The sequence below is a fragment of the Dipodascopsis tothii genome (genome assembly GCF_038497935.1).
Source record: "Dipodascopsis tothii strain CBS 759.85 unplaced genomic scaffold V1510scaffold_9, whole genome shotgun sequence".
NCBI lineage: Eukaryota > Fungi > Ascomycota > Lipomycetes > Lipomycetales > Lipomycetaceae > Neoaidaea > Neoaidaea tothii.
Window position 1 is genome coordinate 1 of NW_027117993.1, and position 58,973 is coordinate 58,973.

At 69.8% G+C, this 58,973-nt stretch overlaps 23 protein-coding genes and 1 non-coding gene across 24 annotated transcripts; 9 read left to right on the forward strand and 15 right to left on the reverse strand.

Annotated features, from left to right (window-relative positions):
- The first annotated feature begins 551 nt into the window (after positions 1-551).
- V1510DRAFT_t84 lies at positions 552-623 on the forward strand. The gene has a single exon. It is a non-coding gene; the product is annotated as a tRNA-Arg (tRNA).
- Positions 624-1,111: 488 nt separating this feature from the next.
- Positions 1,112-2,378, forward strand: V1510DRAFT_414124 (uncharacterized protein). The gene is made up of 3 exons (XM_066933358.1): positions 1,112-1,225; positions 1,404-1,604; positions 1,636-2,378. Exons 1-3 carry the CDS (start codon positions 1,190-1,192, stop codon positions 2,341-2,343), a joined length of 945 nt encoding a protein of 314 aa, XP_066789816.1. The 5' UTR covers positions 1,112-1,189; the 3' UTR covers positions 2,344-2,378.
- V1510DRAFT_402150 (Catenin-beta-like protein) lies at positions 2,365-5,027 on the reverse strand (the record flags this gene model as incomplete). Its single annotated transcript, XM_066932083.1, has 3 exons — positions 2,365-4,130; positions 4,917-4,971; positions 5,001-5,027. The coding sequence occupies 3 exons, from the start codon at positions 5,025-5,027 to the stop codon at positions 2,365-2,367; spliced, it is 1,848 nt and encodes a 615-aa protein (XP_066789817.1).
- A 20-nt stretch (positions 5,028-5,047) lies between these two features.
- V1510DRAFT_414134 (uncharacterized protein) lies at positions 5,048-5,896 on the forward strand. Its single transcript, XM_066933359.1, has one exon. The coding sequence runs from the start codon at positions 5,136-5,138 to the stop codon at positions 5,808-5,810; it is 675 nt and encodes a 224-aa protein (XP_066789818.1). The 5' UTR covers positions 5,048-5,135; the 3' UTR covers positions 5,811-5,896.
- Positions 5,819-7,142, reverse strand: V1510DRAFT_402152 (mitochondrial carrier domain-containing protein; the record flags this gene model as incomplete). Its single annotated transcript, XM_066932084.1, has 2 exons — positions 5,819-6,726; positions 6,761-7,142. The coding sequence occupies 2 exons, from the start codon at positions 7,140-7,142 to the stop codon at positions 5,819-5,821; spliced, it is 1,290 nt and encodes a 429-aa protein (XP_066789819.1).
- Positions 7,143-7,707: 565 nt separating this feature from the next.
- On the reverse strand, positions 7,708-8,240 carry V1510DRAFT_414138 (DNA polymerase epsilon subunit C). Its single transcript, XM_066933360.1, has 3 exons — positions 8,121-8,240; positions 8,018-8,090; positions 7,708-7,985 (listed from the first exon to the last, which is right to left on the reverse strand). The coding sequence occupies exons 1-3, from the start codon at positions 8,166-8,168 to the stop codon at positions 7,768-7,770; spliced, it is 339 nt and encodes a 112-aa protein (XP_066789820.1). The 5' UTR covers positions 8,169-8,240; the 3' UTR covers positions 7,708-7,767.
- A 57-nt stretch (positions 8,241-8,297) lies between these two features.
- Positions 8,298-9,485, reverse strand: V1510DRAFT_414140 (uncharacterized protein). The gene has a single exon (XM_066933361.1). The coding sequence runs from the start codon at positions 9,023-9,025 to the stop codon at positions 8,369-8,371; it is 657 nt and encodes a 218-aa protein (XP_066789821.1). The 5' UTR covers positions 9,026-9,485; the 3' UTR covers positions 8,298-8,368.
- On the reverse strand, positions 8,888-9,772 carry V1510DRAFT_414141 (kinase-like domain-containing protein). Its single transcript, XM_066933362.1, has one exon. It carries the CDS (start codon positions 9,689-9,691, stop codon positions 9,032-9,034), a length of 660 nt encoding a protein of 219 aa, XP_066789822.1. The 5' UTR covers positions 9,692-9,772; the 3' UTR covers positions 8,888-9,031.
- Positions 9,773-12,845: 3,073 nt separating this feature from the next.
- On the reverse strand, positions 12,846-14,471 carry V1510DRAFT_414145 (uncharacterized protein). The gene has a single exon (XM_066933363.1). The coding sequence runs from the start codon at positions 14,431-14,433 to the stop codon at positions 12,886-12,888; it is 1,548 nt and encodes a 515-aa protein (XP_066789823.1). The 5' UTR covers positions 14,434-14,471; the 3' UTR covers positions 12,846-12,885.
- A 420-nt stretch (positions 14,472-14,891) lies between these two features.
- On the reverse strand, positions 14,892-15,491 carry V1510DRAFT_414147 (uncharacterized protein; the record flags this gene model as incomplete). The annotated part of the gene is made up of 2 exons (XM_066933364.1): positions 14,892-15,432; positions 15,457-15,491. Coding segments are annotated over 2 exons (467 nt in total), but the record flags the coding sequence as incomplete, so codon positions are not given.
- V1510DRAFT_392046 (uncharacterized protein) lies at positions 15,492-17,557 on the reverse strand (the record flags this gene model as incomplete). Its single annotated transcript, XM_066931785.1, has 1 exon — positions 15,492-17,557. A coding segment is annotated over exon 1 (1,902 nt), but the record flags the coding sequence as incomplete, so codon positions are not given.
- Positions 17,558-18,582: 1,025 nt separating this feature from the next.
- Positions 18,583-20,122, forward strand: V1510DRAFT_392047 (SBF-like CPA transporter family-domain-containing protein). Its single transcript, XM_066931786.1, has one exon. The coding sequence runs from the start codon at positions 18,593-18,595 to the stop codon at positions 19,925-19,927; it is 1,335 nt and encodes a 444-aa protein (XP_066789826.1). The 5' UTR covers positions 18,583-18,592; the 3' UTR covers positions 19,928-20,122.
- Positions 20,123-21,580: 1,458 nt separating this feature from the next.
- V1510DRAFT_443205 (SNF2 family N-terminal domain-containing protein) lies at positions 21,581-25,867 on the forward strand (the record flags this gene model as incomplete). The annotated part of the gene is given in 5 exon segments (XM_066935658.1): positions 21,581-22,177; positions 22,346-22,936; positions 22,955-23,047; positions 23,063-23,095; positions 23,108-25,867. The coding sequence occupies 5 exon segments, from the start codon at positions 21,581-21,583 to the stop codon at positions 25,865-25,867; spliced, it is 4,074 nt and encodes a 1,357-aa protein (XP_066789827.1).
- Positions 25,868-26,119: 252 nt separating this feature from the next.
- Positions 26,120-28,038, reverse strand: V1510DRAFT_392051 (uncharacterized protein; the record flags this gene model as incomplete). Its single annotated transcript, XM_066931787.1, has 1 exon — positions 26,120-28,038. The coding sequence occupies exon 1, from the start codon at positions 27,968-27,970 to the stop codon at positions 26,120-26,122; it is 1,851 nt and encodes a 616-aa protein (XP_066789828.1). The 5' UTR covers positions 27,971-28,038.
- Positions 28,039-29,112: 1,074 nt separating this feature from the next.
- V1510DRAFT_392055 (ABC1 family-domain-containing protein) lies at positions 29,113-30,985 on the reverse strand. The gene has a single exon (XM_066931788.1). The coding sequence runs from the start codon at positions 30,917-30,919 to the stop codon at positions 29,252-29,254; it is 1,668 nt and encodes a 555-aa protein (XP_066789829.1). The 5' UTR covers positions 30,920-30,985; the 3' UTR covers positions 29,113-29,251.
- A 3,039-nt stretch (positions 30,986-34,024) lies between these two features.
- Positions 34,025-34,682, forward strand: V1510DRAFT_414159 (putative tyrosine-protein phosphatase). The gene has a single exon (XM_066933365.1). It carries the CDS (start codon positions 34,097-34,099, stop codon positions 34,640-34,642), a length of 546 nt encoding a protein of 181 aa, XP_066789830.1. The 5' UTR covers positions 34,025-34,096; the 3' UTR covers positions 34,643-34,682.
- Positions 34,638-37,045, reverse strand: V1510DRAFT_375843 (P-loop containing nucleoside triphosphate hydrolase protein). The gene is made up of 3 exons (XM_066931553.1): positions 36,909-37,045; positions 36,820-36,877; positions 34,638-36,785 (listed from the first exon to the last, which is right to left on the reverse strand). The coding sequence occupies exons 1-3, from the start codon at positions 37,023-37,025 to the stop codon at positions 34,669-34,671; spliced, it is 2,292 nt and encodes a 763-aa protein (XP_066789831.1). The 5' UTR covers positions 37,026-37,045; the 3' UTR covers positions 34,638-34,668.
- A 229-nt stretch (positions 37,046-37,274) lies between these two features.
- Positions 37,275-39,379, reverse strand: V1510DRAFT_414163 (Aspartate/glutamate/uridylate kinase). The gene is made up of 2 exons (XM_066933366.1): positions 39,211-39,379; positions 37,275-39,005 (listed from the first exon to the last, which is right to left on the reverse strand). Exon 2 carries the CDS (start codon positions 39,000-39,002, stop codon positions 37,386-37,388), a length of 1,617 nt encoding a protein of 538 aa, XP_066789832.1. The 5' UTR covers positions 39,003-39,005; positions 39,211-39,379; the 3' UTR covers positions 37,275-37,385.
- A 1,351-nt stretch (positions 39,380-40,730) lies between these two features.
- V1510DRAFT_362831 (kinase-like domain-containing protein) lies at positions 40,731-42,070 on the reverse strand (the record flags this gene model as incomplete). Its single annotated transcript, XM_066931104.1, has 4 exons — positions 40,731-40,962; positions 40,996-41,572; positions 41,605-41,701; positions 41,735-42,070. Coding segments are annotated over 4 exons (1,242 nt in total), but the record flags the coding sequence as incomplete, so codon positions are not given.
- Positions 42,071-44,612: 2,542 nt separating this feature from the next.
- Positions 44,613-45,565, reverse strand: V1510DRAFT_414171 (small GTPase superfamily). Its single transcript, XM_066933367.1, has 5 exons — positions 45,239-45,565; positions 45,078-45,206; positions 44,985-45,043; positions 44,864-44,952; positions 44,613-44,823 (listed from the first exon to the last, which is right to left on the reverse strand). The coding sequence occupies exons 1-5, from the start codon at positions 45,428-45,430 to the stop codon at positions 44,738-44,740; spliced, it is 555 nt and encodes a 184-aa protein (XP_066789834.1). The 5' UTR covers positions 45,431-45,565; the 3' UTR covers positions 44,613-44,737.
- Positions 45,566-46,758: 1,193 nt separating this feature from the next.
- Positions 46,759-48,892, forward strand: V1510DRAFT_414173 (uncharacterized protein). The gene is made up of 2 exons (XM_066933368.1): positions 46,759-46,895; positions 46,927-48,892. Exons 1-2 carry the CDS (start codon positions 46,772-46,774, stop codon positions 48,816-48,818), a joined length of 2,016 nt encoding a protein of 671 aa, XP_066789835.1. The 5' UTR covers positions 46,759-46,771; the 3' UTR covers positions 48,819-48,892.
- Positions 48,859-49,395, reverse strand: V1510DRAFT_414174 (transcription elongation factor Elf1 like-domain-containing protein). The gene is made up of 3 exons (XM_066933369.1): positions 49,316-49,395; positions 49,063-49,246; positions 48,859-49,029 (listed from the first exon to the last, which is right to left on the reverse strand). The coding sequence occupies exons 1-3, from the start codon at positions 49,316-49,318 to the stop codon at positions 48,890-48,892; spliced, it is 327 nt and encodes a 108-aa protein (XP_066789836.1). The 5' UTR covers positions 49,319-49,395; the 3' UTR covers positions 48,859-48,889.
- Positions 49,396-50,902: 1,507 nt separating this feature from the next.
- Positions 50,903-53,240, forward strand: V1510DRAFT_414178 (GTP cyclohydrolase N terminal-domain-containing protein). The gene is made up of 3 exons (XM_066933370.1): positions 50,903-51,122; positions 51,567-51,817; positions 51,883-53,240. Exons 1-3 carry the CDS (start codon positions 51,021-51,023, stop codon positions 53,144-53,146), a joined length of 1,617 nt encoding a protein of 538 aa, XP_066789837.1. The 5' UTR covers positions 50,903-51,020; the 3' UTR covers positions 53,147-53,240.
- A 1,516-nt stretch (positions 53,241-54,756) lies between these two features.
- V1510DRAFT_324250 (actin) lies at positions 54,757-56,764 on the forward strand. Its single transcript, XM_066930791.1, has 4 exons — positions 54,757-54,912; positions 55,267-55,280; positions 55,421-55,523; positions 55,560-56,764. The coding sequence occupies exons 1-4, from the start codon at positions 54,906-54,908 to the stop codon at positions 56,561-56,563; spliced, it is 1,128 nt and encodes a 375-aa protein (XP_066789838.1). The 5' UTR covers positions 54,757-54,905; the 3' UTR covers positions 56,564-56,764.
- The last annotated feature ends 2,209 nt before the right edge of the window (positions 56,765-58,973 follow it).

Here is a 58,973-nt window from a genome sequence, read left to right on the forward strand (position 1 = left end):
ACCGCGGCTATTTGACCCGCCCGGCCCGATGGGCAGCTACCCTCGACGGAGTCGCCGCCGGAGGCTCGTCCGTGTGCAACGCGCCTCCGGCGGCGACTCCGTCGAGGGTGCGCCCTGCGGGCGGCTATGTCACAGCGGCGGCTATGCGCCGCAGCGGCGGCTATGCGCCACATAGGCTGTATGATACGACCTGCCCGAAGGGCAGCTACCCTCGACGGAGTCGCCGCCGGAGGCTCGCCTGTGTGCAACGGGCCTCCGGCGGCGACTCCGTCGAGGGTGCGCCCTGCGGGCGGCTATGCGCCACAGCGGGTATGATACGACCTGCCCGAAGGGCAGCCACCCTCGACGGAGTCGCCGCCGGAGGCTCGCCCGTGTCCGACTGGCCTCCGGCCGCGACTCCGTCGAGGGTGCGCCCTGCGGGCGGCTATGTGCTACAGCGGCTATATGATCCGTCCTGCCCGAATGGCAGCCACCTCGACGGAGTCGCCGCCGGAGGCCACACGCGCCGCGCGCAGAGGTTAGCCGGAGCGACGCCAGGAGTTTGTAGAAGTGGTCTAGTGGCCTAAAGGTAAGGCGTTGCTCTCCGGAGGCAAAGATTGCGGGTTCGAGTCCCGCCTGGATCTTTTTTTGCCCTGCCCGCCGTGCGGCGATTGCGTCATGGATCGACGATGAGGCACGGCGCAGGGCGGCAGCCAGCCGACGGCCGGGTGCGCCGGCGATCGGCGGCGGCTGGAAGCAGTCCGGCTGGGACTTAAGTCCGGACCCGAGTCCGAGCATCCGCTACGTAGAGCGCAATTGGCCGCCAGGACAGCCAATGGCCGGGCCGGAGGCCGCAGTGTACCGGCCGAGGTCGCACAAACCAAGCCCGGCCGGTCCGGCGACCTCCCGGCCGGGGAGTCGGGTGCCGGCGCGGCGCCGTGCGGCGATGACTACGCAGCCACTAAGTCCGTACCCCGCCGCTCGGGCACCACTGCGGCCCGACCGGACAGGCGTCGCGCAGGTCCGTGGGGGACCAATGGAGGCGGTGGAAGCGGGCTAACGGATCGCCGGCGTGGTGCAATTATGGGCAATTGGTTAGTAATCCGGACTTGGTAAGAAACAAAGAGCCCGTCTTTTTTCTTTCTTCTCGACTTTCATCGTCTCTGGAAAGACCGGCATCACTGTTTCTATCCAATCCATCTCAGCAAGTATGTCGTTCATGTTCTCCCGTCTGTCCGCGGCCAAGGTAGGTAGCGGCCGGTGGGAGGTGCGCTGCAAGCGATCGGCGGCTGGATCCCGGCGCACGGCGGCCGCGGAAGAGCCGGCGGACGCGGGCGGCAGCGGAGCAGCCGACTCGGGACCGCGGCCGCCGCACGGTCGCGCGCAGCGCGCCCCCCCGGGCCCAGGGCCCTGCTAACGGACAGCCCGCCGCGACCCGTTTCGTGTCGACCTCGGCCCAGTCCATCCAGAAGCGCCCGTCGCTTGTGCTCGCGTCGTCGGTGGCCATCGCCGGCACTGCCCTCTATTACTACTCGACCATGTCGTCCGTGCAGGCCGCTGAGCCCGTGCTCAAGGGCGAGTTCGTCGACCTGACGCTCAAGGAGAAGTTCGACCTGAGCGAGAACGTGAGTGGGCGTGTGAGCGCGCTGACCCCAGACCAAGCTCCTGCGGTTCTCGTTTGCCGACCCCGAGGCGGTCTCGGGCCTGATCAACGCGTCGGCCGTGGTGATCAAGTACAAGGACGCCACGTCCGGCAAGAACGTGATCCGGCCGTACACGCCGATCTCGGACGTCAACACCAAGGGCCACCTGGACCTGCTCGTCAAGGCGTACCCCGGCGGCAAGGCGTCGGTGCACGTGACGTCGCTGCAGCCCGGCGAGACGCTCGCGTTCAAGGGCCCGATCGTCAAGTACCCCTGGGACGCCAACAAGCACACCGAGATCGCGCTCATCGGCGGCGGCACCGGCATCACGCCGCTGTACCAGCTCATGCACGCGATCGCGTCCGACCCGGCCGACAAGACCAAGGTCACGCTGCTGTTCGGCAACGCGACCGAGGCCGACATCCTGATGAAGGACACGCTGGACGCGCTGGCGGCCAAGCACCCCGACCAGATCAAGGTCGTGTACACGCTCGACAAGGCCCCGGCGGGCTGGAAGGGCCTGACCGGCTTCCTGTCCAAGGACGTGCTGGCCAAGTACCTGCCCAAGGCCTCGGCCGACAACGTCAAGGTCTTTGTCTGCGGCCCGCCCGGCATGTACAAGGCCATCTCGGGCACCAAGGTCTCGCCGTCGGACCAGGGCGAGCTGACCGGTGCGCTGGCCGAGCTGGGCTTCACCAAGGAGCAGGTGTTCAAGTTCTAGGCGTAGGTAGCTAAATACACGTCACAGAAACTCGAGCAGGACGCCGAGCATGTCGGCCACGTCCTGCGCCTCGGCGCGCTGCTCGCGCTCGTCGGCGGCCATCTGCTGCTCGACCTCGGCCGGCACGTCGTCGGGCGCGACGTCGCTGCGGTACTCGTCGAGCGTGTCGCGGACGTCGGCGAGGCCGGCGCCGCGCTCGCGCAGCGCGCGCACGAGCGCGTCCCGCACGCCGAGGCTGCCGTCGTCGTCCTCGGCGGCCAGCCAGCCGGCGATGGTGTCGACCGTCTGCAGCCGGCCGAGCCCGTGGTCGAGCCGCGTGATGTACCACTCGGTCGTGCGGCCCTCGAGCTCGTCGTCCCAGTCGCGCCGGTCGGCTGCGGGCGCGTCTGCGGCCGGCTGCGTGGCCAGGAACCGCGCGCGCTCGTCGGCGATGTCCGCGTCCGTGCGCGCCAGCCGCCGCACGATCCCGTCGCGAATCTCGGCCAGCCGGACCGTGTTGTCGCACCCGCGCTCGACGAACCGCGCCAGCACCTTGACGCGCTCCTCGGACTCGTCGGGAAGGTGCCGCAGCAGCGACGCGACCACGCCCAGCACCGCGTCCGCGCCGGCCGCCGGCTTGCCGCCCTTCGCCAGCGCCCGCAGCGCCTTGAACACGAGCGAGAGCCCGCCGGCGGCGACGACCGTCCGCGCGACCGCGCGCGCACCGTCCGTGGCCGTGGCCATGGCGTAGTCCAGCACCTTCATGGCGCGCGCGCGCCCGTGCCGCCCGCCGGACCGCAGCAGCAGCAGCAGCAGCTCGACGCCCTCGGCGTCGTGCAGCCGCTGGCGGCCCTCGGCGTCGCCCGCGACCACCAGCAGCGCGTCAAACAGGTTCTGCACGAACTCGACCTCGTCCGTGTCCTCGCGCGGCGGGTCGTGCGCGCGGTACCGCGACAGCTGGCGCAGCAGCGCGTCCACGCCGTCCGGGCCGGCGCAGAACAGGTCGCGGGCGGCCCGCGACCGCTGCAGCACGATCGACAGCACCTCGGCCGCGTACTGCTTGTTCTGGCCGACCGGGGCCTCGGCCACGCCGATCCGCGCCAGCAGCCACCGCAGCAGCCCGCCGTCGGCGTCCGCAAACAGCCGGTCGGCCACCGCGGCCTCCTCGGCCAGGTTCTCGACCACGCTCAGCAGCTGGAACACGCCCGCGCGCTCGGCGTCCGACGCGGCCTCGTCCAGCCGGTCCAGGTCGAGCACGACGTACTCGATCGCGCTGGCGTCCGCCACCGCGGCCGCCAGCTCCGCCGCGTCCGCCTCGGCCGCGGCCACGTCCTCGTCCGTCAGCTCGGCCAGCACCTGCGCGGCCTCCAGCGCCACGTCCGTGTTCTCGTGCAGCAGCACGCCCGTCAGCAGCGCCGGCCCGCCGGCCTGCACGAAATCGGGGTACAGCTCGGCGTGCTCGGTCAGCGCCGACAGCTTCTTGATGGCCTCGTCGAGCTCTTCTTCGGACGCCATGAACCGCTGCGGCGCGTCCGCGTGCCGCGCGCGGAGGGCCTCGTTGCGCGCCACCGCCCGCTCCAGCCGGCCGACCGTCCGCCGGACCCACGCGCTGTCGAACGTGATTTCGCCGTCGTCCTCGTATTTGTCCACAAAGTCCAGGATTTCGCGCTGCTCGGCCGTCATGCCGCCGCCGAAGAACCGGCCGCCCTCGTCGTCGTCCGATCCGTGCTCGTCGAGGTCGACCGGCTCCTCCACCGGCGCGGCGGGCTCGGGCTCGGACTCGGACGCCGAGGTTTGGTACGCGTGCACTGCCGTCAGCAATCAGCCGCACGCCGTGCGGCGCAGCTGCCGCACCGCCACCGTCGCCCACTGCCACTGCGGCTATGCGCCACGCAGCTGTGCGCCTGCCCGGAGGGCAGCCACCCCGACGGAGTCGCCGCCGGAGGCTCGTGCGCGGCTGCCGTCTGGGCAGGTCATGTAGCCGCTGTGGCGCATAGCCGCCCGCGGGCGGCTATGCGCCACGCGGCTGTGCGCCTGCCCGGAGGGCAGCCACCTCGACGGAGTCGCCGCCGGAGGCTCGTGCGTGGCTGCCGCGGGGCAGATCATATAGCCGCTGTGGCGCATAGCCGCCGCAGCCGGAGACGCACCCATTGGCGAGCCTCCGGCGGCGACTCCGTCGGGGGTAGCTGCCCTTCGGGCAGGCGCCCGGCCGCAGCATATAGCCGCAGCATATAGCCGCAGTGCCGCGCAGCCGCCTGCCGGCCGCGCCCGATGGAGTCACCGCCAGAGCCGCGTCTGGTGCGAGCCGCCGCCGACCCCGTCGGCGTAGCCGCCCTGTGGGCAGATCAGGCCGCAATCACTGCTACCTGCCCGGTGGGCAGCCTCCCTCGGCGCTGTCCGGAGGCTCAGCATATAGCCGCCGGCATATAGCCGCCGCAGCGCACGACTCCGGGGCGTCGCCTGCGGATCAGCGCGCCGGCCCCGCAGCCGATCGCCGCTTCTCCGCCACCAGTCCGCAGACCGGCCGGCGGCCGCGTCCAGAAGCCGCGCGACGATGCGCAGATTTGCGGCAGCTGCGTCGCCGCAGAACTCACCTGGATTGGGCAGGTCGCCCAGCCGGCGCCGCTTGGGCTCGGGCAGATCCGGGGTCTGGGTCAGCGCGGCCGGCACGCACGTACCTTGAAGATCGCATCCACGTCGGTCATGGCGGTGCAGAGGTCGGGGCGGCGCGCGGACTCAAGAGGCCCGGTTACCCGGCTATCACGAGTTTTTTCGACCGCCTTCGCCGCTCCCAGCCCAGCCAGATCAGCACCATGAGCTCCAACAAGCCCGGTGGATTCGGCAAGATGGGCGGCGCGTTCGGGCGGCGGGAGGCCCGGCCCGGCGGCGCGCGCGCAGCGGCTGCGCCGTACGCGCGGCCCGCCAACGCCAGCGGCCCCGCGCTGGGCGCGCACGCCGCCAGCACAGCCAACATGTCGATCGAGGCGGCGATCGCGCAGCAGCAGAGCGTGTACGTGCCCGGCGCGCCGGCGCCCGCGCTCGGCGCGCGCGCAGGGCCGTCCAAGGCCAAGACCGACAAGCGCGTGACGGTCGTGCGCGAGGGCGGCGGCAAGAAATGGGAAGATCCGACGCTGCTCGAGTGGGACCCGACGCACTTCCGGCTGTTTGTCGGCAACCTGGGCGGCGAGGTCACGGACGACACGGTCCTGCGGGCGTTCAGCAAGTACCCGTCCGTGTCCAAGGCGCGGGTGATCCGCGACCGCAAGACGGCCAAGAGCAAGGGCTACGGCTTTGTGGCGTTCCGCAACTCGGACGACTACTTCCGCGCATTCAAGGACATGAACGGGTCGTACATCGGGTCGCACCCGGTGCTGCTGCGCAAGGCGCAGACCGAGATCAAGACCAAGACCGTGACCGGCTCGAAGCCGTACCACAAGGCCGTGAACCCGCTGCTGGCGGCGCAGGAGAAGAAGTACCGCAAGCGGTGATGATGTATTTACAGGGGCTCGAGCAGCGTGGCGGCGTCGCCGGCGTCGCTCTCGAGGAACCGAATGCGCATGATCTCAAACACAAAGAGGCCGATGGACGTCGACGGCAGCATGGACACTGTGCTGCGCAGGAAGCCCTTGTAGAGCCACCGCGGCCACGAGCGCGCGCCGCCGACGTCCTTGAGCCGGCACGCCTGCCGGTAGAGCTCGCCGTAGGCGTGCACGTAGAGCTGCACGGCGCCGCGCGCGGACCGCCGGTACGCGGCGTGGTCGATGCCCTCGAGGATGGTCAGGTGCAGGCTCTGCAGCCGGCCCAGGGGGAACTGGACGGCCTGGAGCATGACGGCCGCGGCGGCGCCCGAGACGAGCACGAGCGCGGGGTACCGCGCGGCCGACGACTTCTGCCGGATCGTCTTGGACAGCGAGCGCGGGCCGTCGTCGGCGGGCGCGGCCGGCGCCTCGCGGCGGAGCAGCGTCTGCTTGAGCGTCTCGAACGAGGCGAAAAAGACGCCGTAGCCGAGCCCCTCCTTGGCCAGGCTCAGCGTGTAGCCGGCGAAGACGCCGCGCGGGCCGACCTCGCGCAGCTTGTCGTAGCAGTACTGCCACATGGACTTGTGCCGCCCGCCGTTCTCGCGGTCGAGCAGCTCGTGCACCGAAAACCGCGTGAAGATGGCGTCGATGGGCGCCGCAGCCAGCGACTGCGCCGCGCCGGCCACGACGCCGGCCGCGAACGTCTGCCGGAACGTCAGCAGCGTCTGCGCCTGCGCCTGCGCCAGCAGCGGCGCCTGCCCGCCGGCCGGGGCGGCTGCGGGCGCGACCGTGGTCGGCTCCGGCGGCGCAAACGCCGGGAGCGCGGTCAGGTACGTCGTATAGAGCACCAGGCCGACGGCCGAGTTGGCCACCAGCGGCGGCAGCACTGCGGTCAGCCCACGCCGCCCGACCGTACGTACCTTGGTTCGGGATAAACGACCAGCCGTGCGTGCGCACGGCGTGCGCCATCAGCGCCAGCGACGAGTGCGTCCGGAACCGCCACGGCGCCTTGCTGTTGAACACCGGGTTGATGGCCCGCGGCACGATCATGTAGTCGACCCGCGTCGGCCGGAAGAGCTTGATCGGCACGCGCAGGTACAGCGTGAGGACCTGTGACGCCAGCGCGCGGGTGCCGGCGGTGGCCGCGCCGACGACTTGGTTCGTTTTCCGGGTCTTGGCCGCGGACGGCTCGATCTCGGCGGCCGGGCTGTCGTCGGCGCCGGTCGGCGCCGGTTCGGGCCGGCCGGGACCGCGGGGATCGCCGCCGTCGGGGGCCGTGCCGGCCAGGAGTGAGGACGCCATGGAGACTGCCGCGGGGCGATGCGGTCGGGACAAGTGCGGGAGTGAGCCGCACGCCGTGTGGCTAGCTCCACGCCGGCAGCCGGAAGCCTGCGACTCTGCCGCCGAGGGCCGTGAAGTGCCGCGGGCGAGCCTCCGGCGGCGACTCCGTCGAGGGTGGCTGCGCTGCGCGCAGAAGCCGCCGGAGGGCGATCTCAACGAGGTCGGCGCCGGAGTTCGATGCGCCGCACGGCATGCGGCTCGCGCCGCACCCCGTGCGGCTTCTCCGCGCTGCCCCGGCTGACGTTGGCAGCCGCCGACGTCTCCGTCGCACTCTGTCGGGTGGCCGGACGCCGTCCGCAGGGCACGCCCGCGCCGCCGTCGCCGGCGAAAGCTCGTTGCGTCGCACAGCACGCGGCTCGAGCCGCACAGCACGCGGCTCGAGCCGCACGGCACGCAGCCCACGCCGCACAGCACGCAGCCCACGCCGCACCGCGTGCGGCTGACAGCCGGCCCCGCCGCGCAGCCCGCCCGCCGCACCCCGTGCGGCTCGGCGCGTCGCACGACCGCTCGGCTGCGGCTGTCACATCACAGGCCAATCTTACATTACTCTACAGTACAGTCACAACGCCGGAAATGCAAACCCATCCTACTCGCGCTTCTTGCGCTTGCCGCGGCCGCCCTCGTCGTCGTCGTCGTTGACCGGGTCGGGGTACTTCCCCACCGTCTCGACCAGAAAGTCAAACTGGTCCATGGACATGACGGCCTGCTTGAGGTGCGCCGGCGACACGCGCTTGGCGTTCTTCTGGCGCGCCTGGTTGCACGACTCCTGCACGAGCGAGATCATAAACAGCTCCAGCGCTTTGGCTGCCGTCAGCGCCGCCGCGCCGCGTACTTACCGACCACGATCGGCGTGGCCTGGGCCACCTTGCCGATGTCGTCGTCCGCCTGCATGATTTTCTTGATGCGCGCCTGCGTCAGCACGCCCCCGCGCGCACTCACCACCGGGAACCGCGTCTTGATCTGCGGGACCTGTCCTTTGGATTCCATTGTGTCTGTGGAGAAAAATTGCGGCGCGGGCTGCGTATATATGGCGTCTGTCACGTGAGCGGCCGCGTCCGTCACGTGATGCCGCCGCCCTTTTATAGCCGGCCCGCGCCCCACGACCCTTGCCCGTGATGACACAAGAGAGAGACCGGCGCAGTCGCGGATCTGCGGAACCAGATGCGCTGGGATGACGGCTACTTGATCTAATCTGAGGCCCGTAGATGGATGCGCCCTTGCTGGCGACGGTGGGCTCTTCCGGACGTACCCGCGCGGGCGCATACGCGCAAGGCCGCCGGTGGCACGCTGTGGCGGTGCGTCTCCAGCGGCGACGCGCTGGAGGCAAGCCCGGCTGGCGCTGCTTCCGCCCAGGGCACGCTATAGCCGCCGCTGGAGACTGGTTGGTGACGGCTCCGGCGGCGGCTTTGGAGGATAACTGCGTGGGCAGGGCATATAGCCGCTGTGGCGCATAGCCGCCCTCGGCGCAGTCCGCCGGAGGCTCGTGCAGCGTCACGGACAAGCCTCCGGCAGACGGCATGTAGGCACCGCCGCCGCCAGAGGCTCGTGCACCGCCACAGAAAGGCTTCTGGCAGGTCACGCATAGCCGCAGTTGCCGCCGCAGGCTCGTGCACCGCCACGGACAAGCCTCTGGCAGGCGGCATAGCCGCGTCCGCCGCCGGAGGCTCGTGGCTCGTGCACCGCCACGAACAAGCCTCCGCCAACGAGCCGTCAGGGCGGCCGCCCCTCCAGCAGGAGGCATATAGCCGCAGTGGCCGGCGCGTGGCGCACAGCCGCAGATCCAGAATTACCGCTAATTCCCTAAAATACAACGATCCAAGAACAGAATGCAAGGCACTAATCATACAAGCCTACCGGCCGGCGCTCTGAAAGAGCGGGACGGCAATGCTATCGCGCACGGCGTCGGAGGCGCAGATGTGGTCCATGGTGACGCGCGACTCCTTGCGTCGCAAACAGCCCTCGACGATGAGCTTGGGGTCGGCCCAGTCGTTAGAGAGCACGCCGGTGATCTTGGCCCAGGCCCAGTCGACGCGGGCGATGCGGTGCTTGACGCGGTTGCGGCCGTTGGCGGCGCGCGAGTCGAAGGGCAGGCGACCCTCCACGAGAGCGTAGAGCAGGACGCCCAGCGCCCAGACGTCGGTCGCGCGGCCGTCGTAGGGCTGGCCCATGATGATCTCGGGCGCGGCGTAGTCCTCGGAGCCGCAGCGCGTCGAGAGCAACGGGTGCGCCGGGTCGATCTCGCGCGAGAGGCCAAAGTCCGAGAGCGTGGCGATGGCCGACGGAAACCGCTCGGGCGCGCCGATGACGGCCAAGGTCGACGGCGGCAGCGTGAGCAGCACGTTCTCGAGCTTGATGTCGCGGTGGACAATGTTGTTGGCGTGAATGTAGTGCACGGCGGACGCGAGCTCGGCAAAGATGCGCTTGACGAGCCGGGGCGTGAGCACGTCGCGGTGGCGCGACGCCAGATCAAAGAGATCGCCGCCGCGGCAGTAGGGCAGCACGAGCAGCATGCGCTGCGGCGCGGGCACGGGCGCGTCGCGCTCCTCGCGGTCGCGGTCGCGCCGCGCCCGCGGGATCGGCACGCTCGCCGGTGTGTCAAAGTCGTCGGCCACGACCCGGCGGTCCGGCGTGAAGTTGGCCGCCAGCAGCTGGATCACGGACGGGTGCCGGAGCGACTGCAGGATCGCGTGCTCGCGCTTGAGCGACGACTCGATGCGGTCCTTGGACGCGCCGCCGGCCGACGCCAGCTCGACGATCTTGACCGCGACCAGGTCCTGCTCGTCCGGCGACGGCGCCGGCGACGGCGAGAACGTGAGGTCCATAGGAAACTCGGGCAGCTCGATCGCAGCCGGCGACCGGGCCGCCCGCGCGCCGCGCCCGAGCAGCGTCGACGGCGCGGACGGCGCGGCCGGCGCCGCGCCGCGGCCCAGCGGCGACGGCGACGGCGACAGGCCGCGGCTGCTGCCGCGGCCGATGGTGGGCTCGGTGCGCGCACGCACGATGCCCTGCATCGGCTCCCACGGCGGCGACAGCGACGACGACGGCGTTGCGCCGGCCGACGCCGAGTGGTCGGCCACAGCCAGCACGACCGACGAGAACGTGCCGCGGCCGAGCTCGCGCAGCTGCCGCCACACGCGCTCCCGGCCGTACTCGTCCGTGGCCGTGTAGGTGTCGCCAGAGCCGTAGAGCGAGTCCACGAGCGACCGCTCGCGGTTCATGTAGAACTTCTCGGCGTGGTCGGCCGAGAACGGCGGCGCAGACAGCAGCGGCGGCCCGGTCGCCAAGCCGGGGCCGTACCGCGCGCCGGGCAGCATGACGGTGTTGAGCGCGGCCAGCTGCCGCCGGCTGCGGTCTGCCGCGGTCTCGGACTCGGCGACGGCGGCGGCCATGCTGGTCGAGTCCGACATCACCCTGGTGTCCGGGCGCCGGAACCCGGCCGGCGGTCGCAGGCCGCCGGCCGGCAGCGGCTGGATGCCGAGCCCGAGCTCGAACTCGGCCGCCGGCAGCAGCGTGTACGGCTTGCGCGGGTCCGGCGGCGTCGACCCGGCCGGGTCGGTCGGGCCAGTGGCGTCCGTGGCGCCCGACGCCGCCGAGTCGGGCGACGAGCCGTCCGAAGGCACGCAGACATGGTGCGGCGTGGCCGCGGCCGGGCCGGGCGGCGACGCAAACGTCTGCGTCGGCGACCGGCCAAACCGCGACCCACCCGGCGACGACGCCGACGGCACGATCGGCGACGGTAGCGGCGTCAGGTCCCGATACACAGTCGACGGCGACTCGAGCGAGTGCGACCGGTGGCGCCGGCCGGCTGTGCCCGAGACTGGGCCAGCGGACGACGCCGCGGAACCGACGGACGAGCCGGCGGACGAGCCGGCCGGCCGCGCGTACGCCGGCGGCAGCAGGTCCACGCCGTCAGCCGCCGGCGCGCCGGGCGCACCGGGCAGCTCGGTCAGGATCCGCAGCGGAGGTGTGCCGAGACGCTGCGGCAGCGCGCTCAAAACGGCGCTCAGCCGGCTGTCGGGCGGGCTTCCGGCAACGGTGCCGGCCAGGGCACCAGCCTGGATGCCGGCCACGCTGCTCGCCACGCTCGGCCGCCCGTCGGGCCCGGGCGCGCCGGCGTCACCGCCAGCGGCGCGGTCGGAAACTGTCATAGGGCTGGAACACGCGCAGGGCGCGGCAACGGCACACGCACCGCTCGCCACACGCGCGGCGTGCGGCACAGTGCGCGAAACGGGGCCGGCCAAGAGGCCCGGGACGCGGCCGGGACTGGACCGGGGGCCGGAGCTGGGCCACAGAGGCCGTCGTCGGGTGGTCTGGAGTCAGCGGCAGTCACGGGCGACCGACGGCGGCGGCCGACGGCGGCGGCGGGCGGCCCGGACGACGGCGCCCAGGCGGGCGGCCCGACCGGGCCCGGCGGCGGTGTTCGTGGCCGCCGACGCCGCCCGCAACGGGCCACCGGCGCTGGGGTCGGGCCGACCACAAACGATCGGCCTGTGGCGAGCGGCCGGCGGACATGGCCGGGCAGCGAGCGCTGCCCGGCCAGGGACGTACCTGCTGAACGACACCACACGGGGGGGGCGCCTGGGGTACGAGTGTAGGCCGGCGAGGGTCGACCACGTCGATTAAAATACCATCCCTCTTTCTCCAAGGGCCACTTTTTCGGTGATGTTTCCGCGGGCGGTTTGGGCGCCCGCCGGTCGTCGTGATGAGATGACGAGGGCGGCCGGGTAAGGGTATATGTTTGGCTAGTGCGCCACATCGTAGCCGCCGCCAACGGTGACGCGCTGGGTCACGGTCGCCAGCCGCAGCGGCTGGCAGGCGTGACCGGCCAGCCGCCGCGGGCCCGAGCGAGCGCCGCGGCGCTAAAGCGCGGACTATGAGTGGCCGGCCGGCACAGACGGGCGGCCGGGGCGCGTGCCGAGGCCGCAGCAGCGTGCCAAGAGGCGCGCAGGTGCCTGCAGGCGCCTGCGGCGCCAGCCGCCGGGACCGCTGGCGCACGGCCGGGTGCGGCCTGGCGCGGCCGGCTCGCCGGCGCCGTGGGGGACGGGGGGAGGGCGGCTGCGGGTCCAAGACGGGTCCGCCCAGGGACCTGGGCCGGGGACCCGATCCAGCGCGCTGGTCCGGCTATTGGCAGACGCGCCAGCCGCTCGGCGGGACCGCGCGGCGGGACCGCGCGGCACGGCCGCGGCCACGCGTGGATCCGCGTGGCCGCGACGGCCACCGCGCGGCGGCCGCGCGGCTGACGGCACGTGACGTCAGCTGCCGCGCCCCTCGTCCGTGTGTACGCGGTGGGCGCCGGCGTACGCACGACGATCCAGTGACTCACGGCCTGGTGAAACACGCCGCTGCGGGTAACGCCCCGTGCGCGTGACACGATTCCGCGTCACCTGCGGCTAGACCGAGTCACAGCGCTGTGGCTGCTGTGGCGCGGCGTACGCGTGACGCGCCGGGCGCCGCGGGGCGCGCGCGGTGCGGGCGCGGTGCGGGCGCGGTGCGACGGCCGGGGAGCGACGCGGCTACGGTGCGGCGCGGCTGCATGCCGCGCGCCCGCGGCAGCCGCCTCGGCCGCGCGGGGCGAGATTGCCGACGCGGTCGCCTATCGAGCGATCGGACACCCGTCACGTGTCTTCACGTGACTGTTCGCGGCGTCACGTGGCCGCTGCACGCTGACGTCAACATCTCGCGTGCCTGAGCGCGAACGGTTTATTCACGGCATGTTCTCGTACGGCCGCCACTCGTTCACCCAGACGTTGCGCTCGCGCTTCATCATGTTGCCCACGCGCTTCACGAACCGGCCGTCGCCCTGGGCGCCCACCAGCCCGCCGTTGTCGCGGTCCCACATGACCCGGCCGCGCAGGACCGTGTACCGCGGCCAGTTCGGCAGGCTCATGCCCTCGTACGGCGTGTAGTCGCCGCGGTGGTGCAGCTTCTCGTTGGCGACCACAACGCCGTCGAACGTGGTCGCGCCGGGCTTGAGCTGCTCGCCGTACGGGTACCACACGGCCACGTCGGCGTCGTAGCCGGGCGCGATGAACCCCTTCTTGTCGAGACCGTAGAGCTTGGCCGGGTTCGTCGCCGAGACCTCGACAAACTTCTCGATCGTGATCTTGCCGTCGACAACGCCCTGGAACGCCAGCGGCAGCCGCGTCTCGACGCCCGGCAGGCCGTTCGGGATCTTGGAGAACTTGGCCACGTTCGTGCGCTCGTCCAGGCCGAGCTTCTTGCCGTGCGGGTGGTCCCAGCACGACGGGCAGTGGTCGGACGAGAGCGTGGTGAAGGTGCCGTTGGCGATGCCCTCCCACAGCGCGTTGATCTCGTCCATCGAGTCCCGCAGCGGCGGCGAGCACACGTACTTGGCGCCCTCGTAGTCGGGCAGCGCGAGCCGGTCCGAGAGCAGGTAGAGGTACTGCGGGCACGTCTCGGCGTGGATCGGCAGCAGCCGGGTCTGGGCGGCGCGGATGTGGTCGCGCGCGACGCGCGTCGAGACGTGCACGATCAGGATCGGCGCGTCCATGAGCTCGGACAGGCAGATCGCGCGGTAGGCCGCCTCGTGCTCGACCAGCGGCGGCCGCGAGACCGCGTGGAAGTACGGGTCGGTCTGGCCGCGCGCCTCGAGCTGCTTGATGATGAACGTGATCATGTCCCAGTTCTCGGCGTGGATCATGGTGGTCATGCCCTCGCTGCGCGCGACCTGGAGCACGCTCATGACCTCGGCGTCCGAGAGCTTGCGGTTGTCGTACGACAGGTAGATCTTGAGCGACGAGATGCCGCCCTCGTGGCGGAGCTGGCGCACCTGGCGCTCCATGACGTCCTCGGTTGGGTTGGTCACGATGAGGTGGAAGCCGTAGTCGCAGTACGTGCCGCCCTCGGCCGCGGCCTTGGCGTGGTACCGCGCGACGACGTCGGTCACGTCCAGGTCGGTCCTCTCCTGCGCGGCGAAGCACACGACCGTGGTCGTGCCGCCGCAGATGGCCGAGCGCGTGCCGGTCTCGAAGCCGTCCATGGTCACGCCGCCGGCGCCCTGGGCGAGGTGGACGTGCGAGTCCACGCCGCCGGGCGTGACGTACGCGCCCTCGGCGTCGATCACCGTCAGCTCGGCCGCCGGGATCGCCTGGACGAGCGCCGAGCCGGCCAGGGCGCCGACCATCTGGATGACGCCGTCGCACGCGAGGATGTCCGAGTGCGGCGCGCGCAGCACGGACGTCGGCGACGAGACGACCGTGCCGTTCTTGATCAGGAGGTACTTGGTAGCCATTGTGCTGTCAGCGGTGACTCGGATGACTCGTCTTATAAGGGCTGGCGCGGACGCGCCGGGCCGGAGTGGGCCCGATAAGATAGCGGTCACGTGACTGTTCGCGGCGGGTGATGCGGCGCGGCGCGCGCCTGCGGGTGATGCGGCGCGCGCCGCACGCCGTGCGGCGCGCCTTCCGCCGCACAGCGCGCGGCGCGCCGCGCCGCCTGCCGTGCGGCTGCGGCCCACCGCCCACCGCCCCCGCCCCGCGTCGTGCGGCTCGCCTCCCGCGTCTTCCCTGCTCCCGCCCGCGCGCCTGGCTCTAGCCGCGCCCGAGCCCCATGGCGCCGCCAATGGCGCCGCTGGCGCCCAATGGTGTCCCATGGCGCCCAATGGCGCCCAATGGCGCCGCCGTGGCGGCCCCAGTCCCTGGCGCCCACTAGCCGGCGGGGCCTCCGCCCCGCTGGCTAGCTCTTTCGGGTCCCTGCGAGATATATGTACACATTGGTCTATGGACAAACAAAGCCCAGGACATCTGCGCGGCCAGGCGCAGGCCGTCCACGCCGTCGCTCGCCGTCGGCCGGCCCGCAGCTAGTCCTGGCGCGGCGCAGCCGCCGCGTAGTTGTGGCCGTAGCCCATCCCACTCAGGCCGTCCAGCCCCCCCGTCGCCGGCGCGTCCTCTGCGTGCTCCGGTAGCGGCGGCAGCGCCATCGGCGTCGTGCCGTCCTCCTGTGGCGGCAGGTGCTCGGCCAGGTTGACCACAAACGGCCCGTCCGGTGGTAGGATCAGCGGCGCGTGTGGCGGCGGCAGCGACCCGCCGTGGTCGATCATACCCAGCTCGGACTGATGCGTCTGCGGCGACGGCGCGTACTGCACGCCCGGCCCGTACGGCGAGGCCAGTCCGTCCGGTAGCATGCCCGGGCCAACCGCGCCCGGGTACGGCATGCGCAGGGGCATTCCCGGCGTCGCCATCGGCGGCAGCCCGCTCGGCAGGCCGCCCGGCACGCCCATTCCCGGCGCCAGGCCCGGCGCCAGGCCAGGCGCCAGGCCCGGCAGCCCCTGCGGCAGCGGCGGCGCCATCCCCGGCAGCAGCGCCGCGTCCGCGGGCGCCGGCGACCGCAGCAGGGACTGAGCGCTGTCGGCTATCCGCCAGACGATGTTCTCGAGCTTGTAGAGCGCCTGCGCAAACACGCGCGACATGCGCGACTGCTTCTTGAGCCGGGCCCGCAGCGTGGCCCGGTACCGCCGGCAGTCCTGGCGCAGGTTGTCGTTGACGATGCAGGTCTCGACCTGGCTGATGAAGATGCCCAGCTCGGCGACCATGTCGGAGCAGTTGCGCGGCCAGAACGCCTCGAGATACTCGGGCGTGAGGAACGCGAAGAAGTCGAGCGCGGCCGTGATGGTGGTCACGCACGCGTCGGCCAGGCGCGGGTCGACGCCGGCGCCGCTGGCGACGGCCATCGACAGCGAGATCTGGTGGAGCGAGATGTCGGCGATGCGGAAGAGCAGGTGCAGGTAGCCGCTGGCCGTGAACGGCCGGCGGCCGCCCGCGGTCGGCTGCGGCCGCATGAGCATCAGGAACTCCGGCAGGCCGTTGTAGAGCGACTGCAGGCGCGCGTGGTGGCCGTCGACCTGCTTGGCCAGCTCGGCGAACGGGATCACGCCGCTCTCGCGCGCCCACCGCAGCGCGCGGCGCGTGGCGATGATGTCCGAGACCACGCGCACGAGCCGGGTGGTCTCGATGAAGAGCTGGGCGCCGCCGTTGGCGACCAGGTCGGTGCAGAAGTTGTCGCGCTCGAGGTCGCGCAGCCGGAAGATGCGGTCGTCGATCAGGTACTTCTGCTTGAACGACGACGCGCACGCCGACACGAACCGGTCGTAGACGTAGAGGCCCCAGCCGACGCGCTTGCGCATGTGTTTCTCCCAGGCCTCGATCGGCCAGTCGGAGCAGTCGAGGTTGAGCCCGAGCCGCTCGGCCAGGGCCAGGATCTGCGCGATCAGGGCCTCGTCCGTGAACCCGATCTCGGTCTTGATCGCGCTGCCGTCGTACATGAACCGCGCGGTGATCTGGAGCAGCAGGAGGCCGGCCTGGACGGTCGAGATGCGGGCCCGGGCCAGCCGCTGCTGGAACGAGACGTAGGCGACCCGGGCCAGCTTGAGCGCGAGCTCGTCCACGTCGCTGTCGGCCGGCGGCGTGCCCGAGCCGGCGACGGCCGCGGCCTTCTGGAGCGGGTCTGTTTCCGGCGGGGTCGACGTGCGGTCGCGCCAGTCGACCGCGACGGCGTACATGGCGGCGAGCAGGTCCGGGGCGACCTGCGTCGGCGTCGCGAGGTGGCGCGCCCAAAACACCGACTTGAGCAGGACCGGGTACGACGGGTGGACGACCGAGAAGTAGAGATCGAGCAGGGCCGCGCTCTTGTCGCCGACGAGCCCGGCCAGGTGCGCGTGCAGGTCGCGATCCTGCCGGCGGCCGATCTCGGTCTCGCGCTTCATCATGAATGTCGTCGCCGGCGACACGCGGCGCAGCCAGCGGTCGTCCGACATGGGCAGGATGTCGAACTCGGCCACGTGCGGAAACAGCATGCCCAGGTCGTCGGCGACGACGGCCGAGTAGGCGCCCGGGTCCGCGCAGAGCGAGCCAGGACCGTACTCGCCCACGTCGGCCGGAACCATCGGCTCGAGCGCGTAGTCGTCGTCGCGATCGTCAGCGCCGCCGTCGACGCTGCCACCCGTGGCCGAGCCCGTGGCCGAGCCGGCGCTGCCGCCACGGCCGTCCGCGGTCTTTGCCGAAATCTTCCGCGCCGGCGGCTCCTGCATGTAAGTGCAGCGTTCGCCGTGCGAGACGCACACGGTGCACACCGCGGTCGGGCTCGCGCGGATGCATCGCGTCTTGCGGCGGCGGCACCCGTCGCACGGCCGGTTCTTGCGGTTGCGGCGGAAAAAAGGCCGCGCGGTGGCGGTTTCGCTTCCTGTCCCGCCCGCCATTCGGGCGCCGGAAGTGCTCTGGCGGGTGCTGCCAATTGGCGAATCGGTGGTCTGGTGCTCCGTCCGGGCGGCCCGTGTTCACACTCTGGGGGATGTTGTCGAAAAACGCCAACGGGAAGCGTTTAGGGACGCCTGTGCAGCAGACTGCCTTAGCAGCTCTATCGATCCGAGTGCGGAGCCGCCTAGCCGCATAAGGTTTTAGTCTAGCGCATGGGAACCGCCCTAGTGCGGCAGGCTGCCATTCCAGATTATGCGATGAGATGAGACATGCATGGAAGCAGAGACGCCTAACCCTGAGATAGCCCAGCCACGGCCGGCGGTCGCCTGAGAGCTGTCAGATGGCGGCTAGCGCGCCAAGCCCGCCTGGACGGGGCTAGCGTGCCATGCGGTCGGCGGCGCGCGCCGGCGTGATAGGGGGCGCGGCATGCATGTTCATGCAGGTTGGCGCGGGTAACAGAGGCCCCCCCCCGGGTAAGTGCCCCTGCCCACCCCGTCCCCAAGGCACGGACGAACGGCCGCTGGCAGGCGCCACGCTCCCGCTGCGGCCCGCACTCGACCAGTGCCTGGCCCGTGACGGGGCGGCGGTGGCGCGCACGCGCCTGGCCGCGCCTGCGCGCCACCACCGGCCCGCCTGGACTACGCTGCGCCGGGGCCGCGCGCCGGCGGCCGCCGCCGCGCGCCGCCAGCCATCGGCACCGCCGGCAGCGCCGGCACCCGCCGGCAGCGCGCCGCCAGTTGCGCTGCCGTGCCGTCGCACGCGCACGGCCCAGCCGCGGCCGTCCCAGCACGGGCCCGGCACCCGCCGAGTGTCACCGGCCGCGGCCCGGAGCTGCCCGCGCCTAGCCCGCTCCTCGGTGCCCGCAGGGCTGGCCGCCGTAGCGCACGCCGCGGCCCGCTTAGCACCCAGCTAGGGCCTCGCGAGCCCGAGCGGGCATGGGGCCGCGCCGGGCCGTGCCGGGCCGCGCCGGCGGGCGCCGCTCCCGCGGGCGCTCCCGGCCCCCGCCTGTGGCGCCGCGCCCGCCGGCGGCAGGTGCGGTGGTACCCGGCGCGCCGCCGGGCACTAGCCGTGTCGAGCCGAGCGACCCGCGACAATTCGCTTGATTGGCGCAGGCCGGGTAGCGCACCGTTACCCGGCGCCCTCGGCACCAGCCGACGCTTCGGGCCAAGCCGCCGCACAACCGCCCAGCTTCCCCACGACATGGCCGGCCCCGGACGCGACGCGCTTGTCCGGCGCGCGCGCTGGACGCTCCAGTTCGCCCTCGACCAGTGGTTCCTGATCGCGCTCGGCATCGCGATCCTCGTGGCGTACCTCGTGCCCAATCTCATGCGCTCGGGCGGATGGGTCGCCGCCCAGTACACCGTCATCTACGGCTGCCCGGCCATGATCTTCCTGATCGCGGGCCTGACAATCGACACGCAGACTCTGGTCCGCACGGCCGCGCTGTACCGCGTGCACGCCGTGTGCCAGATAATGTCGTACTTCTACACGTCCGCCATCATCTTTGCCCTCACCGAGGCCGCCCTGCTCTCGGGCAATACCCACCTGAACGTGCCGGTCCTGGCGGGCTTCATTCTGCTCGGCTGCGGCCCGACCACCATCGGCTCGAACGTGGTCTTCACCCGGCAGGCGCACGGCAACCACGCGGCCACGCTGATCGAGGTCACGATCTCCAACGTGGTTGCGCCGGTCCTGACCCCGGCCCTCGTCAGCATGTACATGTCGGCCTCGTCCGCGCACTGGGGCGCGCTCATGCCCGGCAGCGGCGCCGGATACGGCCAGCTCTACAAGGACGTGTTCAAGCAGCTCGGTCTGACCGTCTTTGTGCCGCTGTTTGTGGGGCAGGTGACGCGGATCCTGTTCACGAAACAGGTGGCCAAGGTCGCTGCCGCGCTCAAGATCAACAAGTTCAGCTCGGTGTTTCTGATCTTCATCATGATGAGCACGTTCTCGACCTCGTTCTACACGGGCGCGTTCTCGGCGAGCACGGGCGTGACCAAGGTCCTCGTGATCTTCCAGAACATCGGCGTCTACTTTCTGTTCCTGTTCTCGTCGCTGTTTGTGTCGCGCGCGGCGTGGTACGTGCGGCCGCGGAACCGCGTGCTCGACCGCATCCTGGGCTTCTTCCGGTTCAACAAGGCTGACACGATCGCGATCTGCTACGTGGTGCCGCCCAAGACGCCGGCGCTCGGCGTGCCGCTGATCAACGCCATGTACGCGTCCAACGCGGCCGTCGACGTCCGCACCCGCCAGATGATGCAGATCCCGCTGATTCTGTACCAGATCGAGCAGCTGGTCATCTCGCAGTTCTCGATCCCGGTCTTCCGGCGGTGGGTGCGCGACGAGGAGGAGGCCGCGGCGCTGGCGGCGGCCGAGAAGGCGGCCGAGGCCGGCGACGGCGCGGACGCCGACAGCGAGGACGGCGACGGCGCCGACGGCCGCCCGCGCGGGGGCGATACGGCCGGCGACCACGCAGACGACACGCTTGTTGCGGAAGAGTCGGCGGAGAAGACGGCCAAGCGGGCGGAGACCTAGTCTCGAGGTTTAGGGCGCGTTGCCGGGGCAACGGTTGCCACGGCAACGAGGCCGCGTCGTGCGCCTTGTTGCCATGGCAACGCCCGCAGCCTCCGACAGCGGCTCGCCGGGGACAGCGCCCTTGGGCACGACAGTCGCGGGCCGCGCCGGGGCACCCGCGACGGAGTCGCCGGAGCGATCAGCGGTCCGGTCTCCGGCGCCGGCTCCGTCGAGGTGCGTCCTGCCGGCGGCCGCCGTGTCCGAGGCGCCGCTGCAGTCGACGCAGACACCGCCGCAGGCTCCATCCAGCCGCTTGGAGCTCTCCCGACGGGCCGCGGCCCGAGGCTCGCCCGGTGCCTGCGCTGCTGCTGCGCAGCGCCGCTGCGTTGCCACGGCAACGCTAATTACAGCCGCAGCACCGCCACGATAGACATAGCATAGACGCACGTGTAACAGTGCGCAAGTAATGGCATCATTCATGGATTGGCCGCGCGCAATGCGATCGGGCGAGCGCGGACGTGGACCAATTATGTCCGCGGCGGACGGCGCCCCGCCGCCGTCTAGCCGCGCCGCGCCGCAGGCCGCGTGCGCAGCCCTAGACGGCCAAGACGACCCCACACATGCGCGTGGCGGCGCGGGACTGCTGTGGCACAGGTGGCGGTGCCTCATCGTGGCGTCGTGGCGGGCCGCCGTTGGAGCCACGCACGGCCACTGTGGCGCGCCTTCCACTGTGTTCGGCTGTGTTCGGCACGTCCGCGCGGCCGCACGGCGCCGGCCGCGGTGGGCGCGCAGTGGGCGGCGCGGATCGTCTAACCGTGTAGCCGTCCGGCCGGCGTCTAGATCGCTCTCACCGCGCCGAGAGCCGCGGGCCCACCGCGCGCCGCCGCGCTCGTGGCGCCCCGTAGACGCCGCAGACGCGGGCGGGCGCTGGTCGCTGCCCGCCCGCCGCGGCGCGCACCGCGGCCGCGGCGGCCTGGCGGGCCGGGCGTCGGCCAGCCGCCGCCGGCCGCGGCTCGGCGCGGCCAGCGGCCTCCGTGGCGTGGCCGGCGGCCGCCGTGGCGTGGCGGCCGTGGCCGCGGCCGCGGCCGTGTCGCGCATCCGGCCGCCGGTGCGGTGCCGGGCCGACACCGCCACGCGACCGCCACCACCGCCGCCGGCGCACAGCCGCCCGCGCCGCAACGGCGCCGCGCCCGCGCAGGCTGAGCCACCTGCGCCCCAGCCCCTGTGGCTCTCGGCAGTCACCGCCACAGAAACAAAACACCAACAACTAATCATCACCAGGCAGACTTTGCCCTGTCGTCCCGCAAGGAAGCGCTTGGTGGGCTCCCTCCCCATTTTCGTCTTTTCCCTGCAAATGTTTGGTGCAGACTCCACGCATCCGCAAGCAGATTCGAGCGAGGGCACAAGACAGTCTTCTCAGATGCGACCGCCATCACCATCGCAATACTACGGGACGCCGGCACGGGCGGCGCCGGGCACAGAGGTAGGGCAGCGGCGAGGCGTATCACGCCGGACGGCCGCGCGCCGCGCATCCATCGAGCGGCGCGATCGGGCCGGCGGCGCGCGGGCGATGGATGGCCGCGCGATCCGCGGCGCGGCGCGCGTGCGTGGGCGGCCGAATTGGCCGGTGGCGACCGGGCTGACAAGCAGACTCCGCGGCGGCCGGGCGGGGCCATGTCCATCTCGTCGCTGCTGAACGACGACGCGGCGGCAGCGGCCGCGGCCGCGGCGGCCGCGGCGGCGGGCACGGCCGGCAATGCGGCCAAGGCCGATCCGGACGCGGCAATGAGCGGCGGCGCAGGCGCCGGCCCGCGGCCAGGCCCGGTGATGGGCGACCTGACGGTCGTCGGCACGGCGTCCAACGTGGACATGCTCGGCGGGGCCGGCGTGGACGGGCGCAAGGCGGGCCGCCGCAAGAGCCGGCCGGAGGACAAGGCCGGGCGCGGGCGCAAGCCTGGGCGACGTACGTGGGCGGGCGCGACAGAGCTGACGGCAGCGGCCGCGGTCGTGGACGACCCCGACGAGACCGAGCTGTCGGACATGAGCGCCGGCAGCGCCGACGACGCCGACGACGCGCAGCTGGCGGCCGAGCGCGCGCAGTACATGGGCTCGCTGCGCAAGCGCGTGGCCGAGATCGAGCAGCTCGAGATCGAGAGCCGCAAGCGCCAGCGGATGGAGTACCAGACGCGGTGCCACGACCTGTACGCGCTGTGTGCGCAGCACGGCCGCGCGCACGCGCGGACGACGCTGAACGACGTCGCGCTGGACCGCGTGCTGGCCGAGGAGGAGGAGGCCGAGCGCGAGCGGCGGCGCAAGGCGCGCCGGGCGCAGCGCAAGCGCGCCAAGGGCGACAAGGACGGCGACGGCAAGGACGGCGACGGGCGCGAGGGCGACGGCGCGGCGGACGAGCCGGACCGCGCGGCGGACGACCGGCCGAAGCCGAAGAAGAAGCGGCGCGACAAGCGCGAGGACGAGCCGCGGGGCGCGGCCGGCGAGCCGCGGGCCGACGACGCGGACGACGCGGACACGCCCGACGACGACAAGGACAAGGACGCCAAGCGCAAGCGCAAGAAGAAGGACGGCGCGCCGGACACGCCGGCGGCCAAGCCGCGCGACATCAAGCCCAAGGAGCTCAAGCCCAAGGACCGCGGCGCCGGCTCGGACAAGGAGGGCACGCCGCAGGCGGCCAAGCGCGGCGGCGGCAAGAAGCGCGTCGTGCTGGCGCCGCCCAAGGAGGAGCCCGTGGACGACGAGGGCGTGCCGGCCGAGGCCGAGGACGCGCCCACGCCGGGCGCGGCCACGCCGACGCCGGGCGCGGCCAAGAAGAAGGCCGCGGAGCGCGCCAAGGAGCCCAAGGAGCCCAAGGAGCCCAAGGAGCCCAAGGAGCCCAAGCCGGCCGCGCCGCCGGCCGACAAGGCGCCCGACGCGTCCAAGGAGCCGTCCGCGCGCGAGGCCAAGCTCTACCACAAGGCGTACGCGACCATGTACGACGCCATCTGGCGCGACATCGCGCGCAAGGACGTGCCCAAGGTCGCGCGGCTCATCCAGAGCTCGCAGAACGCCAAGACGTCCAACGCCCGCAAGACCGCGCAGCTGGCCGTCAAGGAGGCCCGCCGGTGGCAGTTCCGCACCAACAAGAACGTCAAGGACCTCCAGGGCAAGGCCCGTCGCGCCATGCGCGAGATGCTCGTCTACTGGAAGCGCAACGAGCGCGAGGAGCGCGACTCGCGGCGCCGCGCCGAGAAGGAGGCCCTCGACCAGGCCAAGCGCGAGGAGGAGCAGCGCGAGGCCCGGCGGCAGGCGCGCAAGCTCAACTTCCTCATCACCCAGACCGAGCTGTACTCGCACTTCATCGGGCGCAAGATCAAGACGGACGAGATCGAGCAGACGTCGCGCGAGGGCGACGCGCCCGCCGGCGCGCCCGCGCGCGGCGCCGACGTCGACCTCATGGCGGCCACCGGCGAGGCGCGCCACATCTCGGAGATCGACTTCGACGCCGAGGACGACGACGAGCGGCTGCGCAACATGGCGCTCATGAACGCGCAGTCGGCTGTGGTGGACGCGCAGGCGCGTGCGCGCAGCTTCAACGGCGCCGCGGCCAAGGCGCCGCGCACGGAGCTGATCGACGTCGACATCGACGGCGAGATGAACTTCCAGAACCCGACGACGCTGGGCGAGATCGAGATCGCCCAGCCCAAGCTGCTGTCGTGCCAGCTCAAGGGCTACCAGCTCAAGGGCCTCAACTGGCTGGTCAACCTGTACGAGCAGGGCATCAACGGCATCCTCGCGGACGAGATGGGCCTCGGCAAGACCGTCCAGAGCATCTCGGTCATGGCCTACCTGGCCGAGACCCACAACATCTGGGGGCCGTTCCTGGTGATCGCGCCCGCGTCGACGCTCCACAACTGGCAGCAGGAGATCTCCAAGTTCGTGCCCGAGTTCAAGGCGCTGCCGTACTGGGGCAACGCCAAGGACCGCAAGGTCCTGCGCAAGTTCTGGGACCGCAAGCAGCTCACGTACACCAAGGACGCGCCGTTCCACGTGCTCATCACGTCGTACCAGCTGATCGTGGCCGACGCGCAGTACTTCCAGCGCATCCGCTGGCAGTACATGATCCTGGACGAGGCCCAGGCCATCAAGTCGAGCTCGTCGTCGCGGTGGAAGTCGCTGCTGGCGTTCCAGTGCCGCAACCGGCTGCTGCTGACGGGCACGCCCATCCAGAACTCGATGCAGGAGCTGTGGGCGCTGCTGCACTTCATCATGCCCACGCTCTTCGACTCGCACGACGAGTTCTCCGAGTGGTTCTCGAAGGACATCGAGAGCCACGCGCAGAGCAACACCCAGCTCAACGAGCAGCAGCTCAAGCGGCTGCACATGATCCTCAAGCCGTTCATGCTGCGGCGCGTCAAGAAGCACGTGCAGACCGAGCTCGGCGACAAGATCGAGATCGACGTCTACTGCGACCTGACCCACCGGCAGCGGTCCATGTACCGCGCGCTGCGCTCGCAGATCTCGCTGATGGACATTATGGAGAAGGCCGACTCGGACGACGGCAACCAGAGCCTGATGAACCTGGTGATGCAGTTCCGCAAGGTCTGCAACCACCCGGACCTGTTTGAGCGCTCGGACACGACCTCGCCGTTCTCGTTCTCGACCTTTGCGCGGACGGGCTCGTTTCTGCGCGAGGGCAACACGCTCGACGTGGGCTACTCGTGCCGGAGCGTGATCGAGTACGCGCTGCCGCGGGCCGTGTACGCGGGGCTGCTGGTGCCGTCGGGCGCGAACGGCCGGACGGGGTTCGAGCGCAAGTACCTGGGACACCTGCTCAACATCTGGGACGCCGACGGCGTGGCCGAGCGCGCGCCGGGCGCGCTGGGCTTCCTGCGGCTGGCCGACACGTCGGCGGCCGAGGCGAGCCGCGCGTTCAACGGCAGCCTCGTCGCGCGCGGCCTGGCCGAGGCCCGCCGGCCGCGCGCCAGCCTCTACGCGTCCGTCTACGGCCCGGACGCGGCCGTGCCCGCGCGCCGCATGCTGCTCGTGCGCGAGGCCGCCGAGTCGACGGCCCAGACGCGCGCCCTGGCGCCCGGCGGCGCCCTCGCCGAGCTCTACTCGGTCGGCGCCCGCGTCTTCAAGGACGCCCAGCTCGACAACATGGAGTCCATGTGCGACCCGCGCGCCACCGCGCCGCCCGTCGAGGTCACCTGCCGCGACCGCTCCGCGCTCCACGCGCGCGAGGACGCGCTCTGGAGCCCGGCCTTCCGCGACCTGCTCTTCCCCTGCACCAACGACTACGAGGACCGGCTGCTCGAGTACGACGTGGCGCCGCACGACTTCCCGCCGCGCCAGCTCCTGCCCCCGCCCGCGTCCGAGCGCGACGGTTTCAGCTGGATCCGCATTCCAGCCATGAGCCAGCTCGTGACGGACTCGGGCAAGCTCACCAAGCTGGACCAGCTCCTGGTCGACCTCAAGGCCAACGACCACCGCGTGCTCATCTACTTCCAGATGACCAAGATGATGGACCTGATGGAGGAGTACCTCACGTACCGCCAGTACAAGTACGTCCGGCTCGACGGCTCGTCCAAGCTCGGCGACCGCCGCGACCTGGTCAACGACTGGCAGACCAAGCCCGAGCTGTTTGTGTTCCTGCTCTCGACGCGCGCCGGCGGCCTGGGCATCAACCTGACCGCGGCCGACACCGTCATCTTCTACGACTCGGACTGGAACCCGACCATCGACTCGCAGGCCATGGACCGCGCCCACCGCCTGGGCCAGACCAAGCAGGTCACCGTCTACCGGCTGCTCGTGCGCGGCACCATCGAGGAGCGCATGCGCGACCGTGCCAAACAAAAAATGCACGTCCAGCAGGTTGTCATGGAGGGCAAGGGCGCCGAGGAGGGCGGCGCGGCCGTGGACTTTCAGAAGGGCGGCGGCCGCGACGTGGCGTTCTGGCTGCTGGAGTAGCCCTGGCATCGTGTATATATATTACTAGATCTATCATGAGCGCGCGCCGCGCGCAGTGCGGCGCAGCCGCAGCGCGGCTGTAGTGCGCCGCACGGCGTGCGGCGCGGAGCGCCGCGGGGGGTGTGGCTCGGCGGCTATGCGCCACGGCCGCTATGTCCACAGCTGTCTGCCCGCAGGGCAGCCACCCTCGACGGAGTCGCCGCCGGAGGCTTGTGCGGTGGCGGTGCAGAGCAGCGCCGCATGGCGTGCGGCTCATTCGTCCTCCTCGCTGGCGCTGTCCTCGTCCTCGAGCGCGTTGGCCTCGTCGATGGCCCGCAGGTTCTCGGCCTCGCTGGGGGTGCTCTGGTCGTCCTGCGAGTGCACGCGCACGAGCGACTCGGTCAGATCGACCGCGGAGATGTCGTAGCGCGGGTGCAGGTACTCGTGCGCGGGCCCGTCGCCGAGCGCGAGGTCCGGCGCCAGGTCGAGCTCGTTCCGGAACAGGGTCGAGTAGACCTTGAGGAACCAGATGGCCTCGTTGCGGATGTGGAACCGGATCGGCGACGACTCGGACAGCCAGTCGAAGCGCAGGCCCTGGCCCATGTGGCGCTCGAGCCGGGCCCAGACCTCGTACGTGTACGAGAGATCGTACGAGGGCGAGAACGAGGTCGAGGCCGCGCGGTGCATGTCGGCGATGAACTCGTTCATGGCGATCATGAGCTCGTACCGGCGCCGGTGGCACGCCCAGCTCTCGGCCTCGGGCGTGCCCGGCTTGTGCGGGTTGACGAACGGCTCGGCCAGCTGGCGGCAGGCGCCCTCGACAGCCACGTAGAGCGGCTGCTCGCGGCGCGGCCGGCCACGGCGGCCGAGCATGGTGTTGCGCAGGGTAATGTCGCCGAAGGAGTTTGTGATCCGGATCACGTTTGCGATCAGCGTGTCCGAGAGGTTCGAGATCAGGATTGTGACCAGCGGCAGCGCGATCAGCGACCAGATGACGAAGAACGCCTTGGCGGCCGGGTACGTCGGCACGTAGTCGCCGTAGCCGATCGTGAGCAGGCACAGCGAGCAGAAGTACAGCGCGTGGAAGAACGACCAGTTCTGGATGGTGCAGAAGACGAGGGCGCCGATGAGCCAGACGACGAGAAAGACCGTGGTCGAGAAGAGCAGCGTGACCCGCGCCTGGAAGTGCACGCCCGCGCGCGTGAAGCCGCGCATGGCCTCGAACGCGTCGCGGTCGGTGGTCTTGCGGCCGTCGGCCCGGGCCGCCGCCAGCGCGTGCGCCCGCAGCCGGTCCGTGCGGATGACGGCCATGCGGCGGCGGCCCGACGACACGACCAGCGTGCGGATCGACGACACGATCAGCGCCAGCACCAGGATGCCCACGAGCGCGTACGGCAGCACCAGGGCCCGCGGCAGGTCCGACGACGGCGAGTAGTCGCCGAGGCCGATCGTCAGAATGGTCACGTTGCAGTAGTAGACGCCGTTGGCGAAGGTGTAGGCCTCCATGCGGGCGAACGCGCCGGCGCCGATGGCCAGCCACGTCACAAAGAACAGCGTCTGGACCATGAGGCTGCGCTGCGGGCCGTCGAGCACAAACTGCGCGGGGTAGAACCCCGACAGGTGGCCGACCTCGTTCGCGGCCAGCAGCGCGCCGCACAGCCCGTACAGCACGCACGTCATGACGGCCATCCAGAAGCCCTGGGACGACTCGACCGTGGCGCCGTCGGCCGCGTGCGCGCGCACCAGCGCCGGCAGCGTCACGTCCGCGTGCAGCGTGACGTCGACGACCAGCAGCGCCGCGCCCACGACGAAGCCCAGGATCGCGGCCGCCTGCGCCGCGTTGTACCGCACGCGCCCGGAGAAGTTGAGCAGCAGCGCCAGGTTGGCGCCCAGCCCGGCCGCCAGCGACAGCGCGTTGAGCGCGATCACCCAGGCCGGGTCCGCGAACCGCCCGACCACGTCCTGCTCGGCCAGGCCCGCCCGCGCCTCGGCCGACAGCCGGACCAGGATCGACCACGACTCGGCCAGCGACGCCACGTTGGTCAGGTTCGCGATCGGCCCGAGGAAGCCCGCAATCAGCGGGAACGTCGACGAAACAAAGTACCACCGGGCGTGCATTGCCATCAGCGGCCGCCGGTTCGGCGCCGTCCCCGACGGCAGCCCGGCCGGTGCCGGCTCGAACCCGCCCGGCAGCGCCTCGGGTGCGCCCACCGCGGTCGCGTTCGAGTCCGCCGACAGCCCGCGCAGGTGCGCGCTGCTGCTGCTGTTGCTGTTGCTGCCCGAGCTGCTCTCGCGCTCGGCTTTTTCGGCGCCGCCGCCGGACGGCCCGGCGGCGGCCGTGCGTGCGTGCGCCGTGCGCGCCGGCCGCGGCCCGTTGCCGCGGCCCGTGTGTGTGCGCGCCGTGCGCCCGTCCATTGTGTCCGGTCGACGTTTGCGTGGTCCCGGCCGTGGCTTTTTTATCTGCGGCGCTGCGCTGGGACATCCCAACACCAGACAACGACAGCCGGCGCCATGTGGCTGCCTGCACTGCGCGGATCGCTCCGGCGATCGTTACGTCGACGTGCGGGTGGCGCCGACGACCCGCGCGGCTGCACAGAGCTCCGCGTGCGCCACGCCGTGCCGGTACCGCTGCCGCGGCGCAAGCGAGCCTGCCAGATCCGCTGCGCCGCGTGACGACGCCCACGTGTGATACGCGTACGCGGTCGTCACGGTCGGGCCCGCGCCGCACGCGGTGCGGCTCGGCGTGGCGCGGGTGCCTGCAGCGGCGAGACCCGTGTGGCGGCGGCATGATACGGCCGCGTAGCCTGCATGCGTACGGACGGGCGGATCCGCCCGACTGGCTGGGCGCCCGAGTCATGCAAGCCGCACGCCCTGCGGCTATCAAACATTGTGCATGACTCAGTCGCACGTGTGTGGGGGCCGCCGGGCCGCGTCCGTTGCTGCTGAGCGGGTCCGTCGGGCAGGCTGCCTCCGAACCGGGCGGCTCCGGCGGCATGGACGAGCCTGCGGGTGTGACGCCGCCGGGGTGCCTTGGCGCAGGATGCTGTCGCGGCTACACTGTAGGCTCTGAGCCGCACGCCGTGCGGCAACGCAGTGCGCCACTGAGCCGCACAGCGCGCGGCGGTCTAGCACGTGCATGCCTGCGCCGCACTCCGTGCGGCTGCCAAGCATTGGCCACGATGCGCCGCACGCCGTGCGGCTGCCAAGCACCGTGCATGACTGCGCCGCACGCCGTGCGGCTGCCAAACATCCCGCGTGCCCGCGCCGCACTCCCTGCGGCTGTCAAACATCGTCCATGCCTGGCGTCCTGCCCGCAGGCAGCCCCTCCGGCGCAGTCGCCGCCGGAGGAATCCACCGGCCAGCCGGACCGCCGCCGTCAAACAGAGGAGAGATTGCTACATACAATCACGAGTCCAGCACGTCGCGGACTTCAATGCCAAGGTTGTCGCGGGCCGCGGTGCGCAGGCCGGCCTCGAGCACGTCCTCAAAGCCGCCCGAGGACGTCAGGAGCTGGCGCAGGCGCGCCAGCCAGAAGCCCAGATCGGACAGGCCGACGACAGCCAGGAACCGCAGGTGGCGGGTCCAGGCCGCCAGCCGGCCGCGCCAGGAGGTGGGGGTGCGGACGAGCGAGCTCGAGGCCCAGCCGGCGAGGATCTTGATGCGGTTGACCGGCGAGCCGAGCTGCTTGTTGAGTGCCTGGATGATGCGCATGGTGCGGCCCAGGAAGATGAGCTCCAGCGGCATCTTGGTCGAGTCCTCGATGAAGCTCGTGAAGGCCTGCTTGAGTCGCTCCTGGCGCCGGAAGCGGCCGGCCGCGGTATCGTCGTCGGGCTCGGCCGCCGCCGGGCGGTAGGCGCGCAGCATGACGGCGGACGCAAACAGATCGGACTGGCCGACGCCCCAGGAGCGCACGATCTCGCGCACGCCGGCGTCGTCGAACTCGAGCATGCGGCGCCACAGCAGGCAGTACTGCTCGCGGAACGCCGGCGGCATGTGGATGTACAGGCCGTGGTCGAGCAGCACGAGCTGGCGCTTGCGGCCTACGCGGCGCAGCAAGATGTTGCCGGGGTGCGGGTCGCAGTGGACAAGGCCCCAGGAAAAGACCTGGGCGCCGAGAAGGTCGTCGAGCGTGCGGGCGATCCAGGGCGCGTCAAAGCCGGCGGCGCGCACTGCCTGCGGCTCGGCCAGCGACACGCCGTCGATCCACTCGAGCGTGAGCACGCGCGGCGTGGTCAGCGCGCGGTACACGGCCGGCACGTGCACGCGGTCGGCCAGTGCCGGCTCGGACGCGACCGCGGCCGCCATGGCCTCGGCGTTGGAGGCCTCGTTCTCAAAGTCGAGCTCGCTCTCGAGCCGGCGGCACGTGTAGTCGACTGTGAAGTACAGCGGGATGTCGAAGACCCACCGGTCGTAGATGTAGACCATGGCGCGGTACGCGCCCAGGTCCCAGCCGACCTGCTTGCGGATCGCCGGGTGCTGGACCTTGACGGCGACCTGTTCGCCCGTGTGCAGCTGCGCACGGTGGACCTGGGCGATCGACGCGGACGCCACGGGCTCGTGGTCGATCCACGCAAACACGGTCTCGGGCGCGGCGCCGAGCTCGGCCCGCAGGACGGCCTCGACGGCGGGCCAGTCGTCGCGCGGCGCCTGATCGTACAGCGTGGCGAACTTGCGCTGGAACGCCGGGGGGAGCACAAAGCTCTGCATGGCAATGGCCTGGCCCAGCTTGATGTACAGCCCGCCGTTGGCCGTGAGCATGTTGTAGACGAGCCCGGCAACGCGCTCGTGCAGCGCGGCGACGTCCCGGTCCTCCCTGAAGTTGAGCTTGTAGTCGGCAGCGATCCAGATAAGTGTGGCGACGGAGCGCATCGAGCGCGAGACGGCGTGCGCCTCGGCAAAGTCGTAGGCCACGACGGCGCCGACGACGCCGGCAGCGACCGCCAGCCGGCGCCGTCGCCGCGGCGGCGGGGCGCTGGCGAATGCTCGTGCGGTAGGGCCCGCCCGCGGGCCCCGCGCGCGTGCGAGCGCGGCCGCCCACAGCCGGGGCGTGCGCGGAGAAGACCACCTGAACATGCTGGGTGGGTTGCTCCGTGTGCTGGGAGACGTGGGCCGAATTATCCGCGTCGTGCTGGTCGATCGTCTCGTGCGCTGGTCGGGCGATCTGTTAAGTCCGTTGGGAGCCGCACGCCGTGCGGCGCGAACATCGCCATGCGCCGCACACCGTGGGGCTGCGCTGCGGCGGGACGCGCCGCACGGCGTGAGGCGCAGGGTCCGCGCCGCACGTTGCGCGGCGCTCTCACTGTACAGCGTATATTACATATTACAACTATCGCGGCCGGCCGGGCCGCCGCAGCGCGTCCATGTCGAACTCGCTCGAGCCAATGAGCGAGTCCATGACCGGGTCGCCCTTGGGCCGGATCACGCGGTGCTGCGGCAGCCGCTGGTACCCGCGGGGCTGCCGGGGGTACCCGGTAGGCGGCATCAGGCCCATGGGACCCGGCATCGGTCCGCGGAACCCGCCATGGACCTCGCCGTGGAAGTCGCCGCGGCCGCGGACTGGGACGCCGCGTATGCCGCCGCGGCCGCGGGGCGCGCCGCGCAGGGGGCCGCGCATGTTGGGGCCGCCGCGCATCGGCAGACCGGACTCGGAGTAGGCCTGCCGCGACTCGGGGCGGCCAGACCCGGGCACCGGCGACGCCGATCTGAAGGCCGGGCCCGGCGAAGCCGAGCGCATGCCCGGCGCCGGCGATGCAGAGCGCACGCCCGGCGCCGGCGATGCAGAGCGCACGCCCGGCGCCGGCGATGCCGATCGGAAGCCCGGCGCCGGCGACGCCGACCGGCCCATCGCTGGCGACCCCGGCCGGCTCATGTTCCGGCGGTCCAGCACCGGCGTCGCCGGCCGGCGGAGCGCCGGCGACGCGGGCCGGTACGGATCGCCCGCGTAGTCGGCGTCGATCGAGTAGTCGTAGTAGTCGTAGTAGTCGTAATAGTCGGCCAGACTGCCGGCGCGGTAGGAGGCCGTGTTGGGCCGGGCCTGGCGCGGGTACGCGCCGTCCGGAACGAACGGCGGCGCAAAGCCCTGGGCTGTGTGCGGCCGCATGCGGCCCTGGAGTCCGCCGCGGCGGCCCGGCGACGCGGGCGGGAAGCCGGCCGACGGCAGCCGGGGGGACGCGTGTGGTCCGGGTCCGGCGGGTCCAGGACCGTGGGCAAGTCCAGAGCCGGGTCTGTGAGCCGGTCCAGGACCCATGTGAGTCGGTCCGTGCACAGGTCCAGGACCCATGTGAGCCGGTCCGCGCGCAGGTCCGGGACCCATGTGAGCCGGTCCGTAGGCGGGTCCTGGACCCCTGTGAGCGGGACCGGGGCCCCTGGGGACAGGTCCGTTGGGTCCGAACCGCGGTCCGTAACCTGGCCCAGTCACCGGCCGCTGCAGCTCCATCTTCGGCGGCGACGCCGGCGGCGTGGCAAGCTCGAGTTTCGACAGGGCCAGCATCGGCGTGCCTGGCGGCGTCGTCGACTGGGGCTCGATCTGAATGTCCTTGGGCGCGTCTGTCGCAGCCTGCGACACGTCCGCGTCTTTGGACGCGTTTGCCGTAGCGTTCAGGGCCGTTTCCAGGTCGTCGGCCGGTGCCGGTTCGCCAACCGGTGCCGTGACCGGCTCGGCGGCAGGCGCGGGCTCGGCCATGGCAAGCACATGCTCAGCCACGGCAGGCGTCGGCTCCGTCTCGGGCGCCTCGTCCTCCTCGTCTTCCTCGGCCGGGCCGACCAGTCGGATCGTGGCCGCTGGCTCCGGCGCAATCTCGGCCACCGCCGGCTCCTTCTCGGCCACCGCCGGCACACTCTCGGCTATCGCAGGCTCGCTCTCGGCCTCCCCTGGCCGCCGCGGGTCCGGCAGCGGCCGCGTCGGTGGATCCGACGGCGGCCGCGCCGGTCCCCTCTTCTTGTCCTTGCGTGTCTTGCTGCGCGGCTCCGGCGTCGGCAGCAGCGGCGACTCGGGCACAGGCTCGTCCGAGAGCGGTGTGCGGATCGCCGGCGACGGCAGCAGCGTCGTGGGCGAGGGCAGGACGTCGGTCTGGCTGCCGCTGACCCGGCCCAGCGCCGTGTTTGCGCGCGCCACGTCAATGGCCGGCGGCCGCTCGCGCGGCCGCGCCTGGCGGCGAAGGTCGCCCAGGTCCTTGAGGCCGGCCGAGGCCGGCAGCGGTTTGCGTGTGGCCGCGGCCGGCGTGATCGGCGACGCTGGGGAGCTGGGCGTCGACGGCGACGCCGGCACCAGCGCCGGCACGGCCGGGCTGGTCTGCGGCAGCCGCGCGGCCGCCGCGGCCACGGCGTCCGCAGGCACAGGCGTGCGCACGGGCACCGGGGCCGTCGTGGCGGCCGTCGGCGGTCGCGACGCCGCCGGCGAAACGACCGCCCGCCGCGCGATCTTGGACTTTCCGGCAGTTTGCTCGGCCTTGCGCTCCCACTGCTGGCGGTCAAAGACGGGCACGCGGCCGGCCGTCGGCGACGGGTCCGCCGGCGGCCGCACCGTGTTGCTGGTCGGCGAAATCGGCATCAGCGGCGACAGCGGCGACAGCGGCGGCAGCGAAAGCGGCCCCGTGTCCGTCGGGAGCGGCGGCAGCGTCTTGGCGCCCGTCGAACGGTCGCCCCGGGTGCCGCCCAGGCCGCCCGCCGTCTGCAGCCGCGCCCCGGGCCCGATCCGGTCGGCAATGGACAGATCGGTGGCCGCAGCCAAGCGGGCAGCCGCCGCCGGAGCCGCCGGCAGCGGCGTCGCCGCCCCCGCCGGCCGTCCCGCCGTCCGCGGCGACCCCCCCGGGCCCGTGCCCGGCCGTCGGCCGTCCTCCGGCCGCGACGACTTGCGTTCTGGAAACCGCGCGGCCGGCGCCGTCGCCGGCGCCGGCGCCGGCGCCGTCGCCAGCGCCTTCTCGCGCGCGCGCGGCACGGCCGGCCGCCCAGGGCCCCACACGGCGCGCGCGGCCTGGGCCGCCGCGGCCGCACCGCTTGTTCTCTCTCTGTGTTCCGCAGACACGATGGCTGAAGGCACGAAGGCGTGGTGCTGCGTCGTGCGCGGGCGCGGAAGAATTTGCGCCCCTTCCACGTGACGCGCCGCACGCCGCGCGGCTCGTCACGTGCCCGCGACACGTGCCCAAGGCCGCCCGCCGCCCACCGCATCCCCCAGCCATGGCCGAGGACTTCAACGAGGACGACTTCGACTCGGACACGCCGTCGTCGTCGAACTCGTCGACGGCGAGCGAGATGGCCACGCTCCAGCACGCGCCGTTCCAGAAGCTCGTGCCGCCGCTCAACTTCGCGCCCGTCGAGGAGAACCTGTACCGCAGCGGCCAGCCCGCGCCCATCAACTTCCCGTTCCTGCAGGACCTGCAGCTGACGGCGGTGATCTGGCTCGAGGTGGAAGACGCGCCGGCGTCGCTGCGGCAGTTTGCGCGCGAGAACGGCATCACGCTGCACCACCTCGGGCTGATCACGTCCGACGAGGACGACGTCCAGACGGCCAACCCGTGGGACCAGCTGCCGGAGCAGACGATCGTGCGCGCGCTGCAGCTGATCGCGGACCGGCGCAACTACCCGCTGCTGGTGTGCGGCGGCATGGGGCGGCACCGGTCGGGGACCGTGATCGGCTGCCTGCGGCGCGTCCAGCGCTGGAACCTGTCGTCGGTCTCGGAAGAGTACCGGCGGTTCGCGGGCTCGCGCAAGCGCGTGCTCATCGAGCTGCACATCGAGGCCTTTGACACGGCGTCCGTGAAGATCAACCGCGAGCTGGCTCCGGCGTTCCTGCTCTAGCTGTACAGTACGCAATGCATTTCTATCTAGTTGCCGAGAAGCTTCATCGAGAGCGCCTCGAGGTCGGCGAGCGTGGCCGGCTCCTCGACCTCGACGACGTCGCGGCGGGCGCGCTTGCGCGGCGCGTCCTGCTGGAACCACTTGCGCTTGGGCTCGGGCGACGGCGAGCGCGCCGGGCCGGCCGGGCCGGCGGACGCGTCCGACGCCGAGCCGTCGTCGGCGTCCGGGCCGTCGTACGGCGCCAGCTCGACGCCGGCGTCGTCGTCGTCGTCGCTGGCGTCGGCGCGCTCGCGCTCGAGCCGGCGCCGGCGCTTCTCCTTGCGCTTCTCCTTGGCCACGGCCTTGTCCTCGACGTCGGCCGACGCGATCATCTCGCCCTCCTTGGCCACGAACGCGGCCTTCTGGGCGGCGGCCGGGCCCTGCGCGGCAAACGCGGCCTCGTCCTCGAACTCGTACAGCTGGTGCGGGTTGCCGTCGTCGTCGAACACGAGCTTGGTCGGGTTGGGCTTGTTGCGCAGCGACAGCTTCTTGGACAGCGCGATCTTGGCCTGCCGCTTCGACGTCGGCTCGCCGGCCGCGGCCTCGTCGTCGCTGCCGCCGATGCCGTGGTCCGCGCGCTTGACGGCCATGAACTCGCCGTCGCTGTCGGAGCCGTCGTCGCCGAGCGGCTTGTCGCGCACCAGGTTGGCGTAGTGCTCCGACAGCACCGTCTGGTTCTTGCGCTCGAACATGCGGTCGTACTTGGTCCGCACGGCCGGCTTGGCGGCCTCGCCGGCCTCGCTCTCGCTGCCGCTGTCGTCGGCCGTGGCGCGCGGCGCGTTCTTGAGCGCCTTGGCCCGCTGGCCGCTGAGGAACTTGATCCGCGGCGCGCCCGGCAGGCCCAGGCTGGCCGCGTACTCCTCGGCCGGCACGGCCGAGACGTCAAACACCTCCTTGTCCTTCTGCAGGTACACGCTCTTGACGTACGAGATGAACGCCTTCTGGCCCAGGTACTTGACCTCCGGGCTCCGGAAGCACAGCGCCTGCAGCTGCGCCTGGATCGACTTCTTCTTGGCCTCCTTGATCGTGATCTTGTCGACCGGCACCCGCCGCGCCTCGAACCGCTGCGCCATGCCGGCCTCCTCGGACGGCGCCAGCATCAGCAGCGCGCGCCCGGCCTTGTCGAACCGCGCGGTCCGGCCCACCCGGTGGATGTACGTGTCCACGTCCTCCGGGCAGTCGACCTGGACGACCCAGTCGACGGCCGGGAAGTCGATGCCGCGCGCGGCGATGTCGGTCGCAAACAGGCACGCCATCTTCATGCTCGAGAACCGCTCGGTGATCTCGATCCGCGCCGTCTGCTTCTGCTTGCCGTGCAGGTGCATCAGCGGGATGCCCGGGTGCAGCGTCTTGAAGGTCTCGAACACGAACCGGACCTGCTTCGACGACGACAGGAACACGATGATCTTGGCCTTCAGGTGCGTCTTCAGGAACCCGAACAGCGCGTTCAGCTTCTCCGGCAGCGGCGTGACCACGTAGTACTGCTGCAGGTTCGCCGGCGTGCTCGTCGTGGCCGCCTCGTGCACGGCAATGTACTCGGGCTCCTTCAGGCTCAGCCGGGCCAGGTCCGACACGGACTTTGTCTGCGTGGCCGAGAACAGCATGGTCTGCCGCTCGCGCGGCAGGTGCTCCACGATCGCGTCCAGCGTGCTCCTGAACCCCATGTCCAGGATCCGGTCGGCCTCGTCCAGCACGAGCATCTTGAGGTTGCCGGTCTCGAACCCGGCCGCCTGGTCCATGTGCTGCAGCAGCCGGCCCGGCGTGCAGATCAGGATGTTCAGCCGCGAGATCCGCTCGCGCTCGACCTGCACGTCCTTGCCGCCGATCACCAGGCCCGCCGAGAACGAGTGCGCCCGGCCGATCTTGCGCAGGACCTCGAAGATCTGGATCGCCAGCTCGCGCGTCGGCGAGATCACCAGCGCGCCCAGCCCGTCGTACGGCGTCCAGTTGGCCCGGTACAGCGCCTCGAGCAGCGGCACCAAGAACGCCAGCGTCTTGCCGCTGCCGGTCTTGGCTGCGCCGAGGATGTCCCGGCCCCTGAGGGCGACCGGGATCGACGCCTTCTGGATGTCTGTGAGCCGCGTGAAGTGCGACTGCTTGAGTCCTGCCGTCAGCGCTGCCGCCCGCCACTCACCGACCTTGGGCCGTCTGTTTTGAGAGCGGCAGCTCGTCAAACTGCTCGATCGTGGCCGGATCCTGCCGTCAGCGCCGCCGCGGGGCCACTTACCAGCGCCGCGATGCGCTCCTCCAGCTCGCGCATGCTCTGGGCGTCCAGCTCGCGCTTGGCCGTCCGCAGCGCGGACTTCTTGACCGGCGCGGCCTTGGTCTTGGGTTTCCGCGGCATCGTCGTGTGTTCGTTGGATCGGCTGCCGAATTTTTTTTCAAAAAGTCCCAAAACGAACATATGTGGGCACGGCGTAGCCGCGGGCACGGTCACGTGACGCGCCGCGCGCCGTGCGGCGCGGCGCCACAGCGGCTGTGCGCCACACGGGCGGCTACATGGCCGCGCGTGCGGCTATATGCAGGCGGCGACATGCTCTGGCCGCGTGCGGCTATATGCAGGCGGCGACATGCTCTGGCCGCGCCTCGTCGCTACTATGTCACAGATCTATTGAACATGTACAAACTCCAGTCCTTCCAACCGAGGCCAGCGGCCAACTTTTTTTGAGAGCCAGGCCAGAAATGCAGGGGCCCGTCCGCGAGCTTAGGCCCACTGGCGGCTCTCGACCAGCTCGGGGCCAGCCGGGCGGCACAGCAGCTGTTGGTGCAGCACGTTGAGCGCCTTGAGCGCGTCCTTCTGCTGGATCACGCACGAGATGTTGATCTCGCTGGCGCCCTGGCTGATCATCTCGATGTTGATCTCGGCCGCCGCCAGGGTCGAGAACATCTTGCCGGCGATCCCAACCAGCTGCTTCATCTGCTTCCCGACCAGCGACACAATGGTCATGTTGCGGATGATGTCGACGGTGCCGAGCTTCTTGAGCTCCTCCGAGGCCTCGCGCAGGCCGCTCAGGTTGCCCTCCGAGTGCAGGGCCATCGACACGTGGACCTCGGAGGTCGAGATGAGGTCGACCACGAGCTCGTACCGGTGCAGCGTCTCGAAGATGTCGGCCAGGAAGCCGTGCGAGAGCGCGCGGCGGTTCGAGTGCACGTTGAGCACGACGATGTTGGGCTTGGTCGTCACCGCCGTGGGCTCCTTCTTCTGGGTCTGGAAGAAGGCCGAGGAGATGCGCTCGAGCGACGTCGGCGGGTGCGGCGGTGTGACGTCGCCCTTGCGCGAGATGTTGTCGGGGTAGATGACGGTGCCGTCGCCCGCCGGGTTCTCGACGTTTTTGATGCGGATCGGGATGTGCGCGCGGATGACCTGCTCCATCGTGAACGGGTGGATGACCTCCGAGCCGTAGTACGTGAGCTCGCTGGCCTCCTCGGGCGTGATGATCGAGATCAGCCGGGCAGTGGCCACCTTGCGCGGGTCCGCCGTGAAGATGCCGTCGACCTCCTTCCACACCTGCAGCTCGTCCGCGTTCAGGCCGACCGCGGCCAGCGCCGCGCACAGGTCCGTGTATCCGCGGCCGATCGCGTTCAGCAGGCCGCCGGGGACGGTGCCGAAGTAGCCCGTGATCACCGGGACCTTGTCGCCGCACTCGCGCACCTTGAGCGCGATCTGCGTCGCCACAAAGTCGTAGAACGACTGGCCCAGGCCGGCCTTGGCGTTGAAGTCCAGCGGCACGATCGCGTCCAGGCTGACGTACTCAGCCGGGATGTCTCGGTCGTTCAGCAGCGCCGCCATGAACATGCACGCCAGCTTCTCGCCGGTGCCGATGATCGTGTCCTTGGTCCGCACGCTGATCTCGTCGATCACCTGCACCGCGCCGAGCAGCTTGAGCAGCACGTCGCACTCGCGGTTGATGTCCTTCTCGAGCTCGACCTGCAGCTCGAAGCTCTTGATCAGCGACTTGGCCGTGCCCAGGTGGTCCGACCGGATCGCGTCGACCACCGCGACGAATCCGGCCGAGTCCGAGTCCTTGATGGCCGACTCGGCCGCCTTGAGCAGCCGGTTCGTCGTGCCCTCGGCCTTGGTGTCGGTCGACCGAGCCGAGCACACGATCGCGACCTTGTTCGAGTTCAGGTACGAGCCCACGATGTTGTCGACGATCTGCACGGGGAACTTGCCGACGCTCGTGCCGCCAAATTTCTGCACGACCCAGTTCCTACTGCCGAGGCTGCTGACCGAGTTATTCAGGCCGAGGCTGCCAGTCGAGCTGACCACCCGCTCATTCAGGCTGGCCGCGCCGAGGTCGATTGTGGAGGGAAGAGGCATTGTCTGCTCGTCAGTACGCCGTTTTCAACGGTTCGCGCCGGTTCGGCCGGCGAACTCACTGCGACAGCGACTACCGGCACCGCCCGCCATCGCCCGCCGCCTGCAGAACCGCTCGCCCGACCGCCCACCCGGTCGGCCGCTGCGTCGCCGAGCTGCGTCGTCGGCCGGTCTCGGGCCGACACCGGCGCTCAAGAAAGAACAAACATACCTCGCGAAGTGTGCCACCAACGTCCTGTGCCGGTGGAAAGTGTCTTGTGGTAGGTCGCTTGAACCAATTACTGCGCCCTCGAGTAAGCCGGGGGGGTTTTGCTGTCAAATGTGCGTGCCCAGGCCGTGTGTTCCTGGTCTTTCTCTATATAGTCTGCGGACTAAAAAAATTTCGGTTGACGCAATGACTCAACTTTGTCGTGCGGCTCATTAGGGTTAGGTCACAACGCTCTTTTTCCTCGGGAGCAAACTGCCTAGGCGAGCTGCTCCGCGCCAGCGCGCGCCTAGCGCCCGCCGACGGGCCGCCGTATCGGCGCTGCAGCCAGCCAGGGGTACGGGTGGTCGCAGGAGCCAACACAGCGGCGCTGGCGAGGCGTGGCATGTGGCGCGGCGTGGGGGCTCCGTGGCGCAGCGCCCGAGCGGTGGCGGTGGCGCCACAGACAACCCGCGTCCGACTCGCGTCTGACCCGCGTCCGGCCCGCGCCCGACCCGCGTCTGACCCGCGTCCGGCCCACGCCCGACCCGCGCCCCGGGTCGCACCCTGACAGTGCAAAGTCCATTGTACACGGCACGTGCTTTTAGCTACTGTACACCCACAGAGATCTATCGACCGCCAGACACTCGACCTCAGTCGTAATCCAAGTACTTGCTGTCGGACCGGCGATCGGGCTTGTGGTCGTAATTGTGAGGCCGGCTGGGGTCCGCCGACGGAATGTAGATGTCGTGAGCTTTGCGCACGTTCGGGTTGTATCCGTAGCCATTCGCCCCGTAGCCGTCGCGCCCGTACGGCTCCCGGCCGTACGGCTCCCGGCCATACGAGTCGCGGTACGGCTCTCGGTACGAGTCGCGGCCATTGTACGGCTCGCGGTTGTACTGGTCGCGTCCATAGGGCTCGCGGTTGTACGGCCCGTCGCGGCTGTAGCCCTCTCGGCCGTAGCCGCCGTCGCGGTTGTACGGCTCGCGCCCGTAGCCACCGTCGCGGTTATATTCGCGCCCGTAGCCGCCATCGCGTCGGCCGTAGCCCTCGCGTGGCGGCGGCCCAGGCGGTCCACCGGCGTTGTATGGCTCGCGCTGGCCGTAGTAGCGTCCGGAGGGCCGCGAATAGCGGCCGCCAGGACCGCCCGGACCGCCCGGACCACCCGGACCGCCAGGACCGCCATGAGCACCACCCGGCCCGCTGGGACCGTTGGGACCGTTGGGGCCGCTGGGACCACCGGGACCGCCCGTGCCGGTGTCGTCGTAGGGCAGGTGGCTGCTGTGGCCGCCACCGGTCGCCGAGACCGGGGCCGGCCCGTTCGGCCCGCTGGGGCCGCCAGGACCCCCTGGGCCGGACGCGCCGCCTTGCGGCCCACCGTGCGAGCCGTAGCCGCCGTTGTAGCCGCCGTAGCCGCTGTAGCCACCACCGTGGCCATTGCCCGGACCTCCATGGCCGCCGTGGCCGCCACCTCGGTACCCATTGTGGCCGTTGTAGCCGCCGCGGCCGTGCCACGCCGGCTCCGAATCTGCGTGCGGCCCCGTCGGGCCCGCCGGTGCCGGCGGCCCCGGCGGACGCGCCGACATCTGCTCGCGCTGGGCACGGAACTTGCGCTTGTCGTACTCATGCGACGACTCGTACGTCGGGAGTTCGCCTGGAAGCGACGGCAGCGGCCGCGTCGAAAAGAACGGGTGCTTCAGCGCGACATCAGCCGAGCTGCGCGCGTCTGGGTTGAGCTTGAGCAGATCCGCCAGCAGCGACACGCCCTGCGGTCCCATCCTGGGGTCAGTTTGGTCGCACACGTCCACCTACGAGCTGAACTCGGCCTCCAGGGTTCGCTTGTGGTTGTCGAACGACGCGTGCTGCGCGTCCGGCAGCCTGTTCCAGCCCGGCATGTTGTCCTGGGTCGGCGACCCGCACAGCTGGAAGATCTTCTGGATCTGGTCGAGGTCCGAGTTGCCCATCAGGATCGGCTTGTGCACGTACATCTCGCCAAACACGCAGCCGACGCCCCACATGTCAATCGCGGTCGTGTACTGCCGCTCGCCCAGCAGCAGCTCCGGCGGCCGGTACCAGCGCGTGACCACGCAGTTGGTGTACTTCCGGCGCTCGCCGCCCGGCGGCGGGTCCTCGAACCGGCGCGCCAGGCCGAAGTCAGCGATCTTGAGCACGCCCTTGTTGTCGATCAGCAGGTTGGCCGCCTTCATATCTCGGTGCAGGATGTGACTCTCGTGCAGGTACCGCGTGCCCTCGAGCAGCTGCAACATGTAGCACTTGATCTGCGCGACCGTGAACGACACCTTCGGGTTCTCGAGCAGGCCCGACAGATCGTGGTCCATGTACGGCGTGACCATGTAGATCTCGCCGCTGCGCTTGGTGTTTTTCTCCCCTGCCGTCAGTGTTGCCCCCGCGGCTACTTACACACAGCGCGCTCAACCGCCATCTCCGACAGCTGAATCACGTTCTTGTGCTTGAGCGACTTGAGCAGCCGGATCTCGCGCAGCGCTGTAATAGGGAACTGTGGTCAGCGCCCGCCGGGGCTGCCACTTACGCCCTCCTTCTCGTTGTGCATCAGGATCTTCTTGAGCGCGACCAGCGCTCCGCTGCGCCGGTGTCGCGCCTTGTGCACTTCGCCGAACGTGCCCTCGCCAAGCTTCTCGAGGAACTCGTATTCCTGCTTGGCAAACGAACACCCTCGGAACTTGCGCTGCGGCTCCGTCACAGTCGTGCTCGCCAGCAGCGACGCGGCCGCGCTCGACTGCGTCGTGCCCGTCGGCCGCGTCCGCGCTGGCCCTGGCACGGCCTCCCCCGCGTCCAGCCGCCGCCGGCTGGTCGGCGGCGACCCACCGCTGGACGACCGCGCCGACGCCGGGCTTGATCGCTTCATCACACGCGCTACCTGCTGCACTTGTGCACTGCCAAGCTGCTAATGGTCTGCCGGCCCTGTACAGCCTGTGCGTCCATTCCTCGACGCGCTGCCTGCGCGTGTTCTGTCCTGCGGCTCTGCTGGTCAGCCACCGGTGTCCGATCCGCAGCCATCCACCGCCTGGCCATCGATCCGGGCCCCGCGCCGACGATTCTGGCCGCCATCGCCGGCCTGGAGCCGCGCGACCGTTGACGCCTTGGGGCGGCCACCGACTGCGCCGTCCGCTACGCGGCCGCGCGCGTCCGTCGCCTCGTCTGGCCCCCATGCTCAGCGAGCTCGCCCGCTCTGGCTGGTCTCACTTACCTGGGCTGTGGTGCAACCTTGGTCTGCGCCGCCTGCCGGATGAATTTTTTAGCAGAAGAAAGAGAGTCCCAAGGTGCGGCGTAGTGGTGACTTACGCGCACCACGCCGCCCGGATCAAACCTTCTACACCCCGGCCGCCACGCCCCGGCCGGTGCAGACCTATTCGATGGCCGGTAGCCCGATCTACGCGATGCGACTGGTCATGGCTGGTGGGATGGCGCGACGCTGTGGTCGTACCAGCCCGGGATGCATGCCAACGGCCGACAGCGGCTGCGACCGCGGCACTCGTCGGTCGGGCGATAACGCCGAGGGCGACGCAGAGGCCCAAAACGCTGACGAGCGAATCCGGCGTGACCGTAGCGACGCCTACGACTAAGGGCCGGCCGAACAGGCGTTCCCTCAGGCGCCCCGAGTCGGGGTGTCGCGTCTTTGTGTGCGTGAACTTCGATTCGGACGGCCGCCGCGTAAACGGAGGGTTGGCCCGCGGGCCAGTGGTCCAGAGACCCCCGGGCGTCTTCTTGTGGGGCACATCGGACGACGATTGCCCCGGTCAGACGACCAGACGACGGCCGATCGGCGGTTACCTGACATGGTCGTACGGCAGGCTTGGCTACGGTGTGCTTGCGGCGGTGCCTGGCATGCCCCAGACTCGGCGTCGCGCCAGTGGGCTACGCGCGAACGTAGACGCCGCAGTGGTCCGTGAGCGACCGCCTAGCGGACCGTAAAGGAGGGAGTGGACAGCAAACGGCCGGTGGCTTGCCCGCGCGCGGGCGGTCAACCCTATCGGCGAGTAGGTTAAGGACCAGACCGCGACCCAATAGAATGCGTAGCCACTGCGCCGGCAACAACTAGATCGACCCAGCCCGATCAAGACTGACTGCAGCGGTAGCCAGTGGATCGCGCCTCCTGCAGCAGCCGGCGTAACCAGGATATTTATCCTCAGATCTCGCAGGCTGGATCGACGGGTCGGCACCAGCCAGCCATGGTCGCGGCCCGCAAGCTGGCAGCGCCGCTAGACAGCGACATACGCTAAACAGCCGGGGGGCGCCATGCCTAATGGCCGTAGAGTTCGGCCCAGCCCCGCGGCCGGCGGCGTTGCCAGGGGGTGGTCTCCCACCGGAGACGCCACTGGCGGCCCCGGCTGCCGGCCACTACGCTGCCTGGTGGCATCCACCGGGGTCAGAGGCCGGCGGGCCCGGCGGGCCCGGCTGGTCCCGGCTAACAAGCATGCTCGTCGGGCCGCAGCACGACGCCAAGACGCGGGCCGCCGTTGGGCCGGGCTCGAGCCGGCGCGTTCCTGTCGCCAATTGGTCGCGCAGACTGCCGACGGTCATGCCGCGGCATGACGGCCAGACCAGTCCCCCCGATCGGCGCTCGCGGTCGCCGAGGTCCGGCAGGAGAAGCCATGCCGCGGCCTAGCGGCCGATCGGCCGAGTCAGTAATTGAGTCATGTGACGCGAGCAGGCTCGCCAGCTAGCGATCTCGGACCACGGGCATGAGTCTCCAGGCCTGAGCGCTCGTGACCGGTGGGGCGCTGGCAGCGGCTGGCCGACTCAGGAGTGCGGCGCCCCTATATGCGCACGGTCACTGCATGCACGCCCCCTATTTCGCGCGCGGTCCATAGCATGCACGCGACCGGTTGTGGAGCACGCTGAACAGACTAAGGCCGGACTTGGCTACGGTCCCGCAGCGACGGGCCGCGCAGCTGCATTGTACAGGAGCGGCCGTGCAGCTGCAGATGGGGACTTGGCGCCGCGCAGGTCAGACCTTGGCCAACAGCGATACGGCGGCCACGCCGCGGGCCTGCGGCCGTGCGGCGAAATGCCGGTGCAGCTGGCAGGCTGTAAAGTGGATCGCGTCCGGGGCGGGGCCGGGGGGGTGGGAGGGGCAGGCTACGGTGGCCGCTGGCGCAGCGGCGGCGACCGCGGCAGCGACTGCTGGCGCCGGCGGGCGGCTGACAGCGGCTGACAGCGGCTGACAACCGCCGGCCGGCAAACAAACAGTCCCCGCCGGATCAGCCGCCGCAGACCGCGGCCGGCCACCACGTAGACTCGCGCGCGCCGCGGCGGTCCCTGCTGACCGCGGACAGCTTGTCCGCGTGTGGCGACCGCCGCAGCCGCCGACAGACTCCCCCCAGACGCTGCAGGGGCCGTGGACAGCGCCCACGGCGGCGTCAGTGCCAGCGGACGGCGGCCGCTAGGTGCCGGCGATGGCTGGCCGCCGCGGACGGCGTCAGGAGGCCGCCGGTAGGCAGCGCAGCGGTCGGTGCGCTCTCTTCACCAGTCTCGACATCAACATTGCCTATGTACAGTCCAATGCTGGCCACTAGGAGACCACGCAGGACTTGTTGGCGTCCTCGCCTGGGTTCTGGAAGCGCTCGATCTCGGCTATCAGGAGCTCAAAGGCCTTGGCTGGTCGGTCAGCACATCCGCGCACAGCTGTGGCACGCACCTATGTTGGCATTGTGACGCGCGCTCGTCTCGACGAACGGGCACGAAAACTGCGCCGCCAGGGCCTTGCCCTCGGCAGTCTCGACTTTCCTGTCGTCAGCGCTGGCGGGGGCCGGACTCACCTCTGGGCGCCCAGATCGGACTTGTTGCCCACAATCACCATCGGCACCGAGTCGGAGCCCTGGGGTCAGCGCAGCGCGCGTGCGCACACGTACCGAGATATTCAGAATCTTGTCGCGCATGGTCGTGATCATGTCGAACGACGCCCGCGACGTGATGGAGTACACCAGCACGTAGCCGTGCACGCCGATCGAGTGCTTGTGGTTCATGATACTGAACTCGTCCTGCGGTCAGCTCGCCCCGGCCCGGCACGCACCTGGCCCGCAGTGTCTAAGATCTCAGTAGCATAGTCCTGGCCCTTGTACCGGATGATCTTCGAGAACTCGTTCTCGATGGTCGGGTAGTACGACTCCACAAAGTGCTCCTCCACGAACTGCACCGTCAGCGACGATTTGCCAACGGCCCGCGATCCGACCACCGCGATCTTGCGCGCTCTAGTCGGAGCCATCTGTTCTGCCGCTGCTGCTGTGATGTGCTGCTCGATCCGGTGTGAAAACAAGCTGGGAAAAATCGCACGTCGCCCTACCACCACTGGCGGCCTATCGACTACCCGCCATTTGCGATTATATACTTTTTAAACGAGCTCTAGCCAGAGACGACGCTGCCGCCGGCCGACTAGCACGCTACGCCTGCCGGTCCAATCTGGAGCCCCAGACGGCCCTAGCGGCCGGCCCGCGGCAGCGTCCTGCAGCCTGGCGCGCGCAGGCGCGAGCGCGCCGCCGCGCCCGCCTCATGCGCTCATGCGTTGCGGCCGGCCCAGCCGCCGGAGAGGCCACCACGGGGCCGCGCCGAGCCGCACGCGGCCCGCGGCGGTGCCGGCCGGCCGCCTGCGGGCCCGCCTCGGCATGTCCGTCCGCGGGCTGGCCGCGCGCTGCCGTCAACAGCCGGCGCCTGTGGCCCGGCCGCCGCCAGCGCACGACCCCTCTGCAGCGGCCTATGTTGCCGCTTTGGACACGCCGCCGGTTACGGCCGGCTATGGTCGCGGCCGCCCTCGGCCCGCCGCGCCAGCTCGTAGCTCCTGCGCCCCGTGCACGCACGCTGACGACGTGCCCGCCGCCCGGCCGCGCGCGGGTGGGGCTCCGGCACGCAGCCGTCAGACGGTGGCGCTGGCCCTGACAGCACGAGTCAGCCCCCCGTCGTCTGGTCTATCGACCGCCGCCGGCCCGGGCGCCCCTGCCAGGCCTCCTGCCGCCGCGGCGCAGCCGAACGGTCTGGAGGCACCGTTCGCGCCATCGCGACGCAATCGGCTACGCGGCAGCTAGCGCCCGTGGGCTCGTCTCGTCCGGCCGCCGGCCGGCTCGTCCGACCGGGCGAGCCGCGCTAGCTGCAGCCGGCCACTACGCCGCACCACGTGCGGCGCGCCCGCCCGTCACGCGCCCGCGCCGTCACGCGGCCGTCACGCCCCCCGGCCGCCCGCCGGGCCATACGCACCGGGGTATCCCGCCGCCGCCGCCTGCGCGCGTCGGCGGCTGCGCACGGCGCTTGTTGGCGTGCTGTAGCCGGCTGCCAGCCGCGGCGCCCGCCAGCCTCGATCTGGCCGCGACTTGGCGCGGCGGCTTGCCGGACCGGGCAGCGCTTGCCGCGCGGCACGTCCGACGGTGCGGCTGGGCCGCTCAGGGGTCCCGCCGCACGGGATGCGGCTCGCCCCTGAGCGCCACCGCCGTGGCGTCGAGCCGCACAGCGTGCGGCGTCGGCCCCCGCCGAGCCGCCCCGGGAACCCGCTCGGCCTACCCCCGCTAGCGCGGCTGCCTTTTATACTCCGGACGCCGACACGGCCGGCCACGACGCCATGACGACCACGACCGAGCCCTCCAGCGCCGAGCCCATCGAGCTCTGGCGGTACGACGCCCCCGACAAGACACAGGCCGCGGCGTTCATGGCCGCCGTGAACGCCCAGCACGGTCTGCAGCTGAGTACGGACGTCGCCGGCCGCCCTGACACCAGAATCCTACGAAGACCTCTACGCGTGGTCCATCGCCGAGATCGGCCCGTTCTGGGAGGCCGTCTGGGCGTTCACGCGCGTCGTTGCGCCGGTCGCCGGTCCGGCGCTCGGCGCGGACAAGCCGGCCGGGCCGGTCCCCCGCCGGGCGTTCTTTCCAGAGGCGCGTCTGTCGTACGCACAGAACCTACTCTTCCCCGAGCCAGCGCCCGATCCGACTGCGACGGCCGTGCATTCGGTCACCGAGGGCGCGCGCGAGACCGTCACGTGGGCCGATCTGCGCGAGCGCGTCCGGCGGGCGGCCAATGCCATGCGCGCGGCCGGCGTCAAGACGGGCGACACGGTCGCCGGTTACGTCAGCAACAACGTCAACACGCTCGTGTATGTGCTGGCTGCGTCCGCGCTGGGCGCGATCTGGTCGTCGACGTCGTCCGAGATCGGCGCGGTCTCGGTCGTCGAGCGGCTGGCGCAGATCGACCCGGTGCTGCTGGTGGCCGACAACGCGACCATGTACAACGGCAAGACGTTCGACAACACGCCCAAGCTGGCCGAGATCGTGCGCGCGCTGCCGAGCCTGGCGGCCGTCTTTGTGTCGCCCACGTTCCCGGTCGCGGTCGACCTGGAGGCGCTGCGGCCGGCCAAGGGCGTCGCGCAGCTGTTCGACGCGCGCACGGCCGACGCCGGCGGCCCCGAGCTCGCGTTCGAGCTCCTGCCGTTCGACCACCCGCTCTTCATCGTCTACTCGTCCGGCACGACCGGCAAGCCCAAGTGCATCGTGCATGGCCAGGGCGGCACGCTCCTGCAGCACAAGAAGGAGCATTGCATCCACCTCGACTTCCGTCCCGGCGACGTCTTCTTCCAGTACACGACGTGCTCGTGGATGATGTGGCAGTGGCAGATCTCGGGGCTGGCGTCAGGCGCGACCGTCGTGCTCTACGACGGCTCGCCGTTCATGCCGGAAGGCGACCTGAGCATGTTCCGGCTGATTGACGAGCTCGACGTCAAGTACTTTGGCACGTCGGCCAAGTACCTGACGCTGCTCGAGCAGCACAATGCCATGCCGCGCGAGACGTACGCGTGCCGCGCGCTGGCGGCAATCACGTCGACGGGCTCGGTGCTGCCGCCGTCGACCTTCGACTACGTCTACCGGGCGTTCGGCCCGGTCCTGCTCGGCTCCATCACCGGTGGCACCGACATCCTGTCGCTGTTCGGCGCGCCGTCGTTCCTGCTGCCCGTGCACCGCGGCGAGATCCAGTGCCGCGGGCTGGGCATGGCCGTCGAGGTGTGGGACGCCCACGGCCGCGCGGTCGTCGACGCCCCCGGCGACCTCGTCTGCACCAAGCCGTTCCCGTGCATGCCCGTCATGTTCTGGAACGACGCCGACGGCGCCAAGTACCGCGCGAGCTACTTCGAGACCTTCCCCGGGGTGTGGCACCACGGCGACTTTGTCCAGCTGGACTCGCGCACCGGCGGCCTGCTCATGCTCGGCCGGTCGGACGGCGTGCTCAAGCCGTCGGGCGTGCGGTTCGGCTCGAGCGAGATCTACAACGTCGTGACCAAGGACTTTGCCGCCGAGATCGACGACTCGCTCTGCGTCGGCCGCCGCCGGCCCGACGACACGGACGAGACCGTCGTGCTCTTCGTCAAGCCCGCCCCCGGCGTCGCGTTCTCGGACGCGCTCGTCGACCGGCTCCGGCGCGCCATCCGCACGCAGCTCTCGGCTCGCCACGTCCCCGGCATCATCGCCGAGACGCCCGCGATCCCGTACACGGCCAACGGCAAAAAGGTCGAGACCATCGTCAAGGGCATCGTCTCGCGCACGCCCTTCCGTGTCGGCGCCAGCGTCGCCAACGCCGAGTGCCTGGACTGGTACCAGGCCTGGGCCGACGCCAACTAGCCGCTGTATATACGGCCGTGCCGCACGGCGCCTGTTGCTATAGACCAAAGAAAGAACTTCATTGCGTATAGCTACTCGAGCCCCAGCTCCTCCTCGTCCAGCTCCTCATCCAGGTCGCTGCCGTCGTCCGCCATGTTCCGCTTGGTGTCGAGTTCGCCCGACTCGGACGCGTCGATCCACTCGCTGTAGACGTCGACGGGGACCGACAGTGCTGCCGTTAGTGCGGCCCGGCCCGTGCGCTTACCGTTGGTTTGCGTCTGGAAACTCTGGCCGCAGACCTTGCAGTTCAGGAAGCCCACCTTGAGCTTCTTGTCGATCCGGCAGATGACGCTCTTCTCGTGGTTACAAAACAGACACGAAAACACTGTCGGCAGCGGCTCGCGCTTGGCTGCCTTCTGCGGTGTCCGGGTCGATTTCTTCCGTTTTCCCTGCTGGTCAGTGCCATCCATTGTGCGCGCCGTCGGGCCGGGCGCCGGGCGGCGACCGCGCAAACGTACCATGGTGCCGGCGGGTGCTGATCTCGCGGTCGACGGTCCGATCGCGGGCGAATTTTCACCAACGGCACGCACAAGTGCGGCGCCGCGCGGCGCTGTGCGGCGCACCGACGGCACGGCACTACGCCCTAACCCTGTGTACCCGCGCCGCACCTCGTGCGGCTCTGATTCGAGCCCGCAGCCCTAGCCCTGTGCGGCTCGCCTGCGACCCGTCCGGCCGCGCTGTTACTGCATGCCGGGCCGGCCGGGCCGCCGGCCGCCGTAGGCCAGACAGTTCACGCGCCTGTCTGGCCACCCAGCGACCGCACCCGCGCTCACGAGCCGCCGCCGGCGCAGCGAATCGCGGCGCAGCGTTGGCGACGCGGTGGCCTACGTCATCGGCCGTCCCATGAACTACCCCGCGGCGTCTCGAGCCCCGTGTCCGCGCCCGTGGTTGGCGGGCGCTGCACACTTGTGGCCCAGAGGTCGCACTTGGCTCTGTTGGCCAGCCCGGGAATGTGCGCAGCCGACGGGCGCTGCCAGATCCTGACAGATCAGCGCCGGCAGCGTGGTTATCGCAGTATCTGGTGAGCTGCGCTAGTGGTGCGGACTGCCCAACGCAGGCTAGCGCAGAACCAGCTGTTTGGATAAGCCGGGCTCGGCTCAGATATCGCAGCCCAGCGCAGGCCCTCGCGGCACAGGCGTTAGCAGCAGCCGCAGTCGCCGTGCGGGCGGCCGTGTCACGCCAGCCGCGCTATCTCGTCCGCGCCAGCCCGCCGAGGTCAGATAACCGCCCGGTGTGCTAGTAGCGTCCAAGCCGAAACTGGTTGCCGTGGCCGACGGCCACGGGTTCTAGCGCCGCGGCGGTGAGTCACGTCTCATGCGGCGCCGCCGCCGCCGCGGGCGTGTGGGCGGCGCAGCAAGCACGCACCAGGCGCTCCCGATGGCCATCGTCATGCCGTTCGGGTGGCGCCGGCGCCGAGCGGACGCACGCCCTCGCGCGGTGCGAGCCAACTCGTCGGCGCGGGCACCTCACGACCACGCGGTCGCAGCGCACGAGGTCGTGACAACTCGTGGCCTGGGAGCAGGGTGGTGACTGGCCGGCGGCGATAAGGATCGGCACAGTCGCGGCGGCGCGCGAGCTCTGCCGCCCCAAGTGCACCGCGCTTTGACGTCTATGGCGCATTCTGCCGCGCGCCATATCTGGAACGGGCCCGACACGGTCTAGGGACCGCCCCCCCAACGCTCGTGGCCCGAGCCGGCCTGAACCTAACCTGTGCCGGCCGCGCGCACTGGAATGGCCCAGAATGCCGTCCGGCGGCGCGCGGTCGTTTTCGCGATACGAGATATCGGGCGAGCTAAGCCTGGGAAATGAGCAGCCGACGGCTCCGCGCCGCGCGCCCGCGGCGCCTGTTCTGGCTAGCAACAGGCTGATAAGTCGGGCAGCCACGTTTGGCCAGGCAGACAAATCGCCGGAAGCTAGCACACATGGCGCGCGGTCGGGGTCATCCCAGCTAACCCGTTGTGCCGGGCATGCCTCGAGAACAGACCGCACGCACCGGGATTTGTCTATAAATACAGGCCCGATTTCCCACTCTTGCTTCCAGTCCCGTATCTTACTCGAGTTATTTCATTTTCTCTGTACGATTCTCGCCGTGCTCTCTCTTCTCTGAACTCTTTGGCTTGCTTTTCTGGATCTTCCGGATTTCTGATCAGAAGAACTTGCGATATGTGTCCCTCCTCGGAGACCCCGGACATCGCGGCCTCGCTGGGCCACATCCTCACGGCCCTGCAGTCGCTGCAGAGCGACTACAAGACCCTGAGCGCCAAAGTATGTCCTGCTGTGCCGGCACACGCGGTATCTTGTGGATATCGCGGGGGCCGGGCAAGAGCATCAAGAGTATGGTAGTTTGTAGACGTGTCCCAGATACACTGAACCGGTCGAGCACATCTCCGGGTGTGGTCATTGCGTTTGCTGCGTCGCAAGCGTCCCTCGGGACGTGCGCTGCGTTCGCTGCGTTTGTCCGTTTCGTGCGTTCGGTCGTTTCGTCCGTGCGGTGTCCGTCATCGTTCGCCGTTCCGTCCGATTCGTCATGGGCTCGTCGGTTAACTGCGTGTGTCTGGATCCGTCTACTCTCTGTCTGTGTGTGGTTTAGTGGCTGCGCCCGATGGCGTGGCGCTAGCCGCTTGTCGCCACCGCATTTCCGCTCTCAAGGCTCTTGCCCTGTGGCTTTGCTACGTTTGGTCGCGTGCATGGTGCTAACACCGCTTCTAGATCGCCTCGTCCGACGCGCAGACTAAGGCCACGCTGCAGGACCTCGATGCCCGTTTGACGACGGTGCAGTCGGTTGGCAACCTTGTCAGCAACCTGTCATTTACCGTGTCTGCACCTAACTCGATTGTGGCGCCTTCGGTTACTTCCGAGCCTAGCCCGCCCCTTTCGCCAGAACTGCTGGCGACGATTCCGCGCGATGCGGAGCCGCCGGTGGCTGACAAGACGCCCGCCAAGAAGAAGAACGACCTGAGGTAAGCCGCACGCGCCGCACGCGCCACACGGCCCCTGAGCCGCACAGAGCCCTGCTGACCTCCAGCGAACTTTGGGGCAAGCGCGTCGTCCTGGCCACGTACCCCGGCCAGTCTGGCATCAACCCGCTGCCGCTCAAGTGGGGTGCCGCGGACCCCCGCGAGCGCGGCCCGATCGTCGTCTCGCGGCTGAAGACGTCCATGAAGCTCCGCAACGCCATTGGCGCGCACTCGGGCTCGTACGGCGTGTACCACGCGCTCGCCGTCGCCATCTCCGAGCTCAAGTCGGACCACAAGGCCGACTTCACCAACACCGAGCCGGCGGTCACGATCGGCCCGTACCCGCAGTGGGGCGACGCCGAGAAGATCGTGTCTATGGACCCGTTCGGCCACCTCGCGCCGTGGCTCTACAAGGACTACATCGACGGCCGCAACATCGAGATCCGGCCGTCGATCGCTGTGACCAAGGCGCACATGCAGCTCGCCGAGATCGCTCAGGAGGTCAAGGACGGCACCATGAAGGTCGACGGCAAGATCGTGCTGAACGAGCAGGGCGACCTCGCCGTCACCAAGTTCGCCGTCGAGCCCGTGTGGTACCTGCCGGGCGTTGCCAAGCGCTTTGGCGTCGACGAGGGCACCCTGCGCCGCGCGCTGTTTGAGGACACTGGCGGCTCGTACCCCGAGCTGATCACCCGCCCGGATATCAAGGTGTTCCTGCCGCCGATCGGCGGCATGACCGCCTACGTCTTTGGCGACCCCAAGAAGATGTCCGACCCCAACTGTCGGCTGGCCCTGCGCGTGCACGACGAGTGCAACGGCTCGGACGTGTTTGGCTCCGACATTTGCACGTGCCGCCCGTACCTGATCTTTGGCATTTCCGAGGCCGTCAAGGAGGCTCAGGCCGGCGGCTCCGGAGTCGTCATCTACTTCCGCAAGGAGGGCCGCGCGCTCGGTGAGGTCACCAAGTACCTGGTCTACAACGCGCGCAAGCGCATGGGCGACAGCGCGGCCGAGTACTTCACGCGCACCGAGAACATCGCTGGTGTCAAAGACATGCGCTTCCAGGCGCTCATGCCCGACATCCTCCACTTCCTGGGCATCAAGAAGATCGACCGGATGTTGTCCATGTCGAACATGAAGCACGACGCCATCGTCAGCCAGGGCATCCCCATCTACGAGCGCGTGCCTATCCCCGACGAGCTGATCCCGCCGGACTCGCGTGTCGAGATTGACGCCAAGATCCACGCAGGGTACTTCACCGACGGCAAGATCCCGTCTCTGGACGACCTGACCTCGGTCAAGGGTCGCCAGTGGGAAGACATTGAGCACTAGATCCGACATTTTGTACAATATGGCATTGGGCTCATCCAGGACCGTTGCGACGGCCTGCTATTTATGGAACATAGTAATTGACGTCAGTTTTTCATAATGCTCGGCTGTGCCTGCCTCCGGGCTACACAGCCATCAGCGGCTCAGGCAGGCATTGCTGCCCAGAACAACCGAGTCGACGTCAATGCTTGCGTGGCCTCGGCCTTGGCTCTCTTTGTCCAGCGTATACGTCAGAACGAGTGGTGTTCGTTGACGATAACGGCGGGGCGTCGCGTGGCTAGTGCTCGTCGCTAAAGCCAAAATCCGTTGTTAAGCTACAACGGGACAGCCAGGCCATCGCCAGCACATTAACATCGGCGGCTGTGCAGGACGGCTAGCTACCTGCACGCAGACGTGACGATGTATGGCAGCAGGCCACGCGGCCGCGCGTTCAGTGACGGCTGGCTGCGTTAGGTGCCAGGTTGAGCCGGGCGGAGCCGCCGGGGCCTTGGGTAGGATCGGCCCGCACGATCATGAGCGGGTCACGGCTGACCCATGACCCGCGCGCCAGGTCACGCGATGCCGGCCGCTAACTGCCGGTGGCAGGCGGGTCCCACCGTAGCGCAAACCGGGTCTCATCGACAGTGTGGCACAAGCCGACCTGGCCCGGACGCTAGTCTAGTAGGCTGCGGCGCAGCTGAATGCGAGCCAGTTGCTCAACTGTAGCAGGCCAATTGAGCTCGGCTGGCCTCGGCGCCAGCGAACCTTACCGTCGGCAGTGGCTGCAGCCGCGTTGTCGATCCCCGGAGCCTGGACGGCACATCCGGGCATGCCGGCAGCCGCAGCTCGTCGGAAGCGCCGGTACGTAGCGTGCGGCCGGGGCCGCGCCCGCTGCGGTCGAATGCTAAACTCCGCGGATCGCCGTTAGTGCGAGTCACGGGCACCGCGGTCCGGGCACGACGGCTAACGGCTGGCGCGGCAGCGGACTGATGGCGGCGCAGCGAGCCGCACGAGCCGCACGAGACCGCCACGCAGCTGACGCGGCCACCGAACCGCAGGCAACGCGGCGCCACCCGCGTCGCTACGTGGCCTCTGGAGCTGTGCGGCACGGCGCAGCGCGGGCGCGGCGGCACTGCGCCTGCTGCTGCGCCCCATCACGTGACTTATTTGTGCGGCGCGCGTCGGTTTGTTTGTTTGTTCCGGCCCGGCCCTAGCCGACTCCAGCAAGCGCTGCGGCCGCAGCGCGAGCACCGCCACAAGGGATACTTGGAGAGGCAAATAGGAGCAGCCCGTCTAGAGGCCGCTGTGGCAAAGCTGCATGAACGTGGCGTTATGCGCTTATGTGCGCCCCTACGGCCTCTAGTAGCCAAGCAGGGCGCAGACCGGAATGACGGCCGCAGCCACATCCAGCCACAAGTGTCACCCCAATCACTCCTATCACTGGCATAGGGTGCTGAGAACTACTGAGCACGGTTTATCACAGCCGATAGTGGGCATATATTATCGCACAGCCGGTTACTAATTATAGCGTATATGCTGTCACGTATTTCCCAATCGAGTATGTCGGCCTTGCTAAAGCAAACAGGTGGCAGACACAACGAAAGGCAGAGGACACATAGACGCCAAACAAGTGCTTGGCCGCCCTTTCGTTCAGGCCTCCTCCCCCCTGTGGTCTTTCTTAGGCTTTCTAATACTTCTACTTGCTGCTTCCTTTCTTCTCTCTTCTCTTTTCTCCAACCTAGACAGCTTTTTTTTATTACCATACAAAGCGAAAGACATCAAAATGGAAGGTAAGCATCAGACAGCCGGCGGGTAGGCAGGCTCGCTTGTGTGGATGCGTGATGGATGGATGGATGGCTGCGCGTGCCGTTGCGGGGACTCCGACGGAGCCGGCAATTGCGGGCGCAGTCAACGTCGGCACGGATGGCTTCGGGCGGATGCATCAGCGGACCGGATGGATGTGTCCGCGGTCATTCCCGATGGCCAGCGAGTGGGCCGGCAGATGCCGGACAGCAATTGGCCTATCCATCCACGCGCGTAACCGCGAACGCACGCCGCAATCCATCGGCCGACGGCAATCCGCGCCGGCCGATGGCCTGCTCGGAGCACAATAATGGATTGAATGAATGCTAACGCAATTCTAGACGAAGTCGCTGCGGTATGTGCTTCCGAGTAGACCCGGACCGGTGGCCCCGCTTAGGCCGCGCCCCTGGGGCTGACAGCTGGGTCGCACGGTGCCGGTGCAGCCGTGACCCTCCTGGACTGCGGCACATTGTGCAACAGGACTAACGTTCGCAGCTCGTTATTGACAACGGATCCGGCATGTGCAAGGCCGGATTCGCCGGAGACGATGCTCCCCGTGCTGTCTTCCCGTCCATTGTCGGTCGTCCCCGTCACCAGGGTATGTGCATGACTGAAGCGCAACGCTGATCAACAGGCATCATGGTCGGCATGGGCCAGAAGGACTCGTACGTTGGAGACGAGGCCCAGTCGAAGCGTGGTATCCTCACCCTGAGATACCCCATCGAGCACGGTATCGTCACCAACTGGGACGACATGGAGAAGATCTGGCACCACACGTTCTACAACGAGCTGCGTGTCGCTCCCGAGGAGCACCCCGTGCTCCTGACGGAGGCTCCCATCAACCCCAAGTCCAACCGTGAGAAGATGACCCAGATCGTCTTCGAGACGTTCAACGCGCCCGCCTTCTACGTCTCGATCCAGGCCGTTCTGTCGCTGTACGCTTCGGGCCGTACGACTGGTATCGTCCTCGACTCGGGTGACGGTGTTACCCACGTCGTCCCTATCTACGAGGGTTTCTCGCTGCCCCACGCCATTCTCCGTGTCGACATGGCTGGCCGTGACCTGACCGACTACCTCATGAAGATCCTGGCCGAGCGTGGTTACACCTTCTCCACCACGGCCGAGCGTGAAATCGTCCGTGACATCAAGGAGAAGCTCTGCTACGTCGCCCTCGACTTCGAGCAGGAGCTCCAGACCGCCTCGCAGTCGTCGTCGCTCGAGAAGTCGTACGAGCTGCCTGACGGACAGGTTATCACGATCGGCAACGAGCGTTTCCGCGCGCCCGAGGCTCTGTTCCACCCCTCGGTCCTCGGCCTCGAGGCTGCTGGTATCCACGAGACCACCTTCAACTCGATCATGAAGTGTGACGTCGACGTCCGTAAGGACCTGTACGGCAACATCGTCATGTCGGGTGGTACCACCATGTACCCGGGCATCGCCGACCGTATGCAGAAGGAGATCACCGCTCTTGCGCCTTCGTCGATGAAGGTCAAGATCATCGCTCCCCCGGAGCGCAAGTACTCGGTCTGGATCGGTGGATCCATCCTGGCGTCGCTCTCGACCTTCCAGCAGATGTGGATCTCCAAGCAGGAGTACGACGAGTCTGGACCTTCCATTGTCCACCGCAAGTGCTTCTAAGCGCTCTGCGGCGAATCTGCTTAAAGGTATTGTGTCTTTTTGCCGGTGTAGGCTACAGTTGGTTTAGGTTTATCAAGTTCTCCTGTTTTATTTTATTATCTACTACCACATGATATGAGAAAAGAATTGAAACTTCGTATTATTTTTTTGTAACTTGTTTTTTCATGACGAAAAAAGAATGCGTATATAAATACTTGATATCTCTGGTGGTCGTGAGCTCCTGGGCGGCATTGAGGCTGCTCGGTGCTTAGTTGGTAGTGACGCGCGCGCTTTGCGCGGATGTTGGCACGGTTCGAACGACCCGTTATCGGCCTATATCGATATCATCCCGGCGCGTAGCTCCTTGGCCGCTCGCTGCCATACGTCTGCGCAATCTCGGCGCCTCTTTCGCAGCCGCAATAGATGACTGATCGCCAGGCGCGCGCCTGCGGACGCCAGCGAGTGCGCGCGTGCCCTCGCGTGCGGCGACACGGTTTCGGTAGCTGCGGCCGCGCCGCCCCGCGTGCAGCCAGGTCCAGGCCTGTGCGGCTGGTGCTGCCGCCGTGCCCGTTTGCGCAATCGTCTTAACACGGCTGGCTACAATTGGCCGGCGAAGACCGCGGCACAGCCCGGGCGGCGTGGAACGTACGCCTATCAGGTTCTGGCCGTGTCTGGCCCGACCACGGCCTACTTAGCTCGGGCTGTCAATTGTGCGGCCCGACGGGCGGCCCAAGCCGACCTCGGCCGTCATGTTCCTCCGTATCCTTTCCGGTGCAGCTGGCGCGACCTGGCGCAAGCCTATGCGTGTCTGGTGCGACCGATGAGTATGCGGGCGGCGTACGGTAGCCAATTGGTCGCTAGTGCACACCGGCGGCCGTGCCGTTTGACGTGCTGACTGACAGCCCCGATAAGACCAGCGTTTCGCCGGCGCGGACGACTAGCAACCATATCCAGACCGTCCCCGGCGCCCAGCGGCCGCGGCCGCGCGGCTACGGCAACGCCAGTCTAGCGGCGCCCGGCCAAGATACGCCGGCGGGGGCTGGGGTCCCTGCATGCAGCCGGGGCTCCGCAATGCAGCGGCTCCGCAATCGTAGCCGGCGGCGCAATGGCCTCGTATCAGCGGGGCTGTGGCGGCGTGGAGCGGCCGGTTTCAGTTGCCATAGCAACGCGCCGCGCCGTCTGCGGCTCGCGCGTGCCTTATCATGCACCGCCGCGTGGCCTCGCCGTCCCGAGCAGCCTGGGCAGCCGGCGGCCGCAGCAGCAGTCCGCACGCGGCGGAATTGCAGCGACGACTGCAGGGCTTGCGCGCCGCCGGCCAAACGTGGCCGATTGCGGCCGCGAGGCCGGCCAGCCGCCGGCGTCTGCTGGCGGTCTCGGATCATCGGCGGTTGCCGACCGACCATGGTCCTCAGCCGCCGGGCAAAGCCAGCACCCCGTGCCAGCCAGATGGCGCACGCGCGGCCGATCGAGCTGGGCGCTCGCGCGCACGGGTGGAGCGCACTGGCTAGAAATGCACGGTTTCAGCGGGTTACAGGTTATGGCTATAGTAACTAGTGGCCGTGATACCTGACCCGGCCGCTAGTACCGCCCTGATCGACCCTGACAAGTGCCACCAAGATAGATCCGGGCGCCGCGCTTGGCCGCCGTTGGAGGCGCGGGCCGGGGTGCCGCCGGTGGCCGACGCGCCCTGGGGCGTCTAACTGGCTCAGGCGCGTCAGATCGGGGAGACCGCCGGCAAGCACTTTCGATGCCGGCCGACATCCAAAGTGCACGCGCCCAGGCGCAGGAGAGCGACCGCTCAGGGGCAGCCGCAACGTCTACACAGCCGCGGTCGGGCGGCTGCGATCGGCAAATCTGGCCTGGCCGACAGGATCGATCGAGCGGGCGGCGGGAGACCAGGTCGGCTGGGGCCGCGACCTGGTAAAATGCCGCCGGCGCGTCGCGACCAGGGCACTCGGCCAGCCCCGACCGGTGCGACCCGGTTTGGGTAAGGGTCTGGGCGCGACGAGCGGGTACCACCAGCAGTGCTGCAGGCCACGTACGGCGGGTGCTAGCGCCTACGCCCGCTCCAGCGGCATGACCGGGCGGCTGCGGCCGCCTAGCGGCCTGTTCAGCGCCACGATGCCCAGCTCCCATGCGTGTTTCACACGATTTGATTGCCTGGCAGCGAGTGCGTCGCGCGCGGCCGCCGCTGCCGGCACAGCCGGCAGCCAATGACGCATCTGCGCAGCGACGCAGCCGGCCGCACGGTTGCCTCGGCCGCACGCGAAGCACAGGAGATGGCAGCGCTTCGCGCGGCAATGGTAACCGCGGCACAAGAGCCGACGGCGGCAGGGTCTTCGATTTACCCGGCCGCATAACAGGGTCAGGGCTCTCGGTGTCCTCCCAAACAAGCAGGTAGACGAGTGCCGGAAAATACGCTGGCAGTCGC

What these genes read in the sequence shown, in the direction of transcription:
- V1510DRAFT_414159 (XM_066933365.1), top strand. Translation starts at nt 34,097, where the DNA reads ATGGCCACGCTCCAGCACGCGCCGTTCCAGAAGCTCGTGCCGCCGCTC.
- V1510DRAFT_414173 (XM_066933368.1), top strand. Translation starts at nt 46,772, where the DNA reads ATGACGACCACGACCGAGCCCTCCAGCGCCGAGCCCATCGAGCTCTGG. An exon ending in CCAGCACGGTCTGCAGCTGA is followed by an intron (nt 46,896 to 46,926) that starts GTACGGACGTCG and finishes CCCTGACACCAG; the next exon opens with AATCCTACGAAGACCTCTAC.
- V1510DRAFT_414174 (XM_066933369.1), bottom strand. An exon ending in TTTCCAGACGCAAACCAACG is followed by an intron (nt 49,030 to 49,062) that starts GTAAGCGCACGG and finishes CACTAACGGCAG; the next exon opens with CACTGTCGGTCCCCGTCGAC.
- V1510DRAFT_414140 (XM_066933361.1), bottom strand. Translation starts at nt 9,025, where the DNA reads ATGATTAGTGCCTTGCATTCTGTTCTTGGATCGTTGTATTTTAGGGAA.
- V1510DRAFT_414138 (XM_066933360.1), bottom strand. Translation starts at nt 8,168, where the DNA reads ATGGAATCCAAAGGACAGGTCCCGCAGATCAAGACGCGGTTCCCGGTG. An exon ending in TCAAGACGCGGTTCCCGGTG is followed by an intron (nt 8,091 to 8,120) that starts GTGAGTGCGCGC and finishes GTGCTGACGCAG; the next exon opens with GCGCGCATCAAGAAAATCAT. An exon ending in GGCCACGCCGATCGTGGTCG is followed by an intron (nt 7,986 to 8,017) that starts GTAAGTACGCGG and finishes CGCTGACGGCAG; the next exon opens with CCAAAGCGCTGGAGCTGTTT.
- V1510DRAFT_414163 (XM_066933366.1), bottom strand. Translation starts at nt 39,002, where the DNA reads ATGCCTCTTCCCTCCACAATCGACCTCGGCGCGGCCAGCCTGAATGAG.
- V1510DRAFT_414171 (XM_066933367.1), bottom strand. Translation starts at nt 45,430, where the DNA reads ATGGCTCCGACTAGAGCGCGCAAGATCGCGGTGGTCGGATCGCGGGCC. An exon ending in TCTTAGACACTGCGGGCCAG is followed by an intron (nt 45,207 to 45,238) that starts GTGCGTGCCGGG and finishes AGCTGACCGCAG; the next exon opens with GACGAGTTCAGTATCATGAA. An exon ending in ACAAGATTCTGAATATCTCG is followed by an intron (nt 45,044 to 45,077) that starts GTACGTGTGCGC and finishes CGCTGACCCCAG; the next exon opens with GGCTCCGACTCGGTGCCGAT.
- V1510DRAFT_375843 (XM_066931553.1), bottom strand. Translation starts at nt 37,025, where the DNA reads ATGCCGCGGAAACCCAAGACCAAGGCCGCGCCGGTCAAGAAGTCCGCG. An exon ending in AGGAGCGCATCGCGGCGCTG is followed by an intron (nt 36,878 to 36,908) that starts GTAAGTGGCCCC and finishes CGCTGACGGCAG; the next exon opens with GATCCGGCCACGATCGAGCA. An exon ending in CTCAAAACAGACGGCCCAAG is followed by an intron (nt 36,786 to 36,819) that starts GTCGGTGAGTGG and finishes CGCTGACGGCAG; the next exon opens with GACTCAAGCAGTCGCACTTC.
- V1510DRAFT_414178 (XM_066933370.1), top strand. Translation starts at nt 51,021, where the DNA reads ATGTGTCCCTCCTCGGAGACCCCGGACATCGCGGCCTCGCTGGGCCAC. An exon ending in ACAAGACCCTGAGCGCCAAA is followed by an intron (nt 51,123 to 51,566) that starts GTATGTCCTGCT and finishes CACCGCTTCTAG; the next exon opens with ATCGCCTCGTCCGACGCGCA. An exon ending in AAGAAGAAGAACGACCTGAG is followed by an intron (nt 51,818 to 51,882) that starts GTAAGCCGCACG and finishes GCTGACCTCCAG; the next exon opens with CGAACTTTGGGGCAAGCGCG.
- V1510DRAFT_392047 (XM_066931786.1), top strand. Translation starts at nt 18,593, where the DNA reads ATGGCCGGCCCCGGACGCGACGCGCTTGTCCGGCGCGCGCGCTGGACG.
- V1510DRAFT_392055 (XM_066931788.1), bottom strand. Translation starts at nt 30,919, where the DNA reads ATGTTCAGGTGGTCTTCTCCGCGCACGCCCCGGCTGTGGGCGGCCGCG.
- V1510DRAFT_324250 (XM_066930791.1), top strand. An exon ending in CGGTCGTCCCCGTCACCAGG is followed by an intron (nt 55,524 to 55,559) that starts GTATGTGCATGA and finishes GCTGATCAACAG; the next exon opens with GCATCATGGTCGGCATGGGC.
- V1510DRAFT_414134 (XM_066933359.1), top strand. Translation starts at nt 5,136, where the DNA reads ATGAGCTCCAACAAGCCCGGTGGATTCGGCAAGATGGGCGGCGCGTTC.
- V1510DRAFT_414124 (XM_066933358.1), top strand. Translation starts at nt 1,190, where the DNA reads ATGTCGTTCATGTTCTCCCGTCTGTCCGCGGCCAAG. An exon ending in CCCGTCTGTCCGCGGCCAAG is followed by an intron (nt 1,226 to 1,403) that starts GTAGGTAGCGGC and finishes GCTAACGGACAG; the next exon opens with CCCGCCGCGACCCGTTTCGT. An exon ending in AGTTCGACCTGAGCGAGAAC is followed by an intron (nt 1,605 to 1,635) that starts GTGAGTGGGCGT and finishes CGCTGACCCCAG; the next exon opens with ACCAAGCTCCTGCGGTTCTC.
- V1510DRAFT_414141 (XM_066933362.1), bottom strand. Translation starts at nt 9,691, where the DNA reads ATGCTGCTCGTGCTGCCCTACTGCCGCGGCGGCGATCTCTTTGATCTG.
- V1510DRAFT_414145 (XM_066933363.1), bottom strand. Translation starts at nt 14,433, where the DNA reads ATGGCTACCAAGTACCTCCTGATCAAGAACGGCACGGTCGTCTCGTCG.